Source organism: Sceloporus undulatus, chromosome 6 (assembly GCF_019175285.1).
Source record: "Sceloporus undulatus isolate JIND9_A2432 ecotype Alabama chromosome 6, SceUnd_v1.1, whole genome shotgun sequence".
Taxonomy (NCBI): Eukaryota; Metazoa; Chordata; class Lepidosauria; order Squamata; family Phrynosomatidae; genus Sceloporus; species Sceloporus undulatus.
In genome coordinates, this window is record NC_056527.1 from 167190343 (window position 1) to 167251320 (window position 60978).

Genomic DNA, 60978 nt, shown 5'->3' on the forward strand with positions numbered 1-60978 from the left:
CCCCCTTCCATTAGAAAAATGAATGGTGTGTGCTGCTGCGCCGCCGCACTCAAGCCCCATTATAATGGTGGCACTTAGTCTGGACCCCCCCCTTCCTAAAATCCTAGCTACGTCCCTGATTGAGCCAGAGCAGTTAAAGCGGTCTCAAACTGGATTATTTCTGCAGTGTGTTTTGACTCCCCAGTGCAAGATACTTTATGCTGTTGCAGAGAAAACGAAGGTCCTAAACACACTGCAGAAATAACCCAGTTTAAGAGCGCTTTAACTGCCCTGGCTCAATGCTAGGAAATTCTGTAAACTAGTTTTATGAGGCATTGAGCCTTCTCTGTCTGGGGCCATAATAAAATATAACCCCCAGGATTCCCTAGCACTGAGCCAGGGCAATTAAAGTCTCAAACTGGGTTATTTCTGCAGTGTGTTTTGGACCAGAGTTAGCAAGGGCCATCATGCAAGCAAAGAGAAGAGGTCTGTGCACTCATCAATAGTGTGCAAAAGGTGTAGCCTTCCTCGGAGTGGACATCAGGAGGTCACAATTCGGCACAGACGTCTGTTTTCCCATCTTGTTTCCCAGCGATCCCTTCCATCTCCAGACTGCTTAAGCCAAAACGTCTTTCCTGACTCAGAAACAGCCCATGCTGCCTCTATCTGCTGCGATGACAAGGTCAGGACCCAACTCCTCCCCTCCAACATGAATATTCATCGCCATGTTCTTATCACCTCCCTGAGAAGCTGATAATTAGGCATTAATGATTGCAGGTCTCCTGGGCTTTGCAAGGCTGGAATTTGCTACCAACCGCCTTTTCCGTTCCCTCTCCACCAATCTTCTCCAACAATCCGTACTGACATTTTCCAACCCACTCCCTTTTTGCCAATGAAGTCCAGAGTCAGCCCAGAAATCAAAAGGGCTTGAGAACCTTTTAGAAAGCATTGGATGTGCTCTGGAAGCCATCAGGTCATTGACGGAGAACCCAAAGGTCATCTATTCCAACCCCCTTCTGCCATGCAGGAATATACAGTCAACACACTCCTGACAAATGGCCATCCAACCTCGCTTTCAAAAGCTCCAAAGAAGGAGCCTCCACCACCCTTCAAGGCAGGGTCACCTCTTGAATCTGGTTCAAAGGTCTCCCAAAACCACTTGTAAGTGTGTATGAAAAGGTAGATTTTTTTGGAATGTAGCTGGCCATGCTGACTGTGGCATTCTGGGAGTTATAGGTTTTTTCAAGATATGCTGTCTGTCTGTTCAGAAATCAAGCCCAATTGACATAGTTATATACATGGTTATATCACTTGGATACCAATTTAACTGTCACAGTATCATATTAAGGATCCCTGGGCTTTGTAGTTTAGTGCATTGATTAGAATTCTCTGCTACAGACCTTCTGTATCTCCCCTGAACTGTAGCTCCCAAGACAGTCTGCTTTACTCCTTAGTCAGTCTTGACAGGGCACCTTGGGAATTGATATGGGGACTTCATAACTTCATAAGCCTCTCACAGAGGCTTCCAAATTTCTCCCCAAGCAGATAAAAGTGGTATCAAATTGATATAACCTGGTAAAGGAGATAGACCTTATTAGTAGCCTCATTGCTATGCCAGGAGCATCACTATCAATGGAGTGGAAGGGCCATCTCCCTGGAGATCCATCCAGTGGGGTCCACATCCAACCATCTGCCCTGACCCCAGTCAGGTATTCAAGTGGCCACACTTTCAGGGCCTGTTCATTCATGGATCCTAAATATTGTGTATTTCATATTAGCTTCATCTGGTATTTCAAGGGTACTTCATTTGATACTTCCACGATCTCCAATCCTACTTAGAATTCAGAGACATAGCTGTGCTAATCTGAATATCAGTATGCAAAGGGATCTTGTAGCACCTTTGAGACTAACTGCGCACAAGATGTTGTAGCATGAGCTTTTGTAGACTTGGTCTCACCCAGACTGTAATCTGTGTCAAGCCTTATGAAAACTCTGGGGCTCACACTGCAATGAACCTTCCTTTCACAGCAGTGCTACCCGCTGCCTCGAAGCCTCAAGAAAAAGTCTTTCTGAAAAGGTAGGTTGTATACTGCAGTGAAAAGAACTGAGACAGAAGGAAAGAAGAACAAGGAAGAAAGAATAAGAAAAGCGGGACAGGATGAGAGAGATTAAATTCCAGGTTGTAATTCTGCGATCTCTGGATGATGTCCATGGAGCATGGTTTAGGATTTTGGTTCACAATATGTTCAGGTGCAGATTGTACCGCTGTAGCTCTGATTCCAAGTGATCCTCATTTTCTCTGGGCATTAGGCTTGGATTTCTCATTTCATGCTTCATTTGCAGCCTTCATCTATTCATTTTGCAAAGCTGCTGCAGCTCCTAAACAAAGCACAGGGGGCTTTGGCTGATGCACAAAGAGAGCGGAGCAGGCCAGCTGTCAGACCCTCTCTCTTTCCATCAGCCTCAAGCAACTAGTCCTGTTGCTGCTTCCACAGGTAGCAGAGGCACGCGGACATGTGTTCGAGTCTGAGTTTGGCCATACTGTACAGGAATCCATCCTCATCCAAGGCTTTTTCCCAATGACAAGTGACCTGTAATTAGCTCCTTTCCCCAAAAACAAAGGCATCACTGAGAGTGCATCTATACTGTAGAAATAATGCACTTTGACATCCCTTTAAGTGCGGTACCTGCATCCTATGGAATTTGTAGTTTTACAAGGTCTTTTGCCTTCTCTGCCAAAGAGTGCTGGTGCCTCCCAAAACTACACATCCTTGTAGGATGGAGCCACGGTGGTTCAAATGGTGCCAAACTGCATTATTTCTACAGCATGGATGCATGCTAAGTTGCTTTACAGCAGTTTCCAAAGAGATAACCACGCCAGGCTGTTTCAGTAATAAAAAGGGCACAGGGCTTGAGGAATCTAGCAGCATCTTTAAGGCTGATTTGGGGGGGGGGGTTCTCATACGCTTTCTGATTTTCAGTCCACTTATCCAGATGCACTCATTCCAACTGAAGAAGAGGCTTGAAATTCACATAAGGTGATGCTTAAATTAGTCAGGCTTAAAAATGCTGATGCATTACAGACCTTACAAAATTGAATAGGAGGGAAAAGAGAAAGCCTATTATTACCTACTTCCTTGATTATATCTTCATTTTTTGAATCAGAACTCACATTATTCATTAGTTTCCCAACCTTGAGTCTTCCTGAGGACTGCAATCTATGCAGTTTGCCACATTGACTGGGAAGGCTGGAAGATATAGTCCAAAACAGCTAGAGGACATTAAACTGGGTTTGATGTAAAGGTTTGGTGAGGGTTAAGTGTCTCCATCCAACTGTTTGAGGCTATTGGTTTGCTTACTTAGCCCAAGTCATCACATACCATGAGTTGTGTCCAGGACTTTTCAAGTTCTCTCTCTCTCTCTCTCTCTCTCTCTCTCTCTCTCTCTCTTTCTCTTTCACACACACACACACACACACACACACACACACAATCTCACCACCTTTGAACAAGCTACCAAAATGCAGAGGGCTGAATTTTGTCCCAACTCTAAACCGGTTTGGATTTTGCTTTGCTTTTCCAGTTCCACTTTATACCCTGAAAACACCTCTTTTCTTTCTCTGGGATGCTGTGAGTCTTTTGCTCTGTCTCTCTGTGTGTGTTTCCCCAAAGCACAAGATGTAGTGTGCAGCATGTGGAAATGACAGCCGAACAATAGCGCAAAATTTCTGAGAGCTTTGCTAATAATGTTTTGGAGGAGCGAGAGATTTTCCTCTCCCATTTCAAACGACGCTGGATTTATGTCTTTAATTACCCCAGAGCTAACTAAAAGAACTGATATTGGGGAAAGTGAAGAGATTGCCTTAAATCAACCCCCCCCACCACACACACACACACACACACACACAGATGCACACATCTGTGTTGAAATTTTCCAAGAGATAATGCCTACCTGGCCACACAACTCATTTCTTCCTATCTATGCAAAGACAGCCGCACTGTTTCTTCCCTGCACTTAAAAATATCTATGGCTCAGTTTGTCTCTGGTGCCATGCATGCCCTCCCTCCTTCATTTTCCTTTGTGTGATGTTTTGTCCTTGTATCCCTGACTGTTAGGATCACATTGTGGTTTTGGTTTTGTGTGTGTGGTCCTAGAGTCAACCCAGTAATGCAGGTCAACAGAAGCTGATAGCTTCCATATTGATGCAGGGGTGAACTCACTCCAGATTCATATGGACTTCAGAGGAGCTGGTCAGGGTATTGAACTATATCTCTTCAAAATAGCTTCACCACCTTAGATAACGCCTTTAAAGTTTGCACTGGGGTCTAGAGTGTATTCACCATCACTTGTTGACTTGGGAGTCACTGCTCCAAACAACTCTTAGAGGTAGGGTTTCAACAATGGCATTCCTCACCATTGATTATGTTTGCTAGGGCTGATGTGAATTGTAGTCCCAAAACCTCTGGAGGACCACATGATTCCCACCCCTGCTTCAAGAATGAAATGCTCTCCCTCTTTCAACAAAGAAATGCTCTCCCTGGTCTGAAAAACCACAATCTCAGTTTGCATGGCCAAAGCCCCCAACAAACCTTAATGGCACCTACATATAGAAGGCAGCAGAAAGAGAGGGAGCCAGCTTGATGTAGTGGGCAAGGGCAAGTCCATGGGCAAGTCGCATGCTCTCAGCTTCGGGGGAAGGCTAAGGCAAACCTCCTCTGAACAAATCTTGCCAAGAAAACTCCATGATAAGGTCAACTTAGGGTTGCCATAAGTCAGAAATGACTTGAAGGCACACAACAACAAGGAAGGAAGGAAGGAAGGAAGGAAGGAAGGAAGGAAGGAAGGAAGACCATGTGTCAGATGTATATCAGAGAGGTCACAAGCTTTAATCTGCAGGATCTGATCAGAGCAATGGAGGACAGGGGATCTTAGAGATGTCTCATCCACAGGATCACCATATGTTGAGGTCTGGGTAAAATTTAGGAGGAAAGCTTGATGCAAATCAGTCCAGGTTTTAAAGGGCCTGTCCAAAGTGCTGAATCCAAGACTGGGATTGGAAAGGGCAGCTATGAAAGAACTAGACAAGATCCCAAAGTGCAAAGATATCAAGCTGAACACCAAAGTTAGAATCCTCCAAGCCACTGTATTTCCCATCACCATCAATGGTTGTGAGACCTGGACAATGTAGAAAGTGGATAGGAAGAAGAGAAATTAACTTGGGATGGTGAGGCTGGAGATGTGCTAAGGATACCGTGGATGGTCAAAAAGACAAACACGTGGATCTTTGAACAGATCAAGGCTGAAAATAAGTCAACTTAAAAACTGTTTAACAATGGAATAGACTGCCCTAGAAGTTGGTTCTCTCCATCTTTGAAGTTGCATGGGCATCTTTTAGGAGTGTTTTAGTTGCGGATTCCTGCATGGCTGAGGGTTGAACTGGATGACATTCATGATTCCTTCAAACTCTAGGATTCTGTGTTTCTATCTGGTCCAGTTTTTGCAAAGCTGTTGTCGCTGTAAAGAATTCATCCTGAGCTTGGGAGGTGAACCAGCAACCCCTCCTACATCCTACATCCCAAGCCCCTCGGTGAAATGATGCCACCATGCATGGTCCCATTTGCTGTTTCTGGCTGTTTTGCTCCAGTGTTTTCTCACCATTAAAACACAAATTAGGAGCCACTGGAGCGGAGAGGCAGCTCGCCCCAGCTGTTGTGCATTATACAAACCCAGCCACCTTTTCAAAAGCCTCTGAGCCAGCTATCAATTGCTCCTGGGTGACAAAAGGAGTCCTCTGCCCATCACAAAAGGCCTGTTATTAGCATCATTATTGGAATCAGCATGGTAATTTCTTCTGCTGGAGAATGGAGATGCCTTGCCAGGTGTGTGTGTGTGTGTGTGTGTGTGTGTGTGTGTGTAACCCTGCTTTCCAGTTAAACATATCTATCTATCAATCATTTTAGTGTTTTTTAGGGTTGGGGTGGGTGCAGTATGTGGTTGTGGGAATTTGTTCTCCTTTATGCACAACCTAGGACAGACACATTCCCAGAAAGAGGCAATTCTGTAACTGTGAGTAAAGCAGGAGTGGGCAGGTGTATGGTTTCCAAGGCTGTTTTGATGGCCCTACAACCCCTCCAGGTTCTCTGGATCACCCTTATTCTGGGGTCTTTTCACACTAAAAAGTTATAGTACTATGATCCAACTTTAACTGTCATTGTTTCATCCTACAGACCCATGCGACTTACCATTTTGTTGTTGTTGCTGTGTGCCTTTGAGTCATTTCTGATTTATGGCGACCCTAAGGCGGACCTATTGTGGGGTTTTCTTGGCAAGATTTGCTCTGAGGTTGAGAGAGTGTGACTTGCCCAAGGCCAACCAGTGGGTTTCATGGCTGAGCTGGGATTCAAACCCTGGTCTTCAGAGTTACATATATAGTCCAACGCTCAACCACTACACCATGCTAGCTCACATGGACATGATACAAATGTGCAATTCTAATTCCTGCAGATGCAAGTCCACTTACAAAGGCACAACAGGATTCTGGCTGAAAAGATAAGAGATTCCTCCTACATATTACAAGGAAGTCTTTTTCTTTTTCTTAGCCTGGATGGTGCTAGACTCTCCCTCTTTAAATAGAGGCTGGATGCGCATCTTTCTGGAGTGCTTTGTTTGTGCCTTCCTGCATGGCAAGAGTTTGAACTACATGACCTTTGTGGCCCCTTCCAACACAACGATTCGGTGAATTTGCTACCCTTCCTTGGCATTCAGAATCTCCTATTGAGGAAGCTTATATACATCCTCTGCTCAACAGTAGAACCGGATCTGCTAGCCCACTACAAATCCATGACATGTATTTGGTGCATGTCAACATTGGCTTTAATGCCGGGTGGAATTTAAACACTGCAACAACGGGGTAATCACAGTTGCCTCTGACATGGCATGTTTGAAAGGCTGGGATAATGGAAAGTGGCAATAAACAGACTTGTATATGCGCTGTAAAATGAACATTGAAGTTTGATGTCTCCGGCGCCTCCTGCTTCTCTTTTAATTCTGAAAGACCGGAGAGACGGTTCCTCCAGTCTTTTCTGCAGGGATGTCAGCTTCTTTTGTTTTTAAACAGCAAGAGGTAAATGCTTCTGCCTAATGAGACTCAAGGGCCTGAAAGGATAGATTCAGGCCCCCACAGACAATTGAATTTATTAGCCGGTGTTAATGCTAGCCTGAAACTTGGAAAGGTAAATTGGGATAAGTCGGGTGCAAATTCAGTTATTTTCCCTTTTTTATTCATTCAGTGCATACCCTGCTTTTGCCAAGCACAGCATTCAAAGTGGTTTAAGATACAGATTAAAACATAGTATTGCTCAAAAGGTCAGTGTGGTCTAGTGGTTTGAGTGCTGGACTAGGATTCAAATCTCTGTTCATCTCGGCTTGTAGCCAAAGTTCAGACTTGATTTGCTCTCAGATCCATTTATTTGCCTTTTTGACAGTGCATCATATCTATTGAACTCTTCTCCAGCACCATATTTCAGATGAATTGCTTTTTCCCACCTGTCAGCTTTCTGAACCATCCAACTTTCACATCCATACATAGAAATTAGAAATACTATGACATAGATGATCCTGACTTTCTTATTTAATATCTTTGTGCTTGTTGATTTTCTCTAGTTCCTCCGTGGCTACATTGCAAGTCCTGGGGTGCATCTACTCTGGTTTGGCACCACTTTGAGTGTCGGAGCTCCATCCTATGGGATCCTGGGGTTTGTAGTTTTACAAGGTCTTTAGCCTTCTCTGCCAAAGAGTGCCTCACAAAACTACAAATCCCAGAAGTCTGTAGGATGGAGCCATGGCAGTTAAAGTGGTGTCAAACTGCATTGTGTCTACAGTGCAGATGCACTCCTGGTCTTCTTCCGATTTTGTGACTTCAGTCTCCATTTTGATTTATGACTGAGCCATGATACAGAACGAAAGCTGCTAGAAAGAAAATCAACTCCTTGGTGTTGAATGAAGTGTTGAGGATACTCTGGGCTGCCAAGAAGGCAAATAAATGAGTCTGAACTTTCCCTGGAAGCCAAGATGACTCAATGGAGGCTATTGTACTTTGGCCACATCATGAGAAGGCATGATTTGTTTTAAAAGACAATGATACTGGGAAAGTTAGAGGGCAGTAGAAAGAGAGGAAGACCACATGATACATAAAACCTTCAATGGTTTCAATGTCTTCACCACCCCCTTTAAAGGTATGTAAAGCGTTTGTGGTCATTACTTTTGGTTTCTTAATGTTTAGCTGCAAGTCTGTCGTTCCAAAGCTTTGCTATCTTCTGCTGGTAGCATGGTGTCATGCTCATATCTTAAATCCCTGATGCTCCCATCTTCAACGTTCATGCCTGCGTCTCCATATCAGTTCCTACGTATCCACTTGTGGAAAACTGAAAAAGGGCACCTTGATGGCTAAGTGAAGTTTAAAAGCAGGATGTTAATTCCTCAATAACCTTGGCAGCACTAAATGGCCATATATTTCCAAGGGACTGAATGTCACATTCAATCTGTGTTTAATTTTTTTTGTATGAGGCATTTACTCACCTGTGAGTTTGACAAAAGCTGCTATGAAAATATTAAATGTGTCCTTCTTATTCATTTTGGTGCTGAACGCATTCTCTTTTGCCTTTGCTCAGAGAGGATGCAAAAGTGGGCTTTTTAAGTGTTAGATCAACCAGAAAAATTCAAAGACTCCTCCCTTCCCATGCTCCACTCACTTGCATGGCTTGGTTTGTTCATTTCCTTCTCTTCCATTAAAACATGGATAGGCAGAAAGCCAACTTATGTTCATGCTTCAGCCTAAGCAGTTTATCTGGCCCACTGTTGTATTCATTGTTGTTGTGTGCCTTCACTTCATTTCTGACATAGGGTTGAACCTAGAGTGTGATTTTCTTAGCAAGATTTGTTCAGTGGGAGCTTGACAGGGTGCAAAAATAACCTGAAAACAACTGAACCACCTCTGTGTAGATTCTCTGGGAAGGTGTGTTATCAGAGCCAAGATATTATTGATTTCTCTCTCGATTTTAAAATGCAAAACATGCTGGGGCTAAGATCACCTGGCAAGAAAGAACCTGATCTTCAATTTGAGGTGTGTGATGGCTTGTCTTACATTTGCTATTTGTTTGTTGTGTGCCCTCAAGTCATTTCTGATGTATGGCAACCCTATCTTGGGTTTTTCTAGGCAGAATTTGGTCAGAGGGGGGTTTGCCCTTCCCTTCCTCTGAGGCTGGAAGGGTGTGAAGGGGGCAAGGTTTCCATGGTCAAGTGGTGATTCAACCCTAGTCTCCCCATTCTGCAACACTCAGAATCCCCCTGTCAGCATGGCCATTGGATGGACACCCTCTCATTGAGAGTGTTTCAAGGGTTGTAGTCCCAAAAGGTAACTTTCCCAAGCTCTGGCTATCAAGTAGAGAAGTCATGCCTGATGCAAAGACATCCAGTGAGCTGCTTCAGATCATTGCTCTTACTTGCCTTCAGGTTGGCTTTGACTTAGAGCAACTCTATAAGAGAGAGATCTCCAGGAGCCTTGGTCATCAGGGTCATCAAATTTGATATCCAGCTTGGTCCTTGTCCAAGGAGGTGGGTTATAAATAAAATATTAGTATTATTAGTATTATTATTATTATCAACAGCCCTGCTCAGATCTTGCAAATGCAAGCGAATGTGGCTTCCTTGATTGAAACAACCCACCTGTGGTCCCATCTCCCTCTGCTATGGCTTCTTAAGACTTCATCATCCATTATCCCCATAACATGGCATAGTGGTTTGAGTATTGGGCTGCAATTCTCCAGACCAGGGTTTGATTCTCAGCTCGGCCATGAAACCCACCGGGGGCAAGACGCACGCTCTCAACTTCCAGGGAAGGCAACCTTTCTCTGAACAAATCTTGCAAGAAAACCCCATGACAAGTTCACCTTAGGGTTGCCCTATGTTGGAAACGACTTGAAGAAACACAACAAATCCTTTTTTTGAACTGAGCCATGCCATCTCATGATAGGACCAAAGTATGATAGCCTTCAGTTTAGTCATCCTGGCTTCTAGTAAGAATGAAATTCCAGGTTATCCTGACCTGCCTGTTTTTGCTTCCCATCCACCTTTTCCTTCCATTGCTTTCCCCAATCCCTGGTTTAGCAGATTGTCTCATCACCCCCCCCCCATCCCCAATCCCAGATTGCCTCTTCCCGCTCTCTCGCTCTCTCTCTCTTTTGCATGTGGGAACTCATCTTTGCACACTACCAGCACATGAAGAGCCAAGAGCAAAGCTTCCCTAAGCATTGCGGTGCATCTCTCCTCTCCCAGACCTGAGAACGAGGTGCATTGGCAATTGCTCAGCAATTTCCTTGCCAGCCTTCTTTCCCTCTTCTCTTCTTCTTCGTCCTCCTCCTCCTCCTCTTCTTCCTCCTCCTTGTCCTTTTGCAGAGATGCAGCCGGAGTCACAGAAGATGCAAGCCTTCATCTCTCCCTCCTGCAATTTCTAAAGGAGAAAGGGAAGGAGAATCAAGGAGAAAGGAGGGGGGCATTGCAGACTCTGCAACTCTACAGGAAAGAAGGGGTGCCAGTTCTGGAGGGAGGGAGGCTCAGTCTCTTGCAGGCAATCCAGCCTTCCCCCCTCCCCAATCCCTGCAGGCATCCAGCTCCCACTATCTTCTTCTGACCAGGTGTAGATGCTCATGCAGCCAAGAAGGTAAGCCAGGCTGGTGGTGGTGATGGGGAGGATGTTACTGAAGATGTGGAATTGGGGTGTCTGTGTGTGGATGAGATAAGGACCATGCCCCTTCTTCACCTTTTTCAAATTGCATGCCTTGTTCTTCGTCTGTTACTTAATTGTTCCCTTTCCGGCATGCTGAGCATCCCTTGCACAATTTCCTTGCCTGAATGCATACATAGGTTTTCTTTTTTTGGAGGGGGGTGTGTGGGTGGATTTTTCGACACTTGATCTTCCTGATGTTCACCCTCTCCTGCCTCTTCTTTAATTCTGTTTACTTAGGAAACCTGTTGAGAGATCTCTTCTTCTCTCTCTTCGTTGCATTGCCTTCCTTGAAATCTGGTTTAAGTTTCTTCCAAAGCCAATTTCCAGGGATCTTTCCTTTTTCTTTTCTTTTCTGTCTTTCTTTCATCCATCCCACCATTTAAAAAAAAAAAAAAACCCAGAAACTAGCCAAAATCTTATTGTTAGCCCCAACTAGAACAGACCCCTGAATCAATGGGATTTGCCTATCTTTTGATGCATCGCTGAACCATTGATCCCATAGGTCCGCTCCACTTGGGATGGGTCAATAGGATTCAGGATCCCCCTTTCTGCCTCCTAAAATAACAAACATGGGAGTAAGTCACACAGAGTTCTGTGCTAGTCTCTATTTTTCTCTCCCTCCCCAAAACAGATGAAAATGTGTCCAATATTGCAGTCCCATGAAACCACAATTTAACACCAGAGGCTATGTAGATTTGCTCCAGAGTAAGACCCACTCAAGACAATGGGGCTTACTCCCATTGGGAGTCTGCACAGAATTGCAGCATGCATCAGATCTGGCCCCAGACATCTGGCTGCCTGAGGCAGAGCAGGGCACACCCCCAACCCACAATTTGGAGAGGCAAAACATTTGCGATGCTTAGCTGCAAAAATCCCACAGATGCAAAATAAAACCAGTAACAGCGTGGCGCCCTTTTTTTGATACCCAGAATCTGCCATCTGTCTCATGGCAGGACCAGCCCAGAGACCCTCCATGGAAGGGAATATTTCTGGAAGCAAGAAAAATTAAGCAGGATTCCCTTGCAAACAGAGATGCACAAGTCGCACAATTAGGTTCCAATTCTGTACACTTGGCATGTCTACTCTTGAGACAGGAATCCCTACTGTGTCCCTATCGATGGAAGGGAAGGTGGGTTTTGAATTAATTTAATAAATAAATAAATATCTGCCCTTGAACCAGGTTCCTATGATTGTGTATGCAACCTTATTTTGTGTGAATAAATGCCACTAAATTCTGTGGCCAGGGTATGCGTTTGTGTGTATCTGTGTGATTGTGTGGAAGCGAGAAAGTTACTATAGTTCTCAGGGTTATTTAAACTATCCAAATCATTTTTCTGTTGTCTGTTTGCTGGAAATTCCTGACACCTGCTGCAACGTTTTATTACCACCATCAAATGGGTGTCTTGTTAATTCCAAGATACAGTATATAAAAACAAAACAGGTCTCTTCTCATTCTCTCTTCCCTTCTTTCTTTTGAATTATTCTTTTATACTTACACTACATCCATGAAGAGGCACTTTGCCTTGCAGAAATAATCTGGTTTGACACCAGTTTAACTGCCGTAGCTCAGTACTATGGCATTCTGGCTGGTGCTGCAACAAACTACAGTTCCCAGAATGTCATAGCATTGAGCCATAGCATTTAAACTGGTGTCAAACCGGATCATTTCTGCAGTGCGGATGCAGCCTATAATGCTTCATCTCTAAGGAGAGGATAATAAAGAAAAGAAGAGGAAATTTGCCCCACAAACCATATCATATATTGTGAGAGAACGGAACTGAGATCAGAAACAACTCGAAGGCACACAGCAACCATCTTATTTAAGAGTGCAAGCTGCATTACTCTCTGGATATTGTTGGACTATGACTCCCATTAGCCCTCGCTAGCTTTGTTGATGGGGAGGAATGCTGGGAGATGTAGTCCAACAACCTGAAATGCTGTCCAGTTTCCACAGTGAATCCTATTTATTATTTTTTATTACTTTCTTATATCCCGCCTTTCTTCCAATATAGGGACTCAAGGCAGCAAATCCTATCAAACCCAAGCAATGTTTCCTTCCAGTTCCAAAAGGCAGACTTCTCTCCAACATCCTCCCCACTTCCCTTGCAGCTTGCTTGCCATATTTCTTAATTTCTTAAGTAAGCTTGCATTGTGTCTGCAAGGCAAGGCAAAGTGTGTGTGCATGCATGTGTGTGTAGTGTGTGTATGTGGTTCTGCGTGCATGTGTTTAACATTCTTGTTTGTGGCGCTCAGGCGTGAGGCGAGAGTTTGGTGTTGTTTAGATTGTGCGTCTTGATTGCCGCCTGTTGAAGTAATTGCCTTGCAATTGCTCCGAGGTGGAATCAATTTCCCCAAATTGAGATTTTAATGGGAAGCTGGGAAAGGGCTTTATGTCATGTGGTTTAAGGAGGCTCAGGGTTGCATTTATTCCATAAACCAGGTCTTTCTCCCATGAGCTCCTCATTCCCTGCACCCAACAAACAGGCCAGGAAACACATTGCCACCTACCGGCGCACTGACACATCCCAGGCTGCGTTTTAATCCTAGGAAGAGAACAAAGTGGTACAACTTGTATTGAAAACAGAAACAGACGCATACTCATGTATACGTCTACAAATCTAGGTCCAAAAATTGACCCCAGAAAACTGAGTCGACTTATCCATGGGTCAATGTAAGTATGCATCTTATCTTGCTATTTAAAAGAAAGGCAAGAGAGCAACAATCTCCTCTTACTCTCATCCATCCAACCTTAAGAGTGAGCACAAAAAGTTATGTCTGCTGGAATTTTGTACATTCTTTGACATTGTTTTGCTTTGCTTCACCTTTTAGATCCTTTGCTAAATGCCCTAAATTTTACCCTCGACTTATCCATGGGTCATACCAAAAACCCTAATTCCGGCCCCAAAACCTGCCCTTGACTTATACATGAGGTCGACTTATTGTCGGGTATATATGGTATCTGTTTGCAGAACCTTATAAAAAACAACACACAGCTAAATAAAGTATCCATGCATCTTATTAGAAACATGGAATCGAGATTAAAACAGTGATAGAAAACCAATCTCGTTCAGTGCAAAGAACTTTTGGAAGTGTACGAAAAGATAAGAAATACTGGTTTAAGTCGTACGATAGATGCCTTCTGACATATATGTTGGTGTCTTTTAATACTTTGAAATGAATACAAAGTATATGCAGAAAGAAAGAAAGAAAGAAAGAAAGAAAGAAAGAAAGAAAGAAAACACATATAGAAACGTCTATAAGATAGTGTCCCAATGAGGGAAAGGTGGGATATAAATCTTTGAAATAAATACAAAAATAAATTATAGTAAAGACCAGTGATGTAGACTTGAGTCAATTGACTTGGAGTGAAGTCGGACTCAGTTCGCTTCAGTGACTTGACTTGGATTCGACTCAGGAATAAATGATGCACTGACTTGACTCGACTCGACTCGCAACTTTTATATTTCGAGCGACTGACTTGCTGGTCTAACTTCATCCAGAAGCAGCAAATGAATTAAGCAATGGGCTTGAGGTCTTTTCAGCAGCCTAACCCCATTGCATATTGGAAGGGCCTTCTAAAACCTCTGAGTCAACTTTAGAACGATCCTTCCTTCTCAAGCCTATTGCTAATGCATTTGCTGTTCCTCTCTGATTTTTGTTTTAACCTAACTTTGTGCATGTCTTCTTGAATTTTCCCAAACTCTGTTTATAACATAGCACCGGAGTTTAGAAAAACTAGTCCAAAAAATAAATTTTCACCAGCTGTGCCTTCTTCTTGTGGCTGTTGCTGTGTTCATTCAATCAGCTCCAATTTATGGCAATCCTATCCTAGGGTTCAGTAAGTAAAGTATATCACTTTAATTCACCTATCAGCCTATGGCACCCTGATGAATTTCATAATTTTCTTCGGCAAAGAAAATACTCAGAGGTGGTTCTGCCAGGTCCTTCCTCTGAAATATAGCCAACAGCACCTGGTATTCCTTGGTGATCTCCTATCCAAGTACTAACCAAGGCTGACCCTGCTTAACTTCCATGCTCAGACAGAGTATGGTGCTATTTACCCATTCATCCTTTACTTGGTTTACTTGGCAGGATTTATTCAGAGGAGGTTTGCCATTGCCTTCCTCTTACGCTGAGAGAGTGTGATTTGCCTATGGTCATGCAAAGGGTTTCCACAGATGAGTGCAGATTCAAACCCTGTCCTGGGCTGCATCCACATGGCAGAAATAATCCAGTTCAACACCACTTTAATTGCCATGGCTCATGGCTATGGAATTCAGGGAACTATAGTTTGTTTCAGCATCAGATCTCTCAGTCAAAAAAGGCTAAGCTGGTCCTCCATGTGTTTTGGATTTCAACTCCCAGTTTGGTCAACAATCAGGAATGCTGGGCCCTGAAGTCCAAATCATCTGGAGAACTAAAGTTTGGGAATCATTGGGATAAGGTCTAGGAACTACAGTTCCCACAATTCCATAGCATTGAGCCATGGCAGTTGAAGTGGTTTCAAAGTGGATTATTCTGCAGTGCGGCTGCAGCCCTAGTCCCGCTCTCTCTCCAGCCACTACTCTGCTGGGTTCCCTCTTAGCGCTGCTTAGCCCAGTTTCTTCTTAGTCTCCTTTCTTGGATTTTGGAGACAATTCTCCCCAGCTGTTTATTAGCTGGAAAAGTGGAATTTGTACATTTGGGGGAAAGCTATTTGGAAAGGGCTCTGAGGGAAAGTTAGGGAGGTGAGGGATAGACTCCTGCCTGCAGAGAAGAAAATATACAGAGATTGCAGCCAAGCTTCTGACGAATGGTTTAGAATAAGCCTGGCCATATGTGAAGTTTATATCTCAGGGGTTTTTGCAATGATGGGTCTCCCACCGGAGTCGAGAGGGAAATGCCATCTGTCCCAGTGTGTATACAAGAGGGGCTTTGTTCTGTCACAAATATCTCCATCCCGTGCCATGGGGCGTTTAAAATACGCCTTGTTCCAGTCGAACAGAATGTGATCCAGCCACATGCGGTTTGCAGGAATTTGGACTTTCTGCAGAGGACCCCCATCCATCCAAAAGACCCTGCATAAAGACTTTGGCTCCATCAACACTGCAGAAATAATCCACCTTGACACCATTTTAATGGCTAAGACTCACTGCTATGGAACTCTGGCACTTGTGCGTTTTTTTGAGAGTGGGATGTATGGGCAAGTATTCCCCAACGTTTCGATGTGGGCAAGTATTTCCCCATGTATCCCTATGGGCAAGTGTCAACCAATGTTTCCTATGAGCAGGTATTCCCCTATGTTCCCCTATGGGCAAGTATTCCCCTGTTTTCTATGGGCAAGTATTCTCTTATGATTCTTTATGGGCAAGTATTCCCCTATATATTGCTATGGGCAAATATCCTCCAATGTTTCCCTATGGACAAGGATTCCCTTATTTTGCCCTATGGGCAAGGATTGTCCTATGTTTCCCTATGGGTAAGTCTCCTCCAGTGTTTCCCTATGGACAAGGATCCCCCTGTGTTTCCCTATATGGGCAAGGATTTGGCCTCATTCCCACTTCCTTTTAAACTGGATCACAAATTGGTTTGAACCGGTTTAAATGACCCTGTTTCCCACTTAAACTGAATCGCTTTTCGGAGAGGGGGGCCATGCACTAGACCCATTTAACCCGCGTCTTTTTGACGCTGATTTTTTTTCCACATCTTTTTGGATAAACTGATTCCACGCGAGTGTGAACCAGATGCGGATCGGAATCAACTTAAATTTGCCCTTTGACTAGCTGGAGTGGGTCCAGTTTGAGTCGATTCATTCGTCAATGTGAACTGCAAGTGGGTTCTTCTATTTTGCAGCAAGAAAATGTGATCGGAGAAAATGTGGTGTGAACCACGCTCCGCTGCCGAACCGATCCCTCGATTCGGATGGCAAAGCGATTTATTTGTAACATTCCAGAGGGAGCCCTCGTCCTTCTGGGCTCCCTTTGGAGAGCCTCTTGCCTTGGGCTGGCATCCAGCTGCACTCCATCTCTCCTCCTCCTCCCTTCCTCCATCCCTCCATCCTTCTCTCCTCCTTCTTAGGCGCCCAGCCCCTTTCCTCCTGACGTTGCTGCCTCTTGTAACCGGAGCCACCTCCATCCCTCCTTTCCTTTGGCTTTGGAGGGGAGTAAGCCCAGAGAAGGAGGGCTGCAGGGAGCTGGCGCCTTGGGCTGTTTTCTAAGACTCACACAGGGCTCTGTGTGTGTGTGTTGTTGTGAGTGCGTTACTGGAAGGGGAGGCCACTCTTGTGTCCAGTCCCTTTCTCTGCTTCTTTGCATCGTTGGTTTGCTAGATCCCTTCCTTGCAACTGATACCTTTCCTCCTCCATTCCTCTTACTTCTTTTTTGTTCTTTCTTTCTCTCCTTTCCCTCCCTTTTCCCTTTCTTTCTTTCTTTCTTTCTCTCCTTCTGTTCCCTTTTTCCTCCTCTTTCTTTCTTTCTTTCTTTCTTTCTCTTTGCAAACGACTCTTCTTATAGGGAGAGGCTAGTGGTTAGAGCTGAAGCTGGATGGATGGGTATGGGGAAAGGGGCAAGAACCAAAGCCCTGGGACTGATCCAAACCTTCTTTGTCTCTCTCTGCGTCTTCCCAACAGGTAAGAAGCATCTATTTTTCCCTTCTCCAATTGTGTGTTTATTTTCCTTCTTTGGTTTACTTTCCAGTTGGGTTTTCAGCCCTTCAAGAGCTGCCTTTGCTGAGATTCTTAACTCTGTCTCAGTCCAGTGTGGTCAGCTCAGACTGGCAGCAGGTCTCCAGTCTTGCAAGGCTTCTTGGGGGGCATCCACACTGGAGAAATAATGCAGGTTGGCACCACTCTAAAGTACCAGGGCTCCATGATGGGATGAGAAGTTTGGTGAGGGACCTCCTGGGCAGAAAAGGCTTGTAAAAACACAGAGCTCATGTTTCATAGGATGGAGCTAAAGCACTTAAAGTGGGGTCCAAATGCATCATTTCTACAGTGCAGATGCACCCAAAGTCCTATCCGGTCGAAGCCACTGGGATCTTCTGGAGGTTGTGGGAGGCTGTCTTCTGTTGAGTCCAACTCTTGGTCCATCTAATCCAGTGTTGTCATCTCAGGCTGAGAGATGTGGATCTCCAAGGTTTTATGGTTGGATTCCTTCTTACCCTTACCTTGGTCTTCCTTGATGGTCTCCCAAGTACTAACCAGGCCTGAATCTGTTTGGCTTTCCAAAATCTAGAGTGTTCTGTGTTTCTAGGATGGGGTCCTTATGCTAAAACAGATCCTTGCTCCCAAGGTGACCAGACGTCCCCCTTTTCCGGACATGCCCTACACTTCAGCCATCTGTCCAGGAGGAATCCCAAAATGTCCTCCATTTTGAGTGGGACTATGAAGCAAGCATTTACATTTCTATGAGTGTTTTCAGCTTTTATTTGGTCTTGTCCTCCATTTTTCTTGAATGTCCTATGTTTTGCAGTCACCCTGTTTGGTCCACCTAGTCATGTATTGCCAGTTTTGACAAGCAGAAATAGCTCTCTCCGTGGCTTTTCAAGCAGGATTCTTTCCAAGTTCGAGGTGGAAAGACTTGGTTGTTTTCCATGCCAGTTCTAACCAGGCCTGACTCCGCTTAGCTTCCATAATCAGGTGAAATTGAGTGTCTTTAGGAAGAAAGTTTTCTTTCTTTGCCCTCCCATTAGACATTCTCCATGCATTTTGTGACTGAGCAATGCCAGAGATGTGCAAAGAACATGGGAAGGATCTTTGTGTGTGGTGGGGGGACTACAAAGTTGTATGGCGTTGTAGTCTCTCCAAAAACAATGTCCTCATACTAGTTGTGTTGTGTGTCATACTCATTTGTACATGACAGAGAAGCATGCAGTGATCAATAAGTGCTGAGTTACCTTCCATTATAAAGGCTGTGTTTATTTCCAAAGGACTAAAACATCCCTTTGGAGGAAATTTCTCTGTACATTAACATTTGGGATGGAGGGGCAGGAGCAACATTTGTGGCTTTCCAAACTTTGAAGAGCCAGGGCAATGGTGTTTGTGTGCGCGCATGAGATGGGGGAGAAGTATATGTGTGTACACACCTTCAAGTCACCTATGGATTTATGGCGACCCCGTGAATTTCTTAGTCAAGGAATACTCAGCGGTGGTTTTGATGGTTCCTTCCTCTGCAATAGAGGGTACAGCACCTGGTATTCATTGGTGGTCTCTCATCCAAGTACTAACCAGATCTGACCCTGCTTGGCTTCTGAGATTAGACATGATCTGGTGCCTTTAGGGTACTTAGGTCCTTGGAAAGAAGTATACATCCATATGTATGTTCTGCTTTGGCATGGGAGAGATATCTTAACCCAATATTTACATGTTTTTCCTAGTGTGAAATGAAGCATCCTGGTTGCTTCCTTGGTGCACACTTTGTTGACTGGAACACTTTGGGCTTATTCTGTTAGTGCTAGTTACCAATATGTTTCAAGCAACATCCAAGGCGCTGGTTCCTACTATTAAAGAAGATATGGACTGGAAAGATTGCTTCCTCCTTGATGAACCTGTCCTTAATGGGAGATAAGTCCCGGAAGGCTTTCGATACTTCCTCCTCACCAAGAAAATCCAGTTTGGTGAGCAGACAGGACAGGGCCTTCTCTGTGGTGTATCCCAACCCCACGGTTCCCTTTTTAAATTCCTTCCTTAAATTTCAAGCAAGCCCCCCAAAAAACTGGTGGCGGTCTGCTTTGTTCCGCACGCCTTGTGAGTAATTTCAAACGTATTCATTCCACTCTCTCTGGAGTTTATCACACTGGGGCTGATTTCGGCATTAAAGAGAGATTAAAGCGCATTTAAAGCATTCCGCAAGTGAAGCGGAAACGGCGAGTAATTGCTTGAAAGATTCTCGCATGCAATGGTGCAAATAAAGTGATATCGGAAATGCATCGTCACCGAAATCCCGAAAGGAAAAACATGTGCATTAATGCTTCTTTGTGGCCACTTTAATGGCGGGTTTTGTGCGACGTCATGTGAAATCGTTACGCATAATTAGGCGATTTTTCAGTAAGGCATCAGCACTTTTGGGCAGAGAAGGCTAAAGTAAAGTAAAAAGATGTGCATTAATGCTTCTTTGTGGCATGAGGCTAAAGACTCTGTAAAACTACAAATCCCAGGATTTCATAAACTGGAGCTTCCACATTCAAAGTGGTGTCAAACTGCATCATTTCTACCCATCGATTTTCTTGGTGGGGTGATAGGAAAGGTATAACCCATTTGCTATATTGCCTCCTTTCCTTCAAAATACACACACAAGCACAAATACACACACACACACACACACACATACATATATATATATGTATATATATTTCTGTAGGAACATGTTAGCAGCTGCTTTTCTCTACTTGTACCTGCCTTTCTCCTTGGCTCTTTATTAACTTGGCGAGAAACCTTAGCTGAATGGAGGCTCTGCCAGATGTTGTTCTACTCAAAATTTCGGAGCAAATTTGAAAGAAAAGAAAAGGAAAAAGGAGGGGGTGGGTGGGTGCCTCTGAAAAACAAACTTAAGCCACAGAAATTCCCTTTTAACCTCTTGTCTTCCAACTATCCAATGCAGGTCCAAAAGGTATCCCTTCTGATCTTCTTTCTTGGACATGTTTGCAAAAGACGAAGCATTTTTGGATCCAACGCCTTCCTTCTCTCCATCTCTCTTTCTCTCTCTATCCCCCACACCTTTTTATTCTTCTTCTTCTCCTCCTCCTCCTCCTCCTCCTCTTCCCACCTCCTTCCTTCAAGCCCAGGGTTTGTTTTTATGGTGTCAGAAGGAAAAAAAAGGAGCGAATTTTGAGAATCACAGATGAAAACCGCCATCTGTTTCCAATGAATCCCCCCATAGCTTTTCACAGCGTTGCTGGTGGAGTCTGGCTTGCACATTCCTTCAAGCTCCGAGGGCTTGTTTTCGTTGGGGGAAGGGAAAGTAACTTCACACAGGGAGAGTTGTTCCTTCCAAAAAGTGCTCCAGTTTCTTGGCCTGTAGGTTTTCCTCCCCTTCCCCTCCTTCCAACCAACATCACTTCATTGGAGGCAAAAAGAAACTGGGGAATGGGGGTGAAAAGGGAATTATTAATGCTCTAGGAGCAAAAAACTTCTGATATCGATTTGCTATAGCACTATTTTTGGCAACCTTTTGCTTTGCAAAGTGCAAAACGGTTTTGCACGGCCGAGGAGGAAACCCCCTCTGCTTTTAAATAAAAGCTCATTCTTCTGCATTTGTCTTGGTTTAGGATGGAGCACACATTTTTTTCTCCCCACCCCTCCATTTTTCCTAAGCAATTGCAGTCCTTGAGAAACTCACACTAGATTCCGTGGCCTCTTGTTGTCGTTGCCGTCACGCGCCTTCGAGACGTTTCCAACTTATGGCGACCTTAAGGCAAACCTATGGTGGGCTTTTCTTGGCAAGGTTTGATCAAAAGGGTGCAAAAACAACCCCAGAACAACTGAATCACCTCTGTGTAGATCTGCTGGGAAGGTGTGCTGCCAGAGCCAAGATATTATTGAATTGGCTCTCCTTGTATAAAAATGCAAAACACGCTGGAGCTCACATCACCTGGCAAGAAAGAACTTGATCTTCAGTTTGGGGTGTGCGATGGCTTGTGTTCTGTTTGTTGTTTGTTGTTTGCCGTACACCTTTCGTCAAGTCCTTTTGGCTTCTGACACCCCTAAGGCAAACTTATCATGGGCCTTTCTGGGCAGCATTTGTTCAGAAGGGATTTGCTATTGCTTTACTCTGAGGCTGAGACAGTATGACCTGTCCAAGGTTACCTAGTGAGTTTCTGCAGCTGAGCAAGGATTCAAATCCTGATCATGCAGTGTCCTAGGCCAACACTCAAAAAAGCACTCTATTGCTCTGTCTCTCTTTGTGTTATATAGGACTCTTTATTTTCAGGAGGTAAAATATATATTAACTGAGTTTGAGGATGTGTTGTATTGTATTTTTCTGCTTTATGAGGCTTTTTGTGGGTGACTGTGGAGTTCACTATGAGTCTTGTAGACCTCAGTTGCTTTGTCCTATTGACTTTTCCTCTCTAATCTCTTAATTTAATCATTCTCAAATCCAAGATTGCAAATTGCTTTTAAATCCTAGCCACTTTTGCAAGGTTCTTCAGTGAACACCAGCCAATAAAAGATGCAAGGTTCCTCCCAATCCACCATTCTGTTTTTTACTAGGTTTGTAGACTTGGATAATCCCAAGCCATCCCTTCTCTATTGCCAAGTTCAGAGTTACCTAACGTTGTCCATAACTTGATAAATATATGCCATGGCTTATTCCTCCTATTTCTTCCCACCCCAAAAAAATAACTTAAAAGCTCCAGTGGCCACAGCTTTTCCTTTTATGAGTTTAGTGAGAGGGACTCCCAAAAACGTACGTCTGAGACCAAAAATATTATCCTGAAATGCCCATCGACATTAGCTGACTATGGTGATGGGAGTTGAGGTCCAAACATCTGCAGGTCGAAGAAGATGGTTTTAGGCCATACTGCAGTTTTAAGGCTTTATTTTACACCTGCTTATTTGGGACTTTTCCTCCTGAGTAAGTTTGTAAAAGGACATTTGGCTGCTGGCTCACAAAAAGAAAGAATTCTGTGGACATTGACTGATCCAGCATAATCCCCTTTAATGTTCCTAAAATACAGTCTGAAGCCAACAATCTGTTCCAAAGGGACACTACATGGGAGGTTTCGCCTTTAAAAAACTATCTCAAATAAATATATCTTTAGCCAAGGCGATGAAGCCTCAGTCGTTCTGGCCATAATATCTATACCCAAAGTAGCATCCCTGGTACAAGTGGGTTGTTGGTATTGCCAAAGCTGGCACCAAAGCAGTTTTTGCTAGACTTTTTATTCAGCAGCATTCTGGTTGTTTTGCCCGTCAGGAGAAACGTCACTGAAACAAAGGCAAAGTGTGAGTTTTGGCATGCGTTTCACATTTTTCCAGTTGTGCAGTTTGGAGGTTGATTGTGCCCATTGTGGTGATGATGGCGTTCGGGATCCCCATGGTCATTTGATGGATGAAATTGTCATTTTGAAATCAAACAGATGTACACTAGGGCTAGGAGAACCCATGTGTTATAACTAGCATTTTACTTGTGTATTTTTGTTGGGCCTCTGGACCATAATAAATGATTGTTGTTGTTGCATTGGAGGGGCTTGCACTAGGATGGATTTTGATATGACCCATGGATATGTCAAGGGTAAAACCTAGGGGCATGTAACAAAGGATGTAGGATGAGCCAAAGGGAAATGATGCCAAATGATGCCTCCAAAGGTTTAGGATGTGGATTAGTTTTGCACCCATCTAATGTGATGTGAGATGCACAGACAGACCGATGGATATTACACACAGAAAGAGAAATGATCCTCAGACACTCTGCTGCACATCATTGGCATTTTAACTTCCCTACATGTGCTGGTTCTCATCGATAACACTCAATTTCTCCAGATTATGCCCATTGCGCTTCCTATTTTTTTTATTCCCTGTCACTTGGGCCATCTGAGATTTTCTCCCCATCGCAGGGATCTTGTGAGACTCGGCAGCTAATCCCAGATAAGAACCTGCCAATTGGTTGGAGGCTTTGTCAGATAAATTGATAAGGAGGCCTTTGCTTCTGGGCTGCCTGGCGATTCCAGGCACTCGCTGGAAACAGAGAAGGAAAAGGGGAGTTGAACAGTTGTGAAAACATCACCGCCTGAAGTCCTGAAATATCTCAGAATGGGTGTCCATATAACAGAGTTAGGGAAAAGACCAAGGGGAAAGGAAGTTTGCTTTGACTTTGGTGACGTTCTGCAGAAATGGGGATCTCTAGGTCAAGACCTAGCTGCTGAGTAGCTCATATTTGCTGCAATAGGTTTATAGTACCTCCATGTTTTGTTGTTGTTGTTGTTGTTGTTGTTGTTGTTGTGTGCTTTCAAGTTGTTTCCAACTTATGGCAACCCTAAGGCAAACCTATCATGGGGTTTCCTTGGCAAGATTTGTTCAGAGAAGGTTTGCCATTGGCATGTGTGGCCAGCTGTCCTCTGTGCACAGCTGTGCATTTGCAGGGAGGGCAAATAGATGCGAATTTGCACAGGAATGTGAAGACGACTAAGCATTGATGTGTCTGTGCAAAAATTTGCACCAGTTTGTATAATACACCTATGTGTAGACTATCCCCAAGAGTCATCCAGAGAAGCTGGGAGGTTGCAGCACTGACCTAAAAAGAGAAGCACAATTTCGCCTTGTGCATAGTCACCATGGGCTGCATCCACACGGGAGAAAACATTCAATTTGACACCACTTTCATGAGCATGGATCCATGCTATGGAATTCTGGGAATAGTATTACAACAAACTACCATGCTCAGATTTCCATAGCATGGAGCCATGCCCATGAAACTGAATTATTTCTCCCTTGCATATGTGGGCTTACACTGTGACAGATTGTGACTTGTCAGTTGAGTAGTGGATTTTGGCCTAAAGGAGCAACCTAAGGCCCCTTAAAGTTCAGACTGAAACTCAAAGTGGATTCCTCACCCTGCCGACATGGGAACCACTGTCCGTCACTAAACTTGCAGTTTGCTTTCATGAGGTGTGGGGATGGCCACTGGCGCGGATGTCTTTTGAAAGAGATTAGGCAAATTTATGGAGGATAAAGGTTATCAATCGCTCCTTGTCTTGTGGCTAAATTGCTTCCAGGCTCCAGAAGGAGTCTGCTTGAGCCTGTGTGCATTGTTTGGGAACATGAGGCAGAATGCTGGGCTTGCATGACCTCCATTTAAATCCTGCCAAGTCTCTTCTTCCTCCATTTGTTGTTGTTGTTTGCCTTCAAGTCATTTCCTACTTCTGGTGAACGTAAGGTGAATCTATCACAGGGTTTTCTTGGGCTGAGAGTACAAGGCTTGCCGAGGGTCACCGAGGCTGCATCCGCACCGCAGAAATAACCCAGTTTGATACCACTTTAACTACCATGGCTGAGTACTATAGAATTCTGGGAATTGTAGTCTATTGTGGCACCAGAGCTCTTTGATAGAGAAGGCTGAGTGTGTCAACCACCACCCTACAATTTGCTAAATCCCATAGCATTGAACCATGGCAGTTAAAGTGGAGTCAAACTGGATTACGTCTGCAGTGTGGATGACTATTTTAATTTTCGTTTGCTGCCTTGAGTCCCTGTCCCTGTACTGGAATAATAATAATAATAATAATAATAATAATAATAATAATAATAATAATAATGCACACCAATGGGTTTCCATGGCTGGTCTCCAGGGTCATAGTCGGATGCTCATTATGCTGGCTCACTTCCATTCTTACCATATCATACTATATCTAATACCTGGTCTCTTTTTGTATTCTGGCCACGGCAGGTACATCCCTCTTTTTCAGCCATTTCCATCTTCTTTAAAGTTTGGATATATGTATCATTGTTGTGTGCCTTCAAGTCATTTCCAACATGTGCAACCCTAAAGTGAAGCTATAACAGGTTTTTATTGGCATGATTTGTTCAGTGGGTGTTTGCCCTTGCCTCTCTCTGAAGCTGAGAGAGTGAAACTTGCCCAAAGTGACCTAGTTGGTTTCCATGGTCAAACAGGGATTCAAACCCTGGTCTCTGGAGTCATAATCCCAGACTCAAACCTGAATGTAGACACTGCCTGAAAATTGCAGGAAATTTGCAGGGTTTGGCAGAGAGAAGATCAGTGCATTGACACATTGCGACTAATGCACACCCATCTCTCTCTCTCTCTCTCTCTCTCTCTCTTGACATGTTTCCTCTCTCCCCTTCTTAAAAGTCTGAGGTTTATTTTTGTTCGGTTTTGTTTTAAGGTAAACACAGAATGATGCCAACAAAGAATAGTGTGATAAACCCAGTGCGGTTGTTCAGGAGGGAGTTAAGGCCCAATCTTCCAGTCTAGGTGGGGCTGTCTCTAACTGGCTTACCAGATCTTGTAGACTTACTAGATTCTTCCTCCCTGAATGTAGACCATGCTGGCTAAAACCAATGGGAGTTTTAGTCTGAAACGCTGCACAACCATAGTATGAAAACCTGGGATTGGTAGGTTTTCCCCCCCAGGCACCTAGAATTATCTCGTATTCCCCTAAACTATAGGGTTAGAGTTTTGTGCCAACAGATATTAAATAACTCAAGATACTACAAATCCTAGGATCCCATAGGATAGAGTCATTACACTTAAAATAGCATCAAAGTGCTGCAGTTGTGTAGTGGGCTTTATCCATACTACACAATAAGGGGAGTTTGTGCGCAGGCGCATTTGTTTTCAAGTCTCTTGTTGATTTATGGCGACGCCATGAATTTCATAGGGTTTCCTTAGGTAAGGAGTACTCAGGGGTGGTTTTGCCCATTCCTTGTTTTGAAATAGACCCTACAGCACCCAGTTTTTGCTGGCGCTCTCCCATCCAAGTACTAACCAGGGTTAACCCTGTTTAGGTTCCAAGATAAGGTTGCATCTGGGACTTTTTAGGGCGCTGCCACTTTAAATATCATACCTCCATTGTATGGGATTCTGGGATTTATGCTTTGATGAGATGTTTAGCATTCTTCGCTATGGAGTGCTAGTCTTTCTTGCAGAGAATTCTCTCTCCAAACTACAAATCCCAGGATTCCATAAGACGGAGCCATGCCACTTAAACTGGTATCAAAATGCTCTGTGTAGTCTGGATAGACCCTCGGTCAGTGTATGGTAGCTCTTGCAAACTTTAACATATCAAATAGCTTCTGCCTTTTCTGGTTACTCTCAGTTTTGCACTGACTGCAAATACCTAAAGTAGCTTTCCCTAATGTTGTGCCTCCCAGATGTACTGGAATACAACTCCCATCATCCTTAGCAAGCATGGGGCTGTGCTAGCTGAAGTGATGGGGGTTGTAATCCAGCAACATCTGGAAGGCATCCAAGGAGGAGGAGGCTAGCAGAAAGCAGAACCTGGAAACGGTTGGTTTTGGAACAACAACTCCCCAAATGCTCCACTCAGCATGGGGATTATGGAATTGATGTTCCGAAAGCTAACTTTTCCAAGTCTGCGGCAGAGAGAATAACCATCACAGTAATACATTTCTTAGGTTTACGCCATACTATCGCAACCATATCTTCTCTCTGTAATATCAAGGATAGGATATTTTTAACTCACATAGATCTTTGCTCTCCAGATGATGGAACAGGTGATACTGCTAATCCGCGTTACCATAGAATTTCAACAATATTTTTGCAGCAGCAAGATATATTGCATTTTGGAATTTCAAATCTTCCCTTTCATAAGGCTTCAGAGGTGCTGACAGGTTAATCCCAGATTTGGAGTCCTTCTAAAGAGAGGCAACGGAACATCTCTTGCCAGCTCTCCTTTGCTCTGTAGATAATCCATCTTGCCCTGTTTTCAAGAACAGATATCCAAAGCTTGGGGCAGTGAACCTTTTGGACTACAGCGCACACACACATAACCACCAGCAGCATAAACTGTTGGGGGATTCTGGGAGATGTGATGTCCATGTTGGCTAGAGGATTTTGGGAAATGTATCCAAATAAATAATATTTTTTCAAATTCTGTCCATCTATTTTATAGATTTAAATCTTTGTAAATATTATTCTGCCAGGCAAGGGTGGGTAATGTGACCACTTTTCTTGCTGCAAGAACTTTTCTGGATGGTGGCAGGCTAATGTGTAACCTTTCAACAGAAATATTGTTTTGTGGTGGAGATCAGGGAGAAAACCTACAAGAGACCAGGAGTGGATTTAGCAGCCAGAAGAGCTAATGGGTTCTGGAGGAATTGGATCAGGAATTGGGAGAGGAAGAGGAGGCAGAGAGCCGTGTGGGTTGACTTTTGGAAAAGGGGATGGAGAAGAATCTGGGTCGATCCACAAATGTCGCCAATTGGAGACATGCGAACGCTCAGGAACTGGAATCCGTCTCCGTGTGTTTTGCTTGCTGGCATGGCATGGCGTTCCGCTTTCTCTGCCCCGCCTGCATAATGAGCATCGAGTCCCTTTTTTAAAAACCTCTTTCACGAGGACTCATGAAACTCGCTCATAAAATTGTTTTAAAGGCTTACCAACCTGCAATTGTCAAATTTTGTAATTAAGAATGGAAATCCCGCTACACAGCCACCGAAATGTGCACACACACGCAAACACACACACACACACACACACAGCCTGTAATAATAGTAATGGGTGTTTGATTGGAGCCTTAACAAATCCTTGCTTTGTTTTGTGGGTGTTCCAAGAAGGAGCGGCACAAAGGAGGGAAAAACCGCATCCACGGATCTTCTTGCAACCATCAAATGGTTTGCCCCCCCCCCCAAATTTCAAACTCTGCTGGCTTAGAGGAGCCTTCCCTTAGCCTGCCACCATCCAGAAATGTCAAATGACAACTGCCATTATCCCTAGGCAGTAGCTCCAAGGATGGATGATGGGAGGTGTAGTGCAGAGGGTGCCAAGGTAGGGAAGGTTGTGAGAAGTTAGTGTTGGCTCAGGCGGCTGCAATTAAATGCATTGCCTTTAATGACAAGCAGCAGGTATAAGGACATATGATATTTGTCTTCCTAAATCTAGGCCGAAGTGTCTGTCTAGATGTCTTGCATCCAACAGTCACCAGCCTTTGAAAGCTTATAAGCCAGGACAAGAGGTCAATGTCTTCTCTTGCTGTGAAGTCGAAAGCTTACATGGCCGGTATCCATAGTTTTTTGTGGGGCTTTTGGGCTATGTGGCCATGTTCTTCTCTTGCTGTTTGTGCCCACTATTTGGGATGCAAAGGTAGACTGCACCTGCCTGTGGAGTTTCCATTTAGGTTCCATAGCGACTAACAGCAATGAGGGAAGAGCAACCAAGCTGATCTGGTTCATTGGCTGCCATGTTCCCAGATAGGGACATTCCGGGTAAAATGATCCATGCACATAGTTGCCACCAAGGTGGATTACTGCACTGTGTTACCCATGGAATGCTCTTGAAATATTTCAACTAGCTGTTCCTCCTGGTAGAAATTTGGCTAGCTCAAGCTTGGAGAGAGAGCCAACGTGGTGTAGTAATTTGAGTGTTGGATTACAACTTTGGAGACCAGGCTTCCATTCCCAGCTTGGCCATAAAGCCCACTGGGTGGCCATGGGCAAGTCACACTCTCTCAGCCTCAGAGGAAGGCAATGGCAAATATCCTCTGAAGACATCTTGCTAAGAAAACCCTGTGATACGGTTGCCTTAGGGCTGCCATAAGTTTGCAATGACTTGAAGGCACACAACAACAGCAAGAAGAGCAGGGAGGACCTGAAGCTGGATAGAAAACCCTATGATAGGTTCGTCTTAGGATCGCTGTAATTTAAAAATGACTTTTGGAGGCAAACAATGATATTATCTCTTTGGACTCCTGATACTGGAGAGCAGCAATGGAAGAGAGTGATAGGCCTTATGTCTTCCAAGCTTGGAAATAATTAGTTCTTTTCGCAATGATGAAGCTGTAACTTTATTGTATTACAGTTGTAACTTCACTCCCTTTATGGTGTAACCCAGTGTTTCCCAAACTTTAGCCTTCCAAATGTTTTGGACTTCAGTTCCCAGAATTCCTGAGAGTTGGCTAAACTGGCTAGACCTTTTGGGAGTTGAAGTCCAAAACATCTGGAGAACCAGAGTTCAGGAAACACTGACATAACCCTTTAGTTCAGTGATTCCCAAATTTTGGTTCTCCAGATGTTTTGGACTTCATCTCCCAGAATCCTTGACTCTTGGTCAAGCTGGTTGGGGTTTCTGGGCATTGAAGTCCAAAACACCTGGAGGACCAAAGATTGAGGACCGCCGCTTTAGGTATTTTTATAGTTAGGAGGTGTAGCATTGAATGGTGGAGGAGGAGGATCACACTGTGCAGGTGCTGGCGTGAGCTACTATCTTCCTTCCATTCTGAGTGTTGAGGTGAGAATGTGATGGAGCAAAACAGAATGTGTTTTGTACCAAAGGCTGGCAGCTTTGCGGCATTCAAATGTTATCCAAAGGGACTCAAAATGCTGTCACAAGCCAAAGAACAGTTGTGCATGTTTTCATTGCTTTTGGAAGAGAGTGAAATTCAAGAGTTGACTTTCTTGGGGTGAATGGAATTACAAGCGTAACCCATTCTCTTTCTAAAGAGTAGCTTTCCAAGCTCTAAATCAGACCTATATTTTTTAGCTGCAAACTTTGGGGGCAAGCCATCCTTAAAGCCAGTTGCCTGTGGCCAGTGAGGAGCTGGTTTCGAGAGGCGCTGTGGCTTTGCAGAAATTGGTTCTTTCCTCTCTCTTCTTCTTCTTCTTTCCATTCACAACGAACATAGCTGTGCCTAGGCAGGTGGCCTGGCCAAAAACTGTGGTCTAGTAACTTGCGTAGGTTATTGGCAAGGCTGCGTTGCTCATTAATCCCACGAATGAGTCAACGAACACCTGCAGCCCTGCTTTCAATAGGAGCCGTTGCTCATACGCTCTCACAGACCTCTTCAGTTCCCTTTCCCTCCAAGCAAGGCTGATTTTGCAATACCTTTTTTGCACTCGAAAACAAAACTATTCCTGGGATGGAAGGAAAGAAGTTCAACAATGGGAGAGAGCCATGAATGTGGAGCTGGGATCCACAATCCCTAGGATAGTCTTCTGTTCAGTTTGCATTAGTCTAAGGTTTGCATTCATAAAAAGAACCTTGAATGTAGGCATAGCACCTTTGAAAAAAATAACCACTGTATCTGTGGGTTGCGTGGCTTCTTCACGGTTGATCCTCCACACCCATCGCTGGAATCAACACCTCCACCTGTGATGCTGAAATGTTTGGCAGCCCTCTCTGTTGTGTACACTGGGTTTTGTTCGGAGTTATGCACCCGGGGCTCTTTTCCTATCTTCCTTGGCGTTTGCATGTGTGCTGTAGCAGAGTCAGAGAACACACGTGGCCCTGTTGTATTGAGCCGCACCATACTAGGCCACAGGTTCCCACAATGAGATCTCTGCATGCCAGGAATTTCAGAGCAAGCTGAAACTTATAAAAGTCACTGGAGCAAGGATGGGTTTAGTGTGTAGTTGGACCAGGAGGTACAGATGGGGGTGGGTGCACCTCAAAAAAGGGGGTGAAGTTATGAACATGGAACAGCATATGCACACAGAAATCCTTTAAAGACCTGTAAAAGTATTGTTGTGAACACTCCCAACATGATCAGGACATGATCAGAATGGAAGAATCATAGATAAATCACAATTGTGTAAGAGACGGTACAAAACGCCAACAAGCGGCGTACCAGTGCCGGCATTAGGGTTAGGGAGCGCGCACCGTGTACACGCTCCCTAACCCTAATACGTCATGGCGACGTAACAATGGTGGCACCCTGTATACATGGGTGCTGCCATTATTATGTAAGTGCCATGTGGCATCCGCACAGCGACGCATGGCACGTACATAACCAGTGCTCCAGTGGCACACTTGTTACGCCAGCGGTGGGAAGCCATGCAGTTTGGTGGCTGTGGCTTCCCTCCCACAGAAAAACTGCCACCACCAGCCCAGACCTTCCAGAAGGTATGTACCAGGCCTAAGTTATTCCTTATCAAGATCCCCCTGTTTCGTCCTAATATTTTTATTTCTTATTCGATTGCTTGCATTGCTGTGTGTCCCCAATTTGAATCGAAGTATTCCATCATTTCTGCCCAGTCCTTCTTGAATTTGTCGGTTGATCTGTTTCGGATCAGCTGAGACAGTTTATCAATTTCTGTGCAATCATACTTTTTCATAACCATTCAGAAAGAAAAAAAGAAAGAGAAAAGGCCAAGGCAATGGGAGTTAGTTGGTTCAGCATTGCATATATATAAAAAAAGATTGTTTTTCAAGCCCAGGTTTATGATTTCACTCCTTAGGGGCACTTCTGTTCCGCTGGCTTTGAAGTTCACCTTTTGCAAACCTTGCTCCTAATTCTCCACAAATGGCAGGCCTTCTTATTCCAGAGGGACAGTTTAGGGCCCTACCTTCCCTGCCTCTGAGCATGAGAGGCTTTGATGGATGGCCCTGGATAAAAGGAGGGGAAGGGAGGAGGAAGGAAAGGTAAGGGGATCTCTTCCACTCAGACCACATCCAGAAACTTCACTCTCTTCTTCCCTGGCCAGTCCTTAAAGCACCACATCTTGGGTTGCCTCTTCCCTTTAGCAAAAGTAGCAGGTAATCCATGCCGCTGGGGCTGCGAATCCACTCCAGGGTTTACTCTGAACTTCAAAAGGAATGAAGTTATTTGGGGGAAAGGAATTAGTATCTTTGGGGAAACCCTTTTAGCATTTGGACTAAAGCCCAGCACAGATTCCACAACCCACTGACATGGAAAGGGGATGTCCACTAGTCCGGCTCGCTTTAGAAGGGCTTGGGTGATATTAACTTAGATTTCGGGGGCATCTCCATGTTAGTCTGGAATATCAGCATGCAAAGGGATCTTGTAGCACCTCTGAGATAAATGAATGAAATAAATTGTAGCATAAGCTTTTGTAATCTTACTTTCATAGACTTGTTGCTGTCCTCTGAGGCTGAAAGAGTGTGGATTGCATCTGAGGAAGTAGACTGAGTCTATGGAAACTTACGCTACAACTTACTTTGCTCAGAGGTGCCACAGGATTCTTTTTGCACCTTGAATAAACTAGATTGTAAGCCTCTTGTGAGTCCCATTTGGGAGAAAGATGGGACACAAATCAAATGAATAACTAAAATGCACAGAGGAGAGGAATTTCAACAGCTGCTCACTATGACAGCTCAAAGGAGCATCCAGCCTTGCAAACTTCAGAATATCAAGCTGCTAAGGATAAACTGCCTTCGCAGATAGTTCTCAGGCTAGAAATCCCAGGATTATCCCACTAACATGGCTAGTGGTGACCACTTTTGCCTCCGCACCCACATTTGTTGCCATAGTCCTGGCACAGCCAGCCCTGCAAAATACAAATAAAGGTGAACATTGCCAACTGAAGCCTTTCCCCATTTTTCCCCAGGGACAGAAAAGCATAAAATCCCAGCTCTAAGACAGACAAAGCTTGGCAGACATCTCTCTCCTCTCTGCTCTTCTGTTCTTTCCCTTTCCAAACTCACGGACAATAAAATCTCCATTTTAGGAATGCTGGCTCTGGTTTTCACACATCTTCCTTCCCCCCTTTTCACGCCTCTCCTCATGCTGTTGAAACCTGACCTCATTCCTTTGCGCATGGTGATAAATTTATTGCTCTATCAGATTCTTTCTTCTTTTACACGCCCCAATGGCCTGATTCCTTGTCCTTCTTCCTCGAGACTTTTCTTTCTCTTTTTGGGGACCTGCTGCTTTCAGGGTCCCCACACTACCCCATTTTTCTTCACCCTGGTCTAATCGGTTTTATGGGACCCCTCTTTCTCCCCTCCACCGTCTTGTCATGCAAACAAGGGTGGGATAATCCATCTTTTTCTTGGCTGCAAAGATCTGACTTGATGATTAGCAGTTCAAAGACCCTGGAGATGAATGGCCTCCCGTCAGGGTTGCACCAAAGGGCATTCACTCCTCCATAGTCCTGGCCATTTGGTTTTCTTCCCTGGTGGGTACCCTCTCTGCCGAGGCTTTCTAAAACGTGAGGCAGAGGCGTGCATCACTGTCCCGGAAGAGTGTTGGGGTGGTTTGGTTGCTGCTGTGAAGTCTTCTCACACAGTGTGTCTGTAATGTGCCTTCAAGTCGCCTGTCGACTTGTGGTGACCCCATGAATTTCATAGGGCTTTCTTAGGCAAGGAAGACGCAGAGATGGTTTTGTCACTTCCTTCCTCCGAAACAGAGCTTACAGCACCTGGCGTTGGTTGGCGGTCACCTGCCCAAGTACTAACCAGGGCTGATCCTGCTTAGCTTCCAATATCAGAGGGGATCTGGTCCCTTTAGGGTACTTAGGTCACTAGCCAAAGAATAGTTGTGCATGCATGTGTTTGCAAGGTGCCTATCAATTTATGGCAACTCCATGAATTCTCTAGGCGTTTCCTAGGCAAGGACTTGTGGCAACCCCATGAATTTTATATGGTTTTCTTAGGCAAGGAAGACGCAGAGATGGTTTTGTCAGTTCCTTCCTCTGAAACAGAGCCTACAGCAACCTGACATTCATTGGCAGTCTCCTGCCCAAGTCCTAACCAGGACTGACCCTGCTTAGCTTCCAATATCAGAGGGGATCTGGTGCCTTTAGGGTACTCAGGTCACTAGCCAAAGAAGAGTTGTGTATGTATGTGTTTTCATGTTTCCTTAGGGTTGCCATAAGTCGGAAGCAACTTGAAAGCAAACAATACACACACAACATACAATAGTGGATGTGGTATAATAACCCTTGAACATCCACAGATTTTGCTATCTCCCGGGGTCCTGGAACCAAAGCCCAGCAGTTACCAAGTGCCCACTGCAATATGTACTATTGGATGTGGTAGTAAAATGGTGTCCCTTATATAAAAAGGCAAAATCAAGGTTTATTGTTTTGAATTTAGATTTTGGGGGGAAATATTTTCTATCAGTGGATAAAGAATCTCTGTATAATGGAGGGTCGACTGTACTATGCGCTGGTATTGCCAAGGCGTTGAATCTTAACCACAACTCAATTCTGCCTTTCTTTCACTTGGAGCAACTACAACTCCCAGAATGCCCCACCAGCATTCTGGGAGCTGGAGTCCCTAACAGTGTTCCCTCCCTTCCAACCTTTCCAAACATTTCTAAGTCACCCACAGCTGAAAGGCAGATGCATTGTGAGTCGATGGAAAATGGATTATGGGAACATGAACCAAGAAGGATTTTCTTGGCCTCTGTTCAAACCCACTTTCCAGGGTTGTGTGTCAGATTAAATGGGGCTGGCGTTGAAATGGGGTGGGGTTGCTTTCCCAGCATTTCATATTCATCATCTACAAGGCAAGAGGTCCCCTTCTCCAAATTCCAGAGGAGTGGAAAAAGACTGGAAGGAGCAGCAGAAAGGCACAAGGGTCTCCTGGGGCCCTTTCACTCAACACAGTTATAATGCTTTCATTGCACATAGGCTCCATCCTATGGCATTCTGGGATTTGTCATTCAAGGAGGAGTGTTTTTAATTATCTCTGCCATAAGCTGCTTCCACGCTGCAAAACCCATGCAGTCTGGTACCACTTTAACCGCCATGGCTCAGTGCTATGGGATTTGGAGTTTGTTGTCACACCAGAGCTCTCTGACAGAGAAGGCTAAATATCTCACAAAACTACAACTCCCAGAGTTCCATAACACTGCATCAGGTCAATTAAAATGGTGTCAAATGTGCAAATGGTGCAGATGTAGCCTGACATTACTGCACAAAGTACATAAAGTATTACATAAATGTCTAATTAACCATTTGTAAGCCACTCTGATAGCCTTTTGGCTGAAGAGCGGGGTATAAATCAATAAATGTTATTATGAAGTACAGATTGCTAGTAGCCACTTGCTTGCCTTAGGAGCCACATGCAGCCCACAGGTTGCACTTTACCCACCCCAGGTATAAGGGCATATGATACTGTCCATTTTTGTGGTCAGTCCCTTGTCTACTTTTGCCCAACTTGGAATTTGCTTCCTTTTCTTAACATCAGGCTGACCTTTTCTTTAAGCTTTCCAACCACCAAGATCCCTTTCTTGGTCAGTTGCATCCAGCTCAGATCTCTTCCTAATGCACATGTGGAGTTAGTGGTTTTGTCTGGTTTATGGTTGCATCACTTTCGTTTGCTTCCACTGGACTGAGGTCTGGCGATGACTGAGGTCTGGGGAAGAAGCAAAACGGCCTTTCAAAGTTGCCCACCCTGGCTTACGCTGAACTGCATTTTGCCATTTTAAGGCCGGTTCTCCCAGTTTGGAAAGATCAATTTGAAGCCCGAGGACTGAAAAGCTCTGCAGGCCCATTCTTGCACAGTGTTTATTTCCAGTCACCTTCTGTGCGGTAAACAGATTGAATTATTATGCCTTCAGTTTAAATACTGGGAGGAGCGGGGAGCCAGGAGTGAAAGTGTGCGCCTGAAAATCCTTAAAGGGAGAGGATATTTTCTCTTAGCCACCTAAATTATTGGGGCTGCTTTACACTTAACTAAGATGAAAGCGCAGGGGGGTTATGCTAATGGATCTACTTTCCACAATGTTGAGTAAGGAGGTTTCTCCTACCTCCTTACTCAATAGGTTACCAATGGCACCCACGTGCCTCAAAAAAGCTCCTTCCCACCATTGCTAGACTAGCTGCCTGCCTCCTTCCTTCCCTTTACGGTATTCTCTGCCAGGTTTCCAAGCTCAGTGGATAAAGCCTCATGCTTTGCATGAAAGAGGTTCCAGCTAGCAACCTAAGGATGGTATGAATATTGGAACATATTCCATCAACGGTTGCAGAGTTCCCATGTGCTGAGATTTCTAATTTGGGGTTGTGAGAACTCCTACGTGGCTTTTCAGCATGCAGGAATCCTGTTTTCTGTGCAGAAATAATGTATTCTACAGGAAAATGTTGTTTTCTGTGCAGAAGGCAAGATTTGTGTGCACTAAATGCAGTCTCCTGTGCAAAAATGGCCAAAGGGTCTCACACACACACACACACACACACATATATATATATATATATATATTTACACAACCAAGTCCCAAGCTGCAGATAGTCTTTAAAAACTTATTTTGGTGCACAACAAAGTCTGAAACGGTGCAGTTTTTGAGGAGTTAAAAAAAAAACAGGAAGAGAATTGCTAAAATTGATTCCTTTGAGAATGAAATTAGCAAAGGTTCCTTTTGCAGGCTCCCACTTAATGATCTGGCAAGGCCTTTTTCTTGGGTAGAGAATTTGGTGAGCGGATACTGGTTAGGCTAGACATAATTAAGCGTTTGCTATTCACATTTACAATCACGATACCATTTCCACACCTGTAAACTTCCCCCAAATCCACCTTGAAATCCAGGCATCAATGCCGAGAGGCGGATTTCTATGCTGCTGGGCAGCAAGATGCTGAAGGATCGATTCTGCGGTGCGGATGCAGCCAGTGTCTCAGGTTTTGGCCCCGATATCACAGGGCCTGGGATAATCATGAACTGAAATCCCCCAAAACACATGAAGGGCAAGGTTATTTTTAAAAGCTATAGGGTTTGCAGATAAATAAATAGGAAGGGTTGTATGGGCCTTAAAGTGGCTTTGAGGGGTGCATACAGCTGACGGGCTGCATTTTGGAGATAGAGCCACTCACTCCCTTGTGCCACTGTGGACATGCCTCACCCTTCCTTGGTCCAACCCACCCCTGGCAAACACAGGAATCCTTCTCTGATCTTGGCTTCCACCTCCTTGATGTGCCTTGCGTCCGTGCCAAAGAGACAGGATCCCGTAGGTGTTTGTGCAATCTGAAGGCATCCCAGGTGCAGAGGAAATGTGCAGAAGGAGGCAGCTTTGCCAACAGATTAAGGCAGAAGGAGGTGGAACAGATCTCAGCTTGAGAGCCCTGCCGTCATTTGCATTCTCAAAGAACACCTTTGTTTTCCCAGAGCTGCAGGAAGAGATTCACGCTGCAGAAATAATGCAGTTTGATACCACTTTGCTCTGGCGCCACAACAACAAATGGTAATTCCCAGAATTCCATAGCATTGAGCCATGGCAGTTAAAGTGGTGTCAAACCAGATCATTTCTGCAGTGTGCCTTAGATGCAATTCTACACCTGCTCACCTTGAGCCACATGTAGAATTAATGTCTTGATCAGGACCAATTTTGATTCGCTTAGGCATGGCACTAAACAACAAATTGCAGTTCCCAGAATTCCATAGCACTTAGCCACATCATTTCTCTCAGCCTCAGAGGAAGGCAATGTCAAACCCACTCTGAAAAAACTTGCTAAGAAAACCTAGGGTCGCCGTAAGTCAAAAAGGACTTGGAGGCACACAACAACAACAAGAATCCTAATCCAAGGAAGAGAACTGAGTCCATCAGTTGTGAGTAGCTGTGATCTTTAGTGCAACCTCCATGCTCAGAGGCAGTCTACCTCTATACTACCAATTGCTGGGGAAGAACAACACAGGAGCTCTGCAGCGCCTTCACCTCCTGCTCTTGGCCTTCCTAGCAGCACAAGGTTGGGCATTATTAGCAAGTTGGAAAAGACACACTTTTCTCAGGATCCAGCCCACATCTGCTTACGTTCCAGCATTGCAACAACATGGAGAGGTGGGAGGAAAAAGGCATGTGGCTTTCACATCTGTTTTGCTCACATTTCTCTGCCTCCATCTCCACACACACACATATGTACACATACTGGCCGTGTCCAAGTTTATATGCAACACCTGGCTTTGGAAATTTAGCCTTATATGGAGACATGGGTGAAACAGCAAGTGGAGAAGTTTGGGTCAGAGATGAAGCTTAGGCTGGAAGAACTTTTCCTGGGGAAACAGTGCCCCCTGCTGGCCCTGGGGTGCATTCACTTCCCTTTTACCAGTCTTAATAAACTGTTCCAAACAATTCCAAAAGCATCTTGGAGTTTTATCTCCAGGTTCTGGATGGAAGGCCATGGCAGTGTGTAACTTCTGTTTCTGTAACTTTTTCAAAGTGCATCCCCAAATGCATTTATTCTGTGACGAATGAATGAATGAAACAAAGGGACTTGCCTTCTGTGGAATCAAATATTAGTTTGGAATAGTTCAGTCTTTGGATAGAGTCAAGCTTGTTGCTTTTTTTGGACTGCAGCTCCCAGAATTCTTTTGTCTCTGCCTCTTTTGTGCATCCCCTGGAGATCCATGAATGCGTGGATCCTACACAGTGGTCGCAGAGGGAAAGGCACCCCAAAATGTAGGACATTCGAGAAAAATATAAGACATGACCAAACAAATGCTAAAAACTCACAGAAATGTAAATTCATGCTTCTCAGTCATGCTCAAAATGGAGGACATTTTTGAAATTCCTCCTGGACAGAAGGTTTCAATGTAGGCCAGGGATTTCTAGTTTCAGAAGGTATTTGGTTTTGTTTTTTGCTGCAGTGGCTCACAAAATTACAAATCCCAGGAGTCTATAGACCACAGTCATGGCAGTGAAACTGGTAGCTAGCTCTGAAATATAAGGGTTAAGTAGGGCCCTAAGAAGCTGCCTTGGACTGAGTCTGATCATTGGTCTGCCTGGCTGACTTTCATTATGATTATGATTATGATTATGATTTATTATGATTGCAACAACTGACAGGGTTTCAAATATACACTCCCAACTGTCCCAGTTTGGCAGGGACAATCCCAGTTAATCCCGTCATCCTGCTTTTTCAGCTGCTTTTAAAACATCCCAGCTTCTCTCTCCTCCTCCAGCTTTCCACCTTTGTCCTTATCTTATCTGAAACACTGAGAGCTGCTGCAAGTCAGAGCTGACAACACTGGGCTGGATGGGTTTGCTATTTTCTTACAGCCAGAATCCTGTATGGGAGTTACGTCTTTGTTAATGGATTTATGTATGTGGGATTTTGAAGTGGTCAATTTCCTAACATCTGTTTCCAGTAGAAGCCTGCTGTTACGTTACCAGGACCAGCAAAGTGCCTGATGGCTATTGCAGACCGATGTCCATAGCTCACATTGCTGGTATCCTGATACACATCTTTACAATCCATTAACCAGGTTTCTTAGTGCTTCTACTTCTTAGCTAAGTATATGTAAAGTTGCACTAAGGCTGCATCTACACTGTAGAAATAATCTGGTTTGACATCACTTAAACTGCCATGGCTCAGTGATACGGAACCTGAGAAATGTAGATTCCTGTGTCACCAGAGCTCTCCAACAGAGAAGGTTGAAATGTCTCACAAAACTACAATCCCCAGAATTCCATCGCACTGAGCCGTGGCAGTTAAAGTGATGTCAAACTGGATTATTTCTGCAATGCAGATGCAGTCTCAGTAAAAGGGGATCTAGGATTCCAGCATACGTTCCTATGAGTTACGGGTCTTCCTCGGAGGATGTTCCTGGAGGCCCTTGGGCCGAGAGGAGCCAAGATTCCCGTTGCAACAAGTGCATGGAAGAAGAACCAGGGAAATGAAGATGAATCCACTTCCCTCAGAGCTCTCCTTTGCTTCACCTTATGTCTCTTATGTCCTCTTCCCTCCTAGTGACGTCTCCCTGCAGAATCATGAAGTGCAACTCTGAATTCCTGGCCGCCACGTCTGGGCCCCACAACCTGGGTGCGGAGGAGGCCCCCGAATTCTGCACCGCCCTGCGCGCCTACGCCCACTGCACCCACCACACTGCCCGCACCTGCCGGGGGGACTTGTTTTACCACTCCGCTGTCCACGGCATTGACGATCTCATGGCCCAACACAACTGCTCCAAAGACGGGCCCACCTCGCCACCCCGCCTCCGCCCCCCACCAAGAGGAGACAGCCAGGAGCGTTCGGACAGCCCCGAAATCTGCCATTACGAGAGGAGCTTCCATAAACACTCCCCGCCTCCCAACTACACTCACTGCGGGCTCTTTGGGGACCCCCACCTCAGGACTTTTTCGGACAGTTTCCAGACATGCAAAGTCCAGGGGGCTTGGCCCCTCATAGACAATAACTACCTGAACGTCCAGGTGACAAACACACCTGTCCTGCCTGGTTCCATGGCAACAGCCACCAGCAAGGTAAGCGCAGAGGAAATTGGTCATTGTCATGCACATTTTGCTCCATGCGCGTTGAACAAAAGCAAGTCACTTGCTCAGTGTTTTCACTGGGGCTGGAAAGAAGGGCTGCAGTCCACAAGAGCATTGCCATTGGTCCTCCACATTTGCGGCTTTGACTTTCGTGGATTGGATTATTTGCGGCTTTGATTAATATGTTCTCTCTAGGAATCTCTAGGTCCTCCAGTGCAACTCTTCCAGAAGTTGACCATTGTGTTGTGCTGGAGAACCTAGAAATTGATAGAGAAAGCACTTCTCTAGGCATTTGTAGGTCCTCCAGCATGATTCTTTCTTTGATCAACCTCTGGCAGATGTTGACCATGGAGTTGCGCTGGAGGACTTAAAGATTCCTAGAAAAGTTTTCTCTGAGGTCAAAAGCATAGTGAATTTTTATTTGGGGTTTTCGTCCCTATCCCCAACAAATGTGGAGGGACCACTGTAGTTTTATGTCCCAAGAAACTACCATTTATGAAACTATATCGCTAGTCTTTACACCTACTAGGAAAGGTATTTTATGTTGAGGAGGTTGCCCTCTTGTGGACATTGTGTTAGTAATGCCTTACCTTTTACTTATTGGCTTACTATCCTGCCTTTTCCCCAAAGGCAGATCATGTCATTCAAAAGCAATATTGTGGGCTTTCCGCATTTGCTGGAGTTAAGGGTTGCAGGACTTCCTTGCAAGGGGAACAACCACAAATTAAAAAACCACTACATTTTAGGTGAAAGAACCTCTGTGTAGGAATCTCTAAGTCCACAACTCTGTGGTCAACATCCATCAGAGGTTGACCCTAGAATCACGATGGAGGACCTTCAAATGGTCCTCCAGTGTGACTCTATGGTCAATGTCCAGCAGAGTTGTGCTGGAGGACCTAGAGATTCCTAGAGCGACCATAAATTGTATATATGCAGCGACTATTGTCAGCCAAAACAGTTCATTCATGAGGCTGTTCTGTCCCTTTTCAGCATTGATCTGCATTTTTTAAATCTACAGCAAATAATAATAATAATAATGTATAGCTTGAATATAGTCCTTTTCTCCTGAATCCAATTAAAATGTATGTTGCAATAATATTTGGGGAAGAAGTAGCAAATGAATTATGTTATGTGCTATAAAGACATCAGAAGCAGAATACAGGGATCTAATGGAAATTGAGGCCGAAAAGACACAATTAATTAAGAAAATTAGAACAAAATGTTATTGTTACAGCCCATTTCCTTTGAGTTAATTCCCTCCCTGTCTGGTGTTACAGAAAATCCAGTTACTGGTGGATTGGCTTTGTGTGTGTGTGTGTATATACACATGTGTGTGTGTTTTTCCCAGGAACTGGGGGCTGACAGTATTAAAAAGCCCTATGAAATTCATGGGGTCCTTATAGGTCAATAGCCAAATTGAAGGCACACACACAGACAAGAGCAAAAACTTCTGTTTTTCTTTTTGCCCAAAATTGCTGAATTTCCCACAAGCTGCGCCTGCACTGCAGAAATAAAGCCATTTGGTGCCACTTTAACAGCCATGGCTCCATGCTATGAAATTCTGGGTGATGTAGTTTTGTGAGACATTTAGCCTTCTTTACATCAACGTCAAACTGTATTATTTCTGCAGTGCAGATTGGACCTGGGTTGGCTGATGAAATTTAAAAAAAGCCAGAATAAGTCTTGAGTCATTGCCTGATCCTGGTTTAAACACACATAGTACCCATTCCAGAAGTTATCTTTCATTAGCTATTGCCTTTTGAGTTGTGTCAAGGCCAAATCCATTTCCAGAGAGATAAAGTCTCACCACTTGAGAGTCCTTAAGTAGTACAGAGGAGGACGGAGGCAAAGTCTGGGATGGGTATGGTTGGAATTCAGGACCCTTGTCACACATATATGTAACTTTTCCCCTTTTCCTATCATCTTTCCCCACACAGCTCACCATCATCTTCAAGAGCTTCCAGGAATGCGTGGACCAGAAGGTCTACCAAGCTGAGATGGATGAACTCCCCGCTGCCTTCGCTGACGGCTCCAAAAACGGCGGCGACAAGCACGGTGCCAACAGCTTGAAAATCATTGAGAAAGTCTCTGGCCAGCACATCGAGATCCAGGCCAAGTACATTGGCACCACCATTGTGGTCAGGCAGGTGGGCCGCTACCTGACCTTCGCTGTGCGGATGCCCGAGGAGGTGGTGAAAGCTGTGGAAGATGGAGACAACCAGGGCCTTTACCTCTGCCTCCGGGGATGCCCGGCTCAACCAGCAGATAGACTTCCAGGCCTTCCGCTCCACCACCCAGACCACGGAAAACCGGGCTCGCCGAAAAGGCCCCAGCCTTCCCTCTTCGCCAGAGGCTTTCACCTATGAGACAGCCTGGCAAGTGCCGAGAGAAGCTCCCAGTGGAGGACTTGTACTTCCAATCCTGCGTCTGACCTTTTGAGACGGGCGCGTCAACTTTACCCTGGCTGCTTACTATGCTTTCGAAGACGTCAAGATGCTTCACTCCAACAAGGACAAGTTGCACCTGTACGAAAGGACACGAGCTTTGGAACCGGGCAATATGGCCTCCTCAAAACATTCCCTGCCCCTCCTCTTCTTTTGCTTCCACTGCTGGTCTTGACATGTTTGAGCCATTGTCCAGCCTGTTCCTATAGACCCAGCATCACAGCACTGGGAATGAACAGTTGTGTTAGAGTACTGTTATCCAGAGGCCGAGGCTTGCATACTGGAGTTCGTGTTTTTAACCCCTTCTCTCCTCCAGAAACCCCAACATGTTTGGACCTTTGGGAAAACCGAGGCCTCTCTTATTTGAAGCATCTCTACTAGATTGGATCCCAACTTTAGCCCTGTTTTCAGTTTTCTTCATCCTGTCGTGGGGACAATGGGAGGATGCCTTGCTGTCCACCCCAGCGTTCCTTTTGTCTTACTGTGAGTGGTTTGCGGTCATCGTAGCATTGGCATTTGTGAAATTTTCCCAAAGAGGGTGGCTCCTTGTTGCTGCTGGAGAGAGAATGCCAGGAGTGCAACTGGGGTGTAAGAAAGAAGAAAAGACCCACAGAAAAGATTCTGTGTGGCTCAGACCCATGCTTTTGTGGTTGTCAGTCCATTGGATGTACCTGCTTGTTGCCAGAGAGTGCCAAATGCTCCCTGAGAATTGGGTCACACATGCATTTCCTCTCACTTTGGGGTACTTGGTGCTCAGTGTGCAAACATGCTGGTGCACAACTGCTCTCTATCTTCTTCCTTGTGCAGCTGCTGGTAGTTGCTTTGCATAGCTGTGTTGGTAGCAGTATTACAAAGCTACCCTTCCTTCCTTCCTTCCTTCCTCCTTCTCTCTCCTTTCATCCTTCTTCCCTCTGGCATCTTCTAGCTGTACAAAGGAACTTTAAGGTGCATGTCACAAGTGGCTTTGCTCATAGCAAAGAATGTTTTTGCACACAGATGGTCCCTTGGAGATTGATATGTCACCTGGGAATGATTCCTGGATGAAACCCAGGAGAGCTGCTGTGTAGAGCAGGGGGGGAGAGGGAGGGCAAATGGTTCAAGGCCAATTTTGCAGCCCAAGGAGAACTCACTGTTGGTTACCGAAGCAGAAATATGCTTTTTAAAAAACCTGTGAGGGGATGGGAGAGTGTGGTCTATTCTAATGAAAAAGCATGAGCCATTTTTTTTCATTTCCTCAAAATTTTAAAGTAGGGGTTATGTGGGCTTCAGAGGCCATGGTCTGCCAAAATGGACTTGGTCCAACAGGGATGGAAGTGGTTCTTACGTCCGTGACTATTAGTAGGAAGCTCAACATTATTTGGGTCTGGAATATCAGTACGCAAGGGATCTGGCAGCACTTTTGGACCTACTTTGAGCATACTGTGCATAAGCTTTTGTAGACAAAGTCTGAAGAAGTGGACCAAGTCTACAAAAGCTTATGCTACAACTTCTTTCACGCAGCTAGTCTCAAAAAGTATTGCAGATCCCTTTGCATAATGATGGAGACTGTATCCCGTTTGCACAGAATATTCGGCTTGTGTTCAGGTTTTGCCTACAATCTGTTTGTGTCTTACATGCAAATTCCCCTTGTGAAGAGAGGTTGGATGTTATTGACCAAGGGTTGCCCCAAGATTGCCGAAGCAGAGTTGTGCAGGCAGTGCCACTATAACACGAGATGCACATATGGTTACACATGCTGCTGTTCAACACAAGGGCTATTGGACCGATCACTGCACAATTTCATACATGGCCCTGATGCGGATCTTGGCAGATGTGGTGTCATGTGCTGATGGATAGGACAGGCTGGAGACTAACTTGGCACGGGATATATAAGTGGAGAGCAGCTTGAGTCTACCTGTCAATGTATGGATGAGACACCAAGGTTTAAAACTCCATCATTAATGGAAATCCAATGGGGACATTGGGCAATCTATTCATTGAATCTCACTAGAAGACAGTGAAAGCCTCCTCTGAGTAAACCCAAGAAAACCCTATGTAAAAGTCACAATTAGTCAGGATAGATTGAAAGCACCTAACAGCAACCCACAAAGCAGGACTTCTCAGTGCTCATCCTCCTCATTTTCCCCCATCCTTTCAGACTAATCTCTCCACCTTTTCCCAATATTTCCATTTCTCATGTTCAGATAATTAAGAGTGCACTTATTATTTTCCCTACCAACGTGTTTGGGGCTTTTGGGTTACGTTTGACCAAGTTCTGGCATTACCAGTGAAGCAGAGCCAATGAAGACCCAACAAATAGAGGTGGGAGGTGGGAATTAAAGCAAAAACTTGGGGGGTGGGTGGGGCGCATTCAACAATCTCACATGTCCTCCTTCCCCCCCCCCCCCCCAACTTCTTTTGTGCATGTAGAACATGTGTGGGGTGTCGATGTACATACTGTAAATTATTTATTGATGAAAATGCAAGTAAAGCTTTTCTTCCCAACACGGTGTGCATGCATGTGCGTTTCCCTTTGTGGCATCATTGAGGGTTAGGGATGTCACCGATTGGGTCGTGTGTGTTGTAGCTTTTGTCTGTTCAAAAAGGGATAAAGAATGTGGATTTCCAAACTGCAGACTAAAGGGTAGAATAGTCTCCGTCACACTATACAATTACAGCATTACGACTCCACTTCGAGTGCCATGGCTCCATCCTATGTAATCCTAGGATCTGTAGTTTGGTGAGATTCTAAAGCTTCCTGGCATATCATTCTAAATATCTCAGAGAACCACAAATCCCAAGATTTCATAAAATGGAGCTAGGGCAGTCAAAGGAAAGACAAGATTCCCCTAGATCTTGGCAAAGGTCCTTTCTGGAAAGGAGGGTTACATCTCCCAGAATTCCCCATGTTTCTGGGAGAGTCAGAAAGTTGTCCCAGAAAGGACCTTTGCCAAGCTTTGGGTGAGCAATCAATATCCAAAAAAAGCTAACCTTGACGTTGCCGTTTTATATCAGGGACACGATTTTACTACCACATTAAATACAATAGTGATAACTCCAGTCATTTTTGTATTTTACTGAACACATCACTAGTTGAGGAAAGAAGGAAAGTGACGGAACCTTTCATGGGAGGTCAATGTTTAAAATTTCATTACAAAAATAATGTGGGCAGAGGGAGAAGCCCATGTAACATAAATCAGGGATATATGTGGCCAAGCAAATGCTTGAGATATGGATGATCCGCCAGGGACAGGGTTAGATTAAAATATCAGATTTCAGAAGGCTCCAGAGATTGGAGTTTGGACACTTGACAGATGATATTAATCACTTTTTAAAAGATGCCGGCATCAAGGGATTTGCTCTTTATTGTCTCCCCTGTTTCTTACTCTCCCAAACCTGAACAATACATAGCCTAGTTGTGACCTGTGTTCAAATGTGGGGAAGAAATTTTACACATTGGACAGTCCCCAAGAGAACTGCCATCCTGTATGGGAAATTCAAAGGGACTGCATTGTTAGTCTGGGAAATGAATGTGCAAAGGGATCTTGAAGCACCTTTGAGAAGAAGCTGGTAAGAGAGAGGAGCTGGTAGCATGAATTTTCCTAGACTTGAGTCAACATCTGCATCTGAAGAAACAGGGTCAAGTCTACAAAAGGTCGTGTCACCAGCTTCTTTCTTTCTGTTAGTTTCAAAGCCGCTACAAGATCCTTTTGCACACTGTATGGAAAATAGCATCCATGCATGTATTTATTTATTTTTGCATTTTACAATTCACCTCTAAGGCAAGGGAGATGGTCTGTGTTTGAAGTATTTTGCCATCTTTTTCCTGGTAAGAGCTTGAAAAACCCCAGAGGTAAAACTCACATATGCACAGCTTTAATTCTGTCCAGCAAAGAGCTAACACAGAACTCAGAATAACCACCGTTTGCATCTAATAAATACATATATATATATATATATATATATATAGCCAAAACAGAATAAATAACCAAAAAAGCACAAGGAAGCCAGCAGATTTATAATGAATAATGATAATAATAAATAAATTATTTATTTATAGCCCGCCCAGTCTCTAGGAATCTGGGCAGGTTACAACAGTCAAAATGCATTAGAAACACAATAAAATACAAAACGATCCCTTCCCAACCTCCTCCCCAATATTAAAACTACAATTAAACAATCAGAGTTTAAAAACAATAAAATGCAATATAGCAAAATAAACTATAAAAGAATCCATGCAGTGTAGGAAACTAATACATCCACTATGAAAACATATTTACATCAGAAATCCCTACTGTTTGCTTGTTTTCTTATGGCAACCAAGACTAGTTGGTCTCCCCCTCTTACATCCAAGGTTTTCCTGAGCAAGTGTAGTTCAAGCTCTGGACCTTGGAGGAAATGCACAGGGCAGGATGGGGGATAGCTATGGGTCACCAAACACATTTGGAGGACCAAAGGTTGGGAACCACTGGTCTAGAACATCAGTATGTAAAGGGATCTTCTGCTACCTTTGACCCTAAGAGCCTGATCACACAAGGAGAGGAATTTGTAGCATAAGCCTTCATAGACATGATCTACTTCCAATGAAGTGTTGCCTAGGAAGTGTGGCTCATTTCAAAATGACTGATAGCTGTCAAAATGACTTGACCTCCTCCCTCCCAGTGGTCTGAACCATCCAACTGCGTCCATTTCCAGTAAATAGTCCAAGTGGCCTTGGCGGGGTTACGTGGCCTCTTGCCCTGCAACCCCTGACCAGTACAAAACGGTTTCAGACCTATCGATTCATCCAATGGGGGTGAATCTGCAACACGCGGTCCAATTGGCCTGAACAGGGTCAAAAAGTCTTCCTCCTTTAGTTCCTCTTCCTTTTCATCAGAGATCTTGATGTGATCTCCTACAAAATAATGATGGGTTCCTCCTCCTCTCCTCCCTCTGATATCCAAATGGGTTCTTCCTTCTTTTCTTCCTCCTCCTCATCCCAATCAGATATCACGATGGGCTCGCTCTCAGCTGTAACATTGTCTCCAGCTGCGGCCTGGATGCCTTTGGGCTGTGAACCAAGAAAATTGGGCAGCTTGGTCCTAAAGCAAAATCAGGGATCTGACCACTGAAAGGAAGGAGAGGAAGTGAGCATGGCCTTGCCTTGTTGTTTGCATTCTGAATGAATGAATAAATGAATTTATTATGGCACATGGCCAGCACCAAAATATGGCAAACATACAAAACATGTAACATCAGGTGTACTGCCATAGCACAAAGATATCTTTTTATATTTGCCTTCAACTACGGCTGACGGAATGATATTAAATCTTGCAAGCATAAATGCTCTTCTAAATTTGGGGATGTTCAAGTTATCAAAGTATCTGGCATGTGTGGAAACTCTTTCAGTTTCCCCCAATTATGGGATAGAGAATTGCTTTGCTTTTGTGGGTTTGTAGGTCAATATCTTTAATTCTCTGTGGGATAACAGTTCTTGCTTTATTAAAAGCCAACATAAGTACATGATCTCTTGATAACCCAATAGAAGAAAGATTCAAAATTAAGGAATTTATCCAAGTTGATCTAAAAGGGTCCGTTAGTATTAATGGGGCCAAACCAATAAGATTGTGTTCTTGTTGTGTGTCCCCAAGTCACTTTTGACTTATGGAGAGCCTACGGCAAACATGTCATAAACCTTTGCAGACTCTGTCTCCTTCCTCAGATGCAAGGAGTGGCCTAAGGTCCTTTCTGGGCAGCCCTTCACTCCATGCATCTGTGGAAGGAGATATATCCTACAATAGCTGATGCTACAACTTCTTTTGAAGGCACAAGGCCTGGTCCAGCACCTCTTGGCTTCTCCATTGGGCTTCCGGCACAACTGACCTCTTTCTTGCTGCTGGGTTCGCCATCTGCGAATCCTTCCGTGTCCATTGGGATGTATTGGTGCTTTGGCCTCTTGGCAGTATTCATGGCCTCTGCCTCGCTCAGTGAGCCAGATGGGCTTTCCAGTCTTCTCTTCATTTCAGGGCTTGGTTATCAATCAGGGCCTGAGCCTGGAAGAGTTAAGAAGGATCAGTTAAATGGCTTCCAGAAGGTACTTCTGCTTACCTTCCCAAGTATTATTTGCTCCATGGCATAAGATAAATACCTGAGCTTGTGGAATTGCAATATTCCTAAAATGTTGTTGTGGCGTACCTTTAATTCATGGTGGCCAAAGGCAAACTTATCCTATTCTTGGCAAGATTTGTTCAGAGGAGGTTTGCATAGCCTTCCTCTGAAGCTGAGAAAGCATGATTTACCCATGGTCACCCACAGAGTTTCCATGGCTAAATGCAGCTTTGAATCCTCATCGCCCATCATCCTAGTCCAACACTCAAACCACTATACTATATTGGCTCTCTATTCTTGCAATGCAATCTTCAGATTATGAAAAGAGGACAGGTTAGCAGGTTTGATGGAAATGGTGTTCTGGCCCTGGAAAAGGCCAACAAACAACCTCCCAAAAGGGTGGTACCGGCCCCATGCACCCTATAACTGTGCACCCGCCTCTATGCCTTGGAAAACAAATTGAAGGCACCCTCCTGGTAGGTTTTGTCTTGAATTTACTCCCAAATAACATGTCTTCTGTGAAAGGTTGAAACCATTGGGTTATTAAGGAGCAAAACTGTGAAATAGCATGGCCTTAATAGAGGTATATAATTTTCTCCATGGGGTGGAGAAAGTGGAAGGAGATACAGTTTTCTCCTTCTCTCCTATTACTTGATCTTGGGGTCATTCAGAGGAGCTAGGAAGTTCAGGTCAGAGGAAAAAGAAACAAAAAACTGCATTGCAGTTAATGTACAGGCTCTGACTTCCATGTTATTGGGGCATTGAATTTCCATGTTGTTGGGGCATTGGGTCCACGGTGCTGGATCCTAGTTCCAAGATAGGGGTCATTCCCACTGGCCTATAACGCAGGTCTGGATGCGAATCATGGGTTCATCGTTTCCATTTGAGCACAAATTCGACCTGCATTGCTCCGAAATCGTTCCCATTGAGATTCGAATCTGATTCGATTTATCTAGAAAAACCCGAATTATAGGTCTATAAACCAGTTTTAAAAAACAGTGGTTTTAAAGCAAGTTTTCCTGTGCCTCCTTAGTCTGATTCGGGGCAAATGAATGGGAATGAAAGGGAGTCTGATTCAGGAAACTGGAGATGGGAGGAACAGCGCTCAAGGGGCTGGCCTGGGGGTTCTTTTTCTGCATCACCAGCGTCATTTTCTTCCATTCGCATAGCCTTTCCCTCAGTGGATTGGGAAGCAGGGTAAGGCGATTGTGCTACATTGAGTTTCAAATACACATTACTCCCCCTGCAACCTCCCCTCTGCTCCACATTCATAAACCGATGTCTGAGGAGAGCCATTGAACACCATTTTAACTATTATTATTATTATTATTTTCTATGGGAACTATGGGAAGACAGATGGGCTTTGCAGTACATGCCTGCATGATGGCCCCCCAGACAGCCCAGGGAGCAATGGGGGAGGCAAAGGGACTTGGGGTCATTAGAGGCCCCTCTTCTCTCTTTCCCAGAGGAACTAGGGGAAGACACAGATGGGCTTTGCAGTACATGCCTGCATGATGGCCCCCCAGACAGCCAAGGGAGCAATGGGGGAGGCAAAGGGACTTGGGGTCATTAGAGGCTCCTCTTCTCTCTTTCCCAGAAGAGCTATGGGAAGACACAGATGGGCTTTGCAGTACATGCCTGCATGATCATCCCCCAGACAGCCCAGGGATCCATCAGGGAGGCAAAGGGACATGGGGTCATTAGAGGCTCCTCTTCTCTCTTTCCCAGAGGAACTAGGGGAAGACACAGATGGGCTTTGCAGTACATGCCCGCATGATGGCCCCCCAGACAGCCCAGGGAGCAATGGGGGAGGCAAAGGGACTTGGGGTCATTAGAGGCATCACAGACAGTTCAGACCAAAAGACAGAGACAATTCACCAACTCACTAACATGGGAATCACCAGCTACTGCTGTCTATCTGATTCTGCAAGCCCTTGTCTTCCAGTTTCCCCTTTCCCTCCCAGTTAACATTTGGAGATGATCCAAATGCCACTAACCATCCTGGGCATAGAATACTGTTTGAAACCACTGAGGTTCTGGACCATGCCAACCACTACCATGTCAGGATGCACAGGGAAGCCATTGAAATCCCCAAACACCTGGACAATTTCAACCAGAAAGAAGAAACCCTTAAAGTGAATTTCTAGACTTATACATGAGTATATACAGTAAGTTCATTCTACATTTTGTATTCTACTCCACCTTGTGACCCACTCCTGGGAGAAACGAAATTGAAGAAATAGCACAACCATACATTGCTATGAACGCAACTAATGAATGTCTGCTTAAGAAGGAGGCTATCAGGTGAGCTCAAGCAGTCCACCTGGTTTAAAGCAACACCTTCAGAAAGCAGTAGTAGCTAGCACTTAAATAAAGAAAGTATTGGAAGCACTTCCTATGAAGAGGAAATCAGCCAATGAAACCAAGAGAGCTCTCCAAATGATAAATGGGACCAGAACCAAACGAATAGTAAGGCTCTGGTCAGTTGGTGTCTCTCCAGCTTCAACCACCACCGGACCTCAACTGCCGCAACTTTCAGTTGGCCAAGATTCTCCATGATCTCCAAGGAAACAAAACAACCAATCAAAATGTTCCATCCTATTTTGTCCCATCTGCCCACTTCCCCACCAGGTCCAAATAGATGGGTTACCATTGCTTTCAATGGGATGGTCTCAATGGCGTTTTAAAATTTAGTAGTTTTTAGCTGATTCTTTTGGGGAGCCGCCTTGGGTCCCCCTTGGAATAGAAATGGAATAACTCTTTGCATCAGAAACTGGAAATGCTGGCTCCCACTCCACAAGAAATGCAGCATATCAATGAGATTATTATCTTGATTAGGATTGGGACAAGTTGGGTCTCCCTTATCCAAAATGCTTGGGACTAGAAGTGTTTTGGGTTTCGGACTTGGTCAGATTTTGAAATGTTTTCCTAAACATAATGATAAATCTTGGACACAGGGCTCAAGTCTTATCATGATATTCATGTATGTCCATATACACCTTCTACACATTGCCTGAAGCTAATTTTATACACATTTAATTTATTCATTTATAGGCTGCCTTTCTTGAAGCACTTTTGAGAGAAGCTGGTAAGAGAACGAAGCTGCTAGCATGAAGTTTTCTAGACTTCAGTCAGCATCTGCATCTCAAGAAATAGACTCAAGTCTACAAAAAGGTCTTCTTTTTTCAGTCTCAAAGGCGCTACAAGATCCCTTTGCACACTGTATGGAAAATGGCACTCGTGTATCTATTTCTTTATGCATTTTATAACTCATCTCTAAGGCAAGGGAGGTGGTCTGTGTTTGAAGTATTCTGCCATCTTTTTGCCATGAAGAGCTTGAAAACAGCTAGATGTAAAACTCAGATATGCACAACTTTGATTTTGTCCAGCAAAGAGACAGAACTCACAATAACCCCCGTTTGTGTCTCCCTTTCACTGACCAAGAAATAAAGACGCAAACTAACAAACAGCCAAAATACCACAAGTAACCAAAAAAGCACAGGCAGCAAGCCGATTTGTGAAAATGTCCATCTCACATTTTAATATAGAAGAATCCAAAGTACAGCTGTTTTACAGTGTAGGAAAATTTAATACATACTCTATAAACAACATATTTACATCAGAAACCACGAGGACACCGGCAGAATGTTGTCACAAATATAAATTAATGTTAAGTACTGTTTGTTTAGGGGTCAGGACCAGTTGGTCTTTCCCCTTTAAGGTCAAGGTTTTAAGGAGCAAATGTACTTTCAGCTCTGGATAGTGGAGGAAATGTATAGGACAGGACAGGGCTGCAATGTGGAGGATACCTATGGGTCACTAAATGTTCCCCACCATTCTCTTCACTCTCAAATCTATGAATTATCCATCCCAAATGGGCACCAATCCAACACTCCTTCCCTACTTCAGACACACTGCAAATAGTATGTGCCTAGTCTGCTCTTGACTTGAGCAGTTGCAAAATGCCGAAAATGGAAGTTCAGGTTATTCCTGCGGCTTCCTCAAGACACATAAGCTGTTGGGTTCCCAAACTTTGATCTTGCAGATGTTTTGGACTTCAGCACCCAGAATTCTTGACTGTTGGCCAGGCTTGGCTGGGGCTCCTGGGAGTCCAAAACATCTGGAGGACTAAGTCTGGGAATCACTGGTCTAGAGGATGTCCAGGGGAGGCTCTACGTCAGTTTGACAGCTGCCAATCATTTTGAAACATGCTACACCACTTCATTTTGTGCATCTGTGGAAGCCAACCAAATCAATGAAAGCTTAGGCTTACGTCTTTCACACAAAACCCCTTTGCGTACTGGTGACTCACAAGTGCGTCTCTTCCATTTGGGCCGAGGTTCCTTCCCTGTAATACTTTGACATTTAGGGGGGGAAAAACCTCAGTCGTCCACCTCTCTCTTACAGCAACGTTTTGGCACAGGAATATATAGTTCAATGTTACAGTGGCATTCCATGACTCCGAATGGAAGAAGAAATGTTTTAATTAACTAATTAATTATAACACACTTTTCCTCTGTCTCTGTCTTTCCACTTAAATGGGGTGAGAAAAGTATTCACATTAAAGAAATAACACCCTATGTGAAAATAAAAGGACCTTCGGAGTGTGTTTTATACCATCTTCTATCATTTCACTGAGTGAAATAAGATTAAAATGTGATTCCCTGGAATGTGCAAACACACACATACATCCTAAATCTTTCCAAAAACCAGACGAAAACACTGGATTTTGCACCCCTTCACTTTGCGGGTCCATACTCCATTTAACACTTTTGCAAGTGAATGGGCATCTGTTGCCTTGTGTTTCTATCATGCCCACCCAGCATAAAACATGGAGGGCAAAGGCTGTTGGATTTGGGGTAAAGAGGATTTACTTCCCCCCATTGTGTTGGAAAACTGCATGCCAAGGCCTGCAAACTGGGGTGTGATGGCAACAAATTTAGGGGCGCTCCTCCACAGATAACCTTTCAGGATTAATACATTGCTGGTTGTTGACAGAACACTTCAAAACAGCCTGGTTCCCCTCCTCTTCATACGTTAACAACAGCAGTGACTTGAACCCCAAACAGGAGATTTTGGACTCAGTGTGAACCATCAAGAGTTCCTGCTTTTCCAGTTTTTATGGAGTAAGTAGCTGCTGCTCAGAGCGCACAACATGTCCACAAGTGCGTTTGATGCTTCAGAGCATAAGAGGTGATGAAGAGCCATCTGCTGCTCGCATTGTCCTCTGAGGTGGCAAACAAGGGCTTTGTGGACCCCAATACATAGCATAAGGGCAGCCATCTTGTGATGCCTTCAAACACTAGGTACAAAGTCAGGACAGGACCTTTTCAGGCGCCAACAAGCTCCACTCCGGTCCTTGAGGGGCATTTCCTTCCCTGTGCAAAAATGTCTGATCCAGACATGGTGGTCCTTCATCTCTTTGTGAAAGAATAAAGAGAGGAGCAGAAAGGGTGTGTGTGTGTCTTTGGGAAATGTCCAGAAAGGTAGTAAAACACCAGAGGGATTCCATCTAATCCCATTCCTATCCTTGGTTTCCATTAGAAAGTGGAATAAAGAAGATGAGGGGAAAATGTCAGAAGAAAAACAATGGATATTGGGAGTTAGGAGGGAGGCAAGTGTTCCCACCTCTTTCTCCCTTTCTGCGATGGCCTCTCTTTCTCCAGCAGCACCCAAAGCCATCCTGCATTCTGCTCCATTTGTGTCCTCAGTAGCTGTCTCTCCAAGTTACATGAAATGTTTACAGGAGTCCTAGTTTCAGTGTTCAGAAACAAAAAACTGGCACAGGGTCGGTCTTTCCTCAACAGGCCCACAGAACCGGGCAGAGAAGCCAATGCCCAGTGTTCAACCAGTGTGGGACTATGGGATTGGGGCAAAAACCCAGCTGCCCCCATTAAATCCAGTTCTTACATTCCTCCCCTTCAGAAACACAGAGCCAACACAGCAGCACATTTAGAGTCTCTGCTTCTTGGTGTGATGAACCAGCAGTGGCTGCTGTTAATCCCTCGGATCAGGTTAATTCAGAAGCAGTTCTCCTGCTCAGTCTCAGACTTGGGCTCTATGTCTTCCGGCTGTTCCAGTTATATTCTGGATTGCTCTTCTGTTCAACAGACCTGTCTAGGGGCGACCGGTGATCAAGGGGAGACTTGGCATCATGGGGGGACTTCTGTGCAGGTGGAGAGCGAGGATCGGAGACTTGGGAGTGAGAAGGAGGGAGCATCTGCTTGTAATCGGAGGCTTTCTCTGGGTGGAAAGAGCGGTAATGGTCTGAAGGCCCCTGGTTGTGGTAGCTCACAGGAGGCCTGTGGTCAGACATCCGTCTGAAATCCTGCTGGTGATAGTTCTGAGACCTGAATTCATCTGATCTTCGCCGCTTGGAGTCATGGTGGTGCCTGGACAGAACAAGAGACAATCACAGAGAGGTGTCACCTCAGAAGAAGACATCCAGGAAAACCTCCTGCCCTTGAGAGTCTTAATAATTATGTTGGGGTTGTTCCCCTAAATCAGGGTTCCAGGTATTGTTGGACCAAACCCCCAGAAGCCCTAGACAACATAGGCAAAGGCAAGGAACACTGGGAGTTACAGTTGAACAATCTGTGGAGGGGTTGCCAATTTTCATCCCTGCCATAAATTGAACTGGAAAGAGGCTGGTACTCTCTGGCCAAGATAATGCATTCTCTATCTCAGCATAGCATAAATATCTGGCAGTGGAGTCATGCTATGCCAGCTCTATATTGGATACCTCTGTTCTGCAACATAGGGAAATGGTGAGTGCATCCAACAATCAGCTCATTGCACAATAAGCAATGCACAGTTGGAGTATGGGATGTGCAATGTCCACAGACACGCTATTTTATGTGTATTAATGTTCCTTAATGCACAAAAACACACAATACATGAGAGCAATTTGGTTCCTGGACAACACAAATTTGGAGGTCCCAAGGGAGATGTTAAGGGCTCACCTGTCATAGTAGTCCCTGTGTCCCCGGTGGTCTCGGTCACTGTTGTATTGCTCATAGGGCCGCTTGCGGGATGGGTTGTTTGGCCGGTAGTTGCCCGAACTGCGGTGAGGCTCCCCACGCGGTCGGCGGTCTCCATAGTGGTGCTCCTTATACCAGTGTTGGTCATATTGATGGTGCCGTTCTCCACCCCAGACTTGGTTGGCATTGCCGCCATAGTTGAACTTGCGGTCCCGCTGCCAGTCGCCCCGCTCTGCATATAAAGGAAGGGAGCAGGGAAAGGGCTCAGTCTCTTCTGCAAGACACCCAGGAGTTGAGCATTTTCAGGGTTTGGTTTTTTTTTGTCCCTGAACAGGGTTGCATGCAACCTTTGTCATTCTGCCCAAGCTGAAAAGGGAATTTCTGCTGGAGTACATCAGTAAGGGCAATCTCCTATAAGGACGCTCAGGTAAGATGCAATTTCCATGCTGTTTCAAAGGTGGCTTGTGCGATGCAGCAGGCAGGCAATTGTATTTCTATCATTTTACAGAGTTTTTTTAATTTATGAAGCACTAGTTATAAAATTATGCATCAATGGGTAGTTATAGACAAATTCAGTTATTTCTTGTGTATCCGCATTGTAGAAATAATGCACTTTGACACCACTTTAATAACCATGGAATTTGTAGCTTTGTGAGGTTTTCCCTGTCAGAGACTCTGGTGCTCCACCAAACTAAAAAATCTAGAATTTCATAGCATTGAGCCATGGAAATTAAAAGGGGTGTCAAGCCACTTTATTTCTGCAATGTGGCAGCAGTAAAATCCTGGAATCCCAATAATTGAAAGAGCCTCTCTCTTTATATACAGCTGTCCCTGGAGGGGCAGTTGAAATTTCCTCTTCTATACAACTATTAAATGTACAAGAGTCTGCTCCATTTGTCACTCAAGTAGCCCTACAGAGCAATGACTTGGGAGAGGGCCTTCCTTTTTGTGGACCCTTGATGTGGAATTCCCTCCCCATGGAGGTCTGATGGAGGGGGCTGAGCATCAGCTTCCTTTTGGTCTCTTACCTGCACCACTGAAGTGTCTTTTGTTTGGGTGGTTGTAGTTGTCACGTTGGTGTCCATGCATCTGGGGAGGATGAAGCGGATGCTGGTGGACCTTCTGAGGAGGACCATGAGGTATCTGAGGGACCATGGAATCCCGGCTGGACCCAGAAGGCTCTGGCCGAAATGGCTTCTTGACCCCCACGGGCTCCTCCTTCTTCTTCTGTTCCTGCTGAGAACAAAAGAGAGTGGAAAGGGAGAAGTTAGTGGCCAACTTGAGAGTGAGCTGGCCAAAAAGGTTCCTGGACCCCGACCGAACTACCTGAGGGCAGAATAAGAATGGAAGCTGGTGGTCTCCCTATGTTCCCCCTTCCCATATTAGCAGGGCAGTAAAGTCACTCTAGGTTCTCATCTGAATTTTAGACATTATTGAAGGTGCTACATCCAAAGTGATGCATAACGGAACAGGCTTTAAACTTTGGACTAAAGCCCAGAGCAGATTCACTGCGTGCTGACTTGAATTCTCCTGGCTGTCATTCCCTTGAACTGCAGTCTATCGTTTTTCTAACAGATAAATCAGTCTGGCAGTTTCAAATGGCGCTATGTTTTATTTTTTAAAAGAGAGTCTAAAAGAGGAACACCTTATCCAGTCTAGCAATTAAAGACATGTCTGGATGTTTTTTTACAAGATGTGTTTCTTGTTTGCTTGCTTGCTTGCTTATTTATTCATTCAGAAAACTCGTATCATTTCCCTTCAGTGACAAGAGTCCCAATGGCAGCTTACATGCCAAACCCAAACATTCTTATTTTCAACTCACCTCCTCATCCTGGGACCGCTTCTTGTGTGCCATCTTATACAGCTTGTGCAACTTCCTCGCGTCAAATTCGGTAAACTTGGACACAAATATCCACAGGTTCCTGGGAAATAAAATGGATTGTATTTTCCCTTTGTGCTTGGAAGTCATAACCCATCATTGCTCTCCTTGCTTGAACTGTGGTCCAGACTGCAATCTGCTGTGTCCATCGGACTTCAAGGGGAGCTACCGAGAGCCAAGTAAACTCCATTTCTGTAGCCCTGTCTTGGGTTTTCCTTTCAGGTCACTTAAGCCCGTGGCAAAAGGCATGGTAGGATTGTACCTGGGGCTTACCTTCGCCAGAGTTTGATGTGCTCCTGGTCGGAATAGGCTTTCAAACACTCGGAGATGCGGTCGCCTATCTTCAGCAGGCAGCTGCGTGTGTGCTCCAGCTGTTCTTGCACCGAGAGCCCCTTTTCTGGTTTGTCCAGCTGCTTCAGGGCCTTCTTGACTGGCCGCATCCTCTCTTTGCACTGAAGAGAGGAACAAACAGAGAACAGAAGCTACACATTAGCCTTGTGCAAGTGAAGGGTGGGAGGGAAGGTGGAAGAGATTTTTTAAAACATGCCTATTACCTTGTACAGAGAAGGAAGGAAGAAAACCAACTCATCTGAAATGTGGTTCTATAGATACCCTGTACTGTACCCCTTTCTGAGTGCTGTGAGATGTTTAAAAAAGCTTACAATGCTGAAGGTCTCCTGATCCAAATCATCATCCTCCTCTTCTGCGATAGGGATGGGTTCACTCCCGGCTGTAATGTGGACGGGGCCCTGTGATCGCTTCCCTTTGCCTCCAGATTTGGCCTCACTGCCCTTGGGCTGTGAAAGAAGAAAATTGGGCAGGTTAGTCCTAAAACAAAACAGGGATGTGACAAAATCAGGTATGTAGCCATTGCAAGAAAGGTGTGGAAGAGGGCATCGGGTTGCCTTGTTGTTGTGTGCCTACAAATCATTTTTTAGTTATGGCAACCTAAGGCAACCCAATCATAGGGTTTTCTTGGCAAGGGGGTTTGCTATTGACTTTCCTGAGAGTATATCACCCAGTGGGTTTTTATGCTCGGTCAAGGCATCGAACCCTGGTCTCCAGAGTCATAGTTCAATGTGCAAACCGCGACGCCATGCTGGCTCTACCTTCTCTTTCTTGTCCTTTGTTTTCTTTCTCTCCTTTTCAACCTCCTTTTCTTTCTTGACTGCTGCCTGTTTTTCTTTATTTTCTTTATTATCTTTCTTCTGCTTCTTTTTGGCAGGGCTCTTATCCCGCCCATCCTCCTGGGAAAAAGGAAGGAAGAAAGGAGACAAAGGAAGTGCTTTTTATTCTTTCTTTCTGCTAAAAGATGCCAAGGACAAGCAACGAAGTAGCAATCACAATAGCCCTTGGCAAAGAGCTGGCTGGGAGGTCTATGCAACACTTCTTTTTGCTGGCTCAAATGGACCTGCTCACAAGGCCAACCTGCCCCTCTCAGTATGAGGTTACTTCCTGGAACCCATCCAAAGTGTCACCCCCACCTGTTTTTCCAATGGCCAACCTTCCTCGGTATCTTAGCTACTGGTACCTTTTACTGAACTGGGACAGAAACAACAGTGATGACGGGACCTGCAGGGTTTGCTTTACCTTGACCTCCCCATCTTCTGATGGGTTGTCCGAGTGCCGAGGAGAGACTTCATTCCCATGCTCATCCTTGCCTTTGATGGTCTTGTTCTCCTTCTTTGCACGGGGCTTCCTCTTTTTCACCTTGATCTGAGGTAGGAAAGAAGCCCACTTAGGGAGGGAAATAGGACCAGATGGAAGCATCCCATTTAAGTGACTGTTGTATCCCATCCCACTTGTAGCTGAGGAATCCCTGTCGGCCCTCTCTGGGGCTTCAAGAGATTTCATAAAGTGCCACGCACACATTTGCAAAGTTGCATTTCCCACTATGGAAAGCAGGAACTTGAATTTTATATTAAGTTATTTAAAGCCCTAAATGTCTTGGGACTTCCATACTTGAAGGAGTGCCTGAGGACCAAAGTCTTTTGGAGGGCACCTTCTCTGTGTCCCACCAGTGGAAGCTTTACATGATGGGAAGATGTGAGAGACAGCCTTTTTCTCTGGGCACCTTTAGGAGCCCAATTGGCACCAATATTTATTTTACTGGATGACTTTTTTGCTTGAGCTTTTAGGGGGCCATTGGATTTAATTCATATTTTGCATGTGTTTGGTTTCAAATTGTTTTAACAGGCTGTAGGCTCTTCTGTTTTAATTTGCCAGATTTTTAAAATATAATTTTAGCTTACTTAAATGACTCTTATTTTAATTTAATTTAAATTTGTCATGCATCTGAGGAAGTAGACCAAGTCTACGAAAGCTTATGCTACAACTTCTTTCGCTCAGTTAGTCTCAAAGGTGCTCTAAGATCCCTTTTTGCATTCTGATTTTCCAGACTAACATGGCAATGTTTCTGTTTCAATTGGTTAGAATTCATTGTACTGTATGCCAACCTGAGGTCCTCGGATATAAGGTGTGAGTTAAATACTTTAAGAAAAATAAAGAAGACAGCAGGAAGAAGGCAAAAGGCCCAGCCTAATGCCTCTTGGCTTCTCTGCTGGGTTTTCGGCACAACTGACCTCTTCTGTCTCTTTCACGCCCTCCTTTTTCTCCAACTCTTTCTTGAGCAACCTCAGCAAATAGTCCACCCGGAGTTGGAGCTGCTTCCCCTGTGGCTTTTTGTCTGTCTCAACCGGCAAGATCTTTGGATGAGAAAAAAGAAAACAAAATAAAATCCCACTTAAAAAAAGAAAGCCCTACCAGAGCAAGGCAAGCAATTTGGACAGCGGGATTCTGAACCTGATGTGAACATTGTTTTCTGGGAGCAGGTTGCAGGCAACACATCTATTTCACAGGGTCTTTATGGTATTACTGGTTGTTCGTGTGTAATAGGAACTGAACTACGCATGATCTGTGATTGCTCTGTTTCTCTCCTTACCATTCTGTATTAATAAATATGACATATGAGAATCAACAATGAGAAGTGACAGTCACATAAAGGAAATGATGCAATAAACAAAGTGTTAACAATGATCTCAAAATCACGTAAAATAGCAAGACAAATCATTTCACCCTATTTCTACAAATAGGTGCAGGATGTTTAAAGGGAAATGTGTCTATTTTTGTTTACATATGCAATACACATATTCCAAACTCCCAAAAAATAGAAGTTATGTGCTTAAATATTTCCTAGTATCGGTTACCTAGTTGTGTGTTTATTTTTATAAGGAACTCACTTGTTATATTATTATTATTATTATTATTATTATTATTATTATTATTATTATTATTAT

The 60978-nt window shown here is 44.5% G+C and overlaps 2 protein-coding genes across 7 annotated transcripts in view; one reads left to right on the top strand and one right to left on the bottom strand.

Moving 5' to 3' along the window:
• The first annotated feature begins 10269 nt into the window (after positions 1 to 10269).
• Positions 10270 to 42932, top strand: RGMA (repulsive guidance molecule BMP co-receptor a). The gene is given in 7 exon segments (XM_042474018.1): positions 10270 to 10696; positions 17254 to 17369; positions 39793 to 40304; positions 42251 to 42565; positions 42567 to 42685; positions 42687 to 42739; positions 42742 to 42932. Coding segments are annotated over 7 exon segments (1326 nt in total). The 5' UTR covers positions 10270 to 10676.
• A 9405-nt stretch (positions 42933 to 52337) lies between these two features.
• Positions 52338 to 60978, bottom strand: part of CHD2 (chromodomain helicase DNA binding protein 2) — a 50846-nt gene continuing 42205 nt past the window's right edge. For 4 of the 6 annotated variants that reach the window (XM_042472572.1, XM_042472577.1, XM_042472575.1 and 1 more), the window contains 9 exons: positions 60265 to 60387; positions 59273 to 59398; positions 58792 to 58929; positions 58345 to 58479; positions 57956 to 58134; positions 57626 to 57725; positions 56832 to 57039; positions 55786 to 56035; positions 52338 to 55215 (listed from right to left, as the gene is read on the bottom strand). In XM_042472572.1, coding sequence (XP_042328506.1) covers positions 54882 to 55215; positions 55786 to 56035; positions 56832 to 57039; positions 57626 to 57725; positions 57956 to 58134; positions 58345 to 58479; positions 58792 to 58929; positions 59273 to 59398; positions 60265 to 60387 — 1593 coding nt within the window. In that variant the 3' untranslated portion in view covers positions 52338 to 54881. The remainder of the gene's footprint in view (positions 55216 to 55785; positions 56036 to 56831; positions 57040 to 57625; positions 57726 to 57955; positions 58135 to 58344; positions 58480 to 58791; positions 58930 to 59272; positions 59399 to 60264; positions 60388 to 60978) is intronic. The other 2 variants (XM_042472573.1, XM_042472576.1) reach the window with 1 other exon arrangement.